The sequence below is a fragment of the Peromyscus maniculatus genome, chromosome 16 (assembly GCF_049852395.1).
Source record: "Peromyscus maniculatus bairdii isolate BWxNUB_F1_BW_parent chromosome 16, HU_Pman_BW_mat_3.1, whole genome shotgun sequence".
NCBI lineage: Eukaryota > Metazoa > Chordata > Mammalia > Rodentia > Cricetidae > Peromyscus > Peromyscus maniculatus.
The window spans coordinates 41,876,547-41,948,635 of NC_134867.1; the positions used below are offsets into that span (position 1 = coordinate 41,876,547).

At 41.6% G+C, this 72,089-nt stretch overlaps 1 protein-coding gene and 1 long non-coding RNA gene across 2 annotated transcripts; one reads left to right on the plus strand and one right to left on the minus strand.

The window, feature by feature from the left end:
* Positions 1-3,457: 3,457 nt before the first annotated feature.
* Positions 3,458-8,189, minus strand: LOC143268893 (uncharacterized). The gene is made up of 2 exons (XR_013045072.1): positions 6,521-8,189; positions 3,458-4,229 (listed from the first exon to the last, which is right to left on the minus strand). It is a non-coding gene; the product is annotated as an uncharacterized LOC143268893 (long non-coding RNA).
* Positions 8,190-8,707: 518 nt separating this feature from the next.
* Heca (hdc homolog, cell cycle regulator) lies at positions 8,708-53,721 on the plus strand. The gene is made up of 4 exons (XM_076552707.1): positions 8,708-9,075; positions 39,491-40,531; positions 47,598-47,752; positions 50,306-53,721. The coding sequence occupies exons 1-4, from the start codon at positions 8,781-8,783 to the stop codon at positions 50,468-50,470; spliced, it is 1,656 nt and encodes a 551-aa protein (XP_076408822.1). The 5' UTR covers positions 8,708-8,780; the 3' UTR covers positions 50,471-53,721.
* Positions 53,722-72,089: the final 18,368 nt, after the last annotated feature.

Genomic DNA, 72,089 nt, shown 5'->3' on the forward strand with positions numbered 1-72,089 from the left:
GCAAAGGTCACCATTGGTAGTGTCGTTTTGCTCTGCTGATATGGAGCCTGTGGTAGGAAGGGTGTGTTGGGGGCATACTGTTCATCTTGTGGGGCTAGGAAGCAGAGTGAGAGAGAGAGAGAGGAGAGAGGGAGGGAGGGAGGGACAGAGATTAGATAGATTGATAGATGGATGGGTAGATAGGGAGAGATAGATAGATAGATAGACAGACAGACAGGTAGAGATCTGTGATTTCTCCTTCTGGGGCACATCACCACTAACTCCCATCAGTTAAAACTCCGTACCCTAATGTTTTACTACTTCCCAGAAGAGTCACAGGTACGTGACCCAGCTTTCGGCATATGAGCCACTGGGATGGGGGTTAGGATATGAATCTTAAAAAACACAACTTAGGCTATAGGTAATATTAGCATATTTATGGTAGATAGCTCCTAAGATGAGTTTTAATGGTCTACATCACCTAGTACTCATGTCCTTGCATGACCTCCCTTTGAACTTGGACTAAACCTCATCACTTACTTTGCGAAAAGTAAAGTAATGAAAAAAACATTGGATGTTACTTCCAACATTAGGTGACCTAAGAGATTTGACTTGTGGGCCAGTGAGATCGCTCATCAGGTAAAGGTGCTTGCCACCAAGCCTAAAAACCCACATTTGATTGCTCCCCAGGACCCACAGCGGGAGAGAACCGATTCCCAAAGACTGTCTTCTGAATCCACACTTGTGCTGTAGCATGCATAGGATGCCTCCCGATAACTATTAATTTGGAAAGAAAATAAGCTTTTCTCAAAAACTCCAGACTGACTTTTGGTTGATGTGTCCTCACTATCTCTTGCTTGCTGCCTCCTTGTTATACACTTCAGGTCAGGTGGCCAGGAACTGGGGGAATTCCTGCCAGAACCTCTTGAGGGGTTGAATCCACAGTCTCTAAATGAGTATGGAAGTGATCCTTACTGTGGGATGTTCAGATCCTTACCCATCTGACAACAGCGCAGCCTCTGGAGAGACCTTGAGTTGAGAGGATCCAGCTAAGCCATGCCTAGGTAAATGACTCCCAGAAACTGAGACACTCATTTGCTAGTGAGCTGTGGGGGCCTTTTCTTGGGTATCAATAGGGTGAGGACTGTGGGAGCCCGTTTTCCGGTTCCTCGTGGTTTTACCCAGCAGGTCCGCATAGAGAGGATGATCAGGACCACGGGCCTGAGTGCAGGTGTCTGAGATGGCCTGCACTTGGCTGTGCTGGGGGAGGAGGTCTTTTGCTCCACCTCTTGGCATCTCTATAAATACCCTGAGGCAGAGACAGTCGGGGCCTGTTGGAAAAGGTTCCAGGCCCTCTCGAGGCGATCCTTTATTTTCTATCTGTTTATCTCCACACTCTAAATCCTTCTATCTAATATTTCCTGCTGCTCACACTCAAGAAAACTCTGGGGAGCTGTGGGGTTGGTGGGTAAATGCCCCGCAAATGACTACTGCAGTATTTAGAGAAGGCCAATGATGTCTTGCCTAAGGAAGGCCTAAAGAACAAGGTTAAATCATGCACAGAGTGCAACATAAGAAAGACAGTGGCTTAATTGTGACAAAAAACCAGATCTTTTCCATGAAATGTAGGTGACAAAAATCTTTTGAGTTTTTATTGACACTTCTAAAGTAGATGTCCAACATTTAAGCTGTGGAAACTGATAATTCCATGGCCACTGCAACAGGCCGAGTGATGTCAACTGGTTTGAGATAAAAAGCAGTCACCACGTTTTTGAAAACAGTGGGAGCAACATTATCACAGTGACCATATAGCAGAGGAATTATGGATAGTAAAGCTAATGGGAATCCACTAGCTAGCTATGGGGCCTCTGAAACTGATGAACCAAGTAAGTAATTAAAAACATGTGAAGCCAGTGGGGCTATGTAGGTTTTCCTTCAGTTTCAAATGCATCTATTCACACAGATGTGCATATTTGCATATGTGGGTACAGCCTAGATTTTATAATACTTATATTTCACCAAAAAAAATCTGCATGCAAAACTCTACATATAGAATAGGTATTTTCTGTTCTGTTCACATTCTCTAAAAATACTGATCAGGATCATGTGAATTGACTCCCTGCCAACAAAAGATGACCGAGCGTGTGGAAGACATCGGGGAAGCCAGGTGTGGAGTCCAGGGTGTGTGTCGTGAAGGAGTAGAGCGACAGTGTCCAGGGCGCACTATTCATCATCTCTTTCTTGAGGAAAGTGTCCTCTTGGGATTACTGAGGCCTGAGACAATGCTGAAGCTGAGGTGTGACAACGCCATGAACAAAGAAGGCTCAGATGTTAGAGGAAATATCAAGTTTGGGTGTTATGGGGAATAGAATTCTGACCTTGTCGTAAAAATCATGGAAATAATCTAAAAACTGTAACTAAGAGACTGAAGAGATTTTGAGGCAAACATTTGAGAACAATACCAGTATTACTGATTGAGGACTATCTTATGGGATAACAGATTTTCCATTTAATAACCAATGTAGTATTTGCATTATCACTCCATTAACACTCTTTTAAGGGGCTGGAGAGATGGCTCAGCAGTTAAAAGCATTTCTGCTTTTCCAGAGGACCAGAGTTCAGTTCCCAGCACCCACGACCACCTGTGACTCTAGCTCCAGAGGGTCAGATGCTCTCTTCTTGCTTTCTTGAGCCTGCGCATGCACACACACAGCATATATTCACACAGGTACACAACACACACATATAATCATACACATACACAAAAAATAGTACAAACAAATCTTGATTACAAACAAACCATAATAGTCGATATGCCTCAAAGAAAGCCTGCAGGCACAGAGGAGGCTTTCTCTCCAAGGTATGGATCACATAGATCATATACAGTATTCAAAGCATGTTCAGTGACTTTTAGCAGATCACTGCAGCACCTTGACCTTTGTGTACATTACCACATGATCTCTAGAATTCTGAGTCTCTCTACAATCTAGTGGGTCAAGCTGTTTTTTTTTTTTTTTTTTTTTTTAGTTTTTCGAGACAGGGTTTCTCTGTGTAGCTTTGCGCCTTTTCTGGAACTCGCTTGGTAGCCCAGGCTGGCCTCGAACTCATAGAGATCCGCCTGGCTCTGCCTCCCGAGTGCTGGGATTAAAGGCGTGCGCCACCACCGCCCGGCCTGTTTTTTGTTTTTTAAATACTCAGCTTATTTCTTGTTCTATTTATAAATATCGTTAACACACTTTTCTATAGTCTAACCCTAGCCCAAATTTGGCTAACAGCAAGAGCTCAAAAGACAGACACAAAAGGTTGACAAAATTACAACATGGAAATCTAGTCCTGAAGATTTGTTCATTCTTTTTTCTCAAAGGTATAAATTGCTTATCTTCAAGGGACTTGATTTATCACTGGTTTTTTAAATATGTGCAGAGAACTGTATGATAGGGCCCACGATATTCAAGGGGAAAGGAAACACAGAATGGGGTTATGATTTTTGAAGTATATTTCCGAGCACCTGAGCTGGTCAGGGAAGATAAAGATTAAAATGTCAAATGAGATGTATACAGCACAGCAACCTGGGTAGCTCTCAGTTTTAGTTTCTTTTTCTGCAAGTATCCAAAGGGAGGGGTTTGCCTCCTCCTCCCTCCCTTGGCATGCAATCCCCACTCCTAGGCATGCTGGGAAAAAGGGAAAAGCCTGGGGTGTCAGAATCCCGGTGAAATTCCACAGAATATGAAATGCAGAAAACAGGGTCCTTTAACATCACCTGAGTTCTGTTTTGAACATCTTGATTTTAGTGTCTTTTTCAGTGTGGCAACAAAACCGGAACGACAGCCTCTGTGTCAAATTTGACTAAGACTAAAATTAGGTGTGAAGGTTGAACATGGAAAGGCCCAGCTTCTCTCCTTCCTCCTTTTCATCTTCTTGCAGTTTGAATGAAGAGAAGGCGGCTCACACAGCTAGAACCGCAACGGCCTGGGTGTCTGTGTGCTTTGAGCCAACTCTATTTCTGCGGGGAAGTATCCAGTTCTGAAGTCTCAGTTATGTAGAGGTGGCGGCAGCTGGTGTGGATGCCTGTCTGCAGGGTGTGCGGACGCTAACTCTGATGAACACGGCACCACGGCAGAACGCTTATTCCAGAAGTTAATTATCTCAATTTTCCTGTACTCTAGCCTAAAACTTCACCTTCGCCAATAATGAAAACCAAAACCAGGCCACAAGTAATGCCACCAAAACATTTTGAATTCTCTTAACCACTGTGAGAGAGGCATAACAGTGATGGAGTTAATAAAATTCTAAATGGACCATATTTACTCATTTTCTTTATCCGCCGTACTCCTGCTGATGCCTCCACTTAATTACATCATAATATTACATATATAATTACAACATAATCTTCAGTTTTTAGGCTGTCTTGACTGCACTCCTTAGTCCCCCAATTTTAAGTGGCTACCAAATCTTTCTGCATCTACCTCTATGTCATCTGTCCTTTAGTTCACTTATTTTTCTTGTCATCTACTCAATACCCCACCATGTACAATACACCGTGGTAAGCACAGCGCATACAGTGAGTAAGACAGACACACCTGCTGCCATTATAGTGAGGTTCAGACGAGAGGCAAGTGAGTCAACAATTTCATACTAAACGTGTAAGCCATTCTCCTGAAGAAGGTATAGGGAGTCCATGGAGACAAGTCTAATTTGGGTTCCCAGAGAAGACTTAGTAGGTTACTACTAGCTTAGTGGACTTATTAAGGCTCAAAAAACAAACAAACAAACAAACAAAACAAGCAGAAGAGTTCTTGTATTTCACACAATTTTTAAATTTGTATTTCATACTTTTTTTTTTGTTTTTCGAGACAGGGTTTCTCTGTGTAGCTTTGTGCCTTTCCTGGAACTCACTTGGTAGCCTAGGCTCACCTCGAACTCACAGAGATCCATCTGGCTCTGCCTCCCGATTGCTGGGATTAAAGGCGTGCACCACCACTGCCCGGCTCATACATTTTTTTTCTTATTAAACACAACTATTGAGAAGGTTTTATATTAAACTGCAGAGTTAGACACTCTGCCATGCTCCATTGGTACTTACAGGATGTGTATGTGTGTGTGGGATGTGTGAATCTGTGACATGAAAACATAAGCACAAACTATCTATTCTCTAGCTGCGGAGATCCCTAAGTTGGTAAAGTGCTTGTTGGACCAGCACGAGAAACTGAATCCGATCTCCAGAGCGGGTGTCAAAGCTGGGCGCAGAGACACATATCTATAGTCCCAGAGCTGCGGAGGCGGAAGCAGGTGGATCCCTGGAGCTCACTTGCTGGCCAGCCAATCTGTCAGTGAGCTCTGGGTTCAATAAGAGACCCTGCCTCAAAAAATAAGGTGGAGAGGAATAAAGGAGGACACCTGGTGTCAATCTCTGGCACACACACATCTCCATCTATCTGTCTGTCTGCCCATCCATCCATCCATCCATCCATCCATCCATCCATCCATCCATCTGCCTGCCTACCTCCCTATCATCTATCTTAGCTATCATTTAGGCCTTTTAAAGGATTACTTTCCTTTTACATACAGTGTATTGAGGACTAAAAAGGTCCATCATTTTACCACTAAAAAAGTCCGACTAGTTGCTGAGTGGTGGAGGTGCCTTTAATCCCAGCACTTGGAGGGCAGAGCCAGGCGGATCTCTGTAAGTTCGAGGCCAGCCTGATCTACAGAGTGAGTTCCAGGACAACCAGGACTATTCAGAGAAACCCTGTCTGGAAAAACAAAACTAGCGGTTGTGCCAAAGCGTACAGTGTTATCCCTGTTGCTCCAGGCTCTGCCTGCCAGAATCCTGGCTAGGAAATCATGCAGATGGCCCTTCTCTCAGCACTTCCTTGGCTGTCTCTCTAGAACGGTGGTCCCCAACCTTCCTAACACTGTGACTCTTTAATACCATTCCCCATGTTGTGGTGACCCCCAACCATAAAATTATTTCCGTTGCTATTTCGTAACTGTAACTTTGCTACGTTATGAATTGTAATGCAAGTATCTGTGTTTTCTAATGATCTTAGGCAACTCCTGTGAAAGGGTCGTTTGACCCCCAAAGGGGTTGTGACCCACAGGCTGAAAGCTGTTTCTCTAGACTTCTCAATACAGCCACAGTACCTTGATTCACAGCTTAGTTAATTAAAGATCGCACTATAGGCCAGGCAGTGATGGTGCACGCCTTCAATCCCAGCACTCGGGAGGCTGAGGCAGGTGGATCTCTGTGAGATCGAGGCCAGCCTGGGCTACAGAGTGAGTTCTAGGAAAGACACAAAGCTATACAGAGAAATCCTGTCTTGAAAAACCAAAAAGAAAAAAGAAAAAAAGATCACACTATAGGAAGAGGATATTGTAAAACCAAGTTAAAACAGTCTTTCTTCTGTAGTCATGGACTAAGAACCCTATTTATACATTCAACAAGTTTATGTCAGTTGTTTCTTGCACAAGACAAAATCCCCTATCTATGGCAGTTTCATGTGAGGGAGACAGACAAGAAATACTTAAGCATACACATTACCAACATAATCAGGTGTAGACAAGCGCAATTAACTGCAATGCTCTGACAGCTTTTCTGAGAAGAGGACTCCATGAGATTATGCTGAAGGAAGTGAGGTATCTGAGCTATGACCTGGAAGATGGAAGAGAGCAGAACGGAGCTTCAGAGAAGACCACCACATCAAATCTTCCCAGGAGCCCTGTGCTGTCGATGGAAGTCTTCCTGTGTCCCGCAGCCATCTGGTCCCAAATAAACACAGAGGCTTGTATTAATTACAAGCTTTTGGTCTATGGCCCAGGCTTATTACTAACTAGCTCACTCATCTTAAATTAACCCATTTCTATTAATCTATGTATTGCCACGTGTCTTGTGCCTTTAACCTGTGTTTACCTGTGTTCCATTACATCCTTTTTTAAAATTTTTATTTTATTTGCATTGATGCTTTGCCCCCATGTATGTTTATGTGAGGGTGCCAGATCTTGGAGTTACAGACAGTTGTTAGCTGTCATGTGGGTGCTGGGAATTGAACCTGGGTCCTCTGGAAGAGCAGCCAGTGCTCTTAACTGCTGAGCCATCTCTCCAACCCCTCCATTACATCTCGTTCCCCTGGCCTCTCAGCATCTTCGACTCCACCTTCCTTCTCCCTGTATCTCTCTTGGATTTCCCATCTGGCTATAACTTGTCTTGCCATAGGCCAAAACAGCTTCTTTGTTAACCAATGGTAGCAACACATATTCACAGCATACAGAGAGACCATCCCACAGTATTGTGCCCACACACCTTTTTCTTTCTATTGAAAATAGATTTTTTTCATACAATATATTCTAATATGGCTTCTCCTCCAACTCCTCCAAGGTCCTCACCACTTTCCTTCCCAGCCGAATCCACACCCTTTCTGTCTCAAGCATCTAAATAATAATAAAATAAAATGAGATAAAATGAAAACAAACAGGAGAAGACAAACACAAGAAAAAAGAGCCAACGAAAAAGCATGAGAAACACAGACACACACACACACACACACACACACACACACACACACACACGTTCATATAGTCAGGAATCCCATAAAAACAAAACCGGAAGCCATAATATATACACAAAGGGCTTGTAAGGTCAAAAAAAAAGCAGCCCTGACAAAATTGGGAAACAGAACCTCCAGAGATTCCATTGAGTTCGTTTTGTGTTGGCCATCTACTGCTGGGCATGGCCATGCCCTCACATCTTCACCCGCTAATGCCTTCTTCACAACCGGGTGTCTCTCTAAAGACAACTTGGTCGTCTGTGTGCACCCTGGCTCCTGCAGGCTGGCTGTGCCTGGGACAGAACCCTCGGGTCTGTCTCTCTGGTTGGTGGGTCTGCGTCCAGTGAGCTTTCCACCCCTAGACCGAGGGATCCGCACGCCGGAGCGCGGCTCACTGCACCGTCCAGGAACTCCCTGCATCCGTCTCGTTCGTGAACCGCAGAAGCCACTGAACGAGTCCCTAAATCCGAAAGGTTTTTCCTTTCCTGCCCTCTCGGGCCACCTGTTTGTCGTTCCAGGCCAAAGTCGTAACCCCCGAGTTCCAGGAAGGTCAGAAGGTCACCGGACAACTCCACCGACACTCTACCTGGCACGTCTCAGACACAGGCTGGCTGGCAGCACCCGCGCGCGCGGGACACCGGAGAGCTGCGCCCACCCCGACTCCGCCGGGCCCCGCCCCCGCCCCCGGCCCCGCCCCCGCCCCCGGCCCCGCCCCTGCTGCCCCCCAGAGGCGTCCGGATGACGTCACCCGGGCGGCGGGCCCTGCGCCGCGGGGCGTGACGTCACGGGGGCGGGCGGGGGGCCCCCGCCGTGAAGTCACCTGGTGGGCGGGGCCAGGCGCCAGCTCCACTGTCGTCACGGGCCGGGGGGGCGGGGCCGGAGCGTGTCAGCGCCGCCGAATCAAAACAAGCCCGAGACCCGCCTTTTCCCTCAGGGCTCCCCGAGCGTCTCGCTTCGCCCGCTCGCCCGCTCCCGTTGCGCCCCGCGCGGCTGCGAGCCTCGGGTGGCCGCGCCGGCTCCAGGAAGGAAGCCGGCGGCGGCGGCGGCGGCGGGCGGGAGAGAGGGAGGGCGCGGCGACCGGGATGGCGCGGCGCGGGCCGCGCGGCGGGGCGGGCGCCTGAAGGGAGAGCGGCCGGCCCCGCGCTCTCCGGCAGCCGCCCCGGGGGCGCCGGCGGCGGCGGCGGCGGCGGCGGGGGCGGGCGGGTGGGGAAGCCCAGCCTTGGTGGGCGCGCCGGGTCCCTCGATCGGACCGGGGAGATGCCCAACCCCAAGAACAGCAAAGGCGGCCGCAAAAACAAGCGCGCCAACAGCAGCGGCGACGAGCAGGAAAATGGAGCCGGGGCCTTGGCGGCGGCGGCGGCGGCGGGTGCGACCGGCGCGGCGGCCGGAGGGGCCCTGGCGGCGGCGGCGGCGGCGGCGGCGGGCTGCGGGGCGGTGTCACCCGGCGCGGGAGGCAGCCCCGGCGGCGCGGCGGGCCCCGGAGGTGCGGGCGCGGGCGCCGCCAACGCCAGCGTCGCTGCGGGGGCTGCAGCCGCGGGAGACGCCAAGAACGGTAAGACGACAGCGGCGGCGGGGCGAGCGCCAACTTCCTCCCCGACGGGCGGGCGCGGTGGCGGGGGCCCTGGGTGGCGGCGCGGGCGGGCGGGCGGGCGGCGCGTGGACAATGCTAGTCGGGAAGTGCTCGCCCCGCCCCTCCGCCCCGCCGCGGCTGGCCCTTCGCGGTCCCCACGCGGAGGCGCGCCGTGGACGGGGGCCGGGGACCCCCGCCCCGCCGGGCTTCGGGGTTCAAGAGGGGGTTGGTGCCTTGCTCCCCGCGGTGTCAGCGCTGGCGGAGTCTCCCTCTCCCCCCCCTCCGCCCCCCGGAGTGTCCCGGGCTAGTAGTGCGAGCCAGCGAACGAGCGGGCGAGGAAAGGTGACCAAGTTAGGGTGATCGGAGTGAAAAAACTTCCTGCTCACCCCTGACCCACCCGCCTTTGCCTCCAAAGAGGAAAAAAAAGGCTCCGTTCCCAACCGATCGAGGCCCTGTCGCCTTGGCGGCCACAGGTGGAGGAGAGGCCAGAGATCTTGACTGCAAGAAGTGGGCGCTCTCTCGATTGCTCACTGTCTGTCTGTCTGTCTGTGCCTCGTGTGTGTGTGTGTGTGTGTGTGTGTGTGTGTGTGTGTGTGTGTGTGTGTGATATGAGGGGAGTGAGTGTTCTTCTGATTCTCCGTCTCGCTTGAGGAAGGAAGAGAATCTGAACTTGGCTTCCGTTCCCAGCCTGGAGTTTAAAAAAAAATAAATAAAAAAGAAAGTCCCCCGTATAATAGTTTCACATTTGCTTTCCGAAAGAAGCCTGATAGTATTTGGAGCGCCTGAGTGATCCTTTCGGGGATGTAGGGAGGCATGTGGGCGATAGCTGAGATGTGGCAGGATTTTCCGATGCGGAGACAACCCGTTTTCGTGACGCGGTGTTTGACATGTATTCGGACAGTTTTGAAACTTCTTCCTGTCAGGCAGGGAAGAGAGTGGATATTTTCGTGGGAGTAGGTGAGAATAGTTGCAATAGCTACCTCTGTCCCTGAAGACGGTTTTCAGTTGCTGAAGCCATGCTCTGTACAGATGCTCTCCCTTTTAACAGGGTGCAGCACTTAGAAGAACTCCGCAGGGCTTGCAGGGCTTCCACGGGCGACTACAGGCTGTTGGAAGCAGTCCCCCCCCTCCCCCAGTGGCTGTGCCCCTACAGTTTGGAAGTAGGGAGTTTTATTTGTTTATTACCAGTCGCAGACTTCCCTGTTTGTTCATGTTTGATAATACTCTTGGCTCGCCTCTGCCTGTTCTTGCTTTTAACCCTGGCTCTAACCTTCTCTTGATATCAGTGTGGCCGAGAGGAAGGTATTTAGACTCGGGATACTCTCGACTCTGCCTTAACCATGTCGAGCTCTGATAGCTGGAGAAAGGCCAGTCTTTCTGACCCTCAGTTTCCTCCTGTACAAACTTGATGGGGTCCCTTAGAGGTTATTGTGCAGGACGCTTAGAGTGACCCTTTACTATCAAGTTCCTGGTCCGCGTTATTTTAAAGGCTTATTATGTAAAGGTCAGTAAAGCTCATTGCAATGAATAGGTGATTGATGGATAATAGCTATTAGTTATTCATTTAGAACTATTAATCATTTGTAGTGTTAACAGTACTGCATATTAAATAGGGACTTGCCGGTGGTTACAAGTTAGGGCGTCCTTGGTTCTCACGAAGCCTTCCTTCCTGTACTGGTTTACCACACTCTGAAAGACTTAAGTGTTTTAAAGTGATTGAGGAAGCTTTTATTTGGCAGGTGGTACCTCTAGCTTGAAAACATAAAGCTCCTGTTATTCTTTTGAAGTAGTAAACTGGTAAATTTAGCAATACTGTGTATACCTGTGTAGAGCTATGTGTTTCTGATTAGAACCTTATTTTATTAGATGGAAAAAGGAAGAAATGGGGCCCCACATTGCCATAACCAGAATCTCAGAAGCTGCAGATTGAAGAGCAGTGAGCTGAGTTTTATGGCTCACATTGTTGGTTCTAATATGGGTGATGTCTTGGTGAGTAGTTCACCTTAAGTGGAAGGACCATCTCCATGCTTCTGAAGACAGTATTATTAATGTGGGTTCTGAGGCCTGCACAAAATGAATAAAGAAATTACAAATGCTTTTGAACTTTTATATATAGATAGATTATATATATTTGACCAGTTAAATATATATGTATATATATGTGTATGTATATATATATATGACCAGTTAAAACTAGTAGTTGTTTCAAATTATAGAGTGGTTTTATGTTTTGTAGATACAGGGCATATATATATATATATATATATATATATATATATATATATATACATACACACACACACTATACATAGTATGTACACGCATGTGTGTATATGTATATATATGTATACATATATGCATATATATAGTGTGTAGGTGTGGGAGAGAGGTGATATTTGTGAATATCTATAGGAAGGGGAAAGTAGACATGTGTGAACTATTAAGAATCAAAAAAGCCTTACTTTTTTCTTTTTTCTTTTTAACTCAAATAGCATACCTGTCCAGGTCAGAAAACAACTTTCTGGAGTTGATTCTCTTCTTCCATCATGTAGATTTTGGGTATTGAACTCAAGTTGTAAGGCTTACTGGTAATGCTCTTACCCACTGAGCCATCTCATCAGCTCAAGACTTGATTATTTTTAAATTTTAAAATTACATTAGTTGGACCACTTTAGTATTTCTAAGTATATTTCAAGTTTTCACTTGTGATACTAGATTTTATTATTATAAAAATTTCAAAGCAATTATTAAACACTTGCAGTCTTTTTGTTGTTGAGATAAAGTCTTAGCTATATAGCTCTCAGGCTCACCTGAGCATGTTTCATGTCTATTAAAATTTTAAATGGTTTGTTCTGATCAAGCCAGTTTTTAATATATTTGTATGTAAACTTAATGACCAGTTAAAACTAGTAGTTGTTTTGCCGGGCGTGGTGGCGCACGCCTTTAATCCCAGCACTCGGGAGGCAGAGCCAGGCGGATCTTTGTGAGTTCGAGGCCAGCCTGGGCTACCAAGTGAGCTCCAGGAAAGGCGCAAAGCTACACAGAGAAACCCTGTCTCGAAAAAACCAAAAAAAAAAAAAAAAAAAAAAAAAACTAGTAGTTGTTTCAAATTTATAGAGTGGTTTTATGTCCTGTTGGCGTAGGGCATTGTAGTTACCAGAGCAGGGTAATATTAGCTCTTAACTGTCCATTATAAGTATAAAACTCCTCACTCTATGGAGAAGATGTTAGCCAGGGGAAGCTTGGGGGAAACTATAGTATGGCTGAGTCGAGGCAATTGAACTGGTCGCTGTTATGCATTTGACGAAGAATGCAAAGGATATTGTGCCCCTACTTTTTAGGTGTGAATTTATGAAGCCTTTTGCAAGGATTGGGGGAAACAAACTAATGTGAGGAAGTGCCATCGTCTTCCCACATAATAAACATCTGTGTGCACATACTGGAACATTATGATTGTAGGTGGACAACATTTGTCATTATTTTTAGAATCTAGTAATCGGGCAGTAGATTACAACTGGTTTCATTCTGAAATTCTGACTCCATCAGGCCTCTGCTTTTTTTTTTTTTCTTCAGCTTTAAAAATATTTGAAACCTTAGCCGGGCGGTGGTGGCGCATGCCTTTAATCCCAGCACTCGGGAGGCAGAGCCAGGCGGATCTCTGTGAGTTCGAGGCCAGCCTGGGCTACCAAGTGAGCTCCAGGAAAGGCGCAAAGCTACACAGAGAAACCCTGTCTCGAAAAACCAAAAAAAAAAAAAAAAATATTTGAAACCTTGATCATAGTATATCCAGTTTTCAGTGGGCCTGAGTTATACTTTTATAAATTCCGGTTTCATAGCTGAACAAGGTTCACCACACGATTCATCCTGAATGCAACCTTTGAGCTAACTCTACCTTAAGTCACTTTACAGGTCGGTGTAGATGGAGTTAGTGTTTGCCTTGCATTTTAGGACCCATTTTAAATTAGTTCCTCAGATTTCCTTGAGCAAGTTATTTAAGTTCTCTAACCCTAGTTTCTGCATATGTAAAATGAGATTATAGTCCCTACCATAAATACGAAGCAAGATAGCTAGTAAGAGAGTGTATTAGGACAGTTCCAAGGAGTTTATAGTGTTAGTTATTTGTCTTAGATCCTGGAAAATAATCTCTGGAAAGAGATTTATGGGCAGGAGGTTTTGTGGAGTGCTCTTCATTAGTGGGAGATGGCAGGAGGCAGGATTGGGCAGCGGGGAGAGTTGACCTGTGTTGGAGGCACACCAGAGATAGGGTGGCTTTTCGGTGTATTTAAGTTTATTAAGCTGTGAGGACAGGGGTCTCTCTCTCTCTCTCTCTCTCTCTCTCTCTCTCTCTCTCTCTCTCTCTCTCTCTCTCTCTCTCCTATTGTTGGTCATTTGGATTTGGTTTTCTCCTCAGGATGGTAGACCTGGAGGTGGCCTCTCTGCTGGAGAACGTATGTGGAGAGGAACTTGTTTCCTTGGCAGTTTTCAGGTTCTTCCCTTAGACTACCAGTGCTGTCACAAAGGGTAGTGTAACATAAATAAACATGTCTCACAACTGCTAAATAGGTTTCGTGGGCCACACTGGGGATAACCAGTATAGCTTTATTTTGATGGGAATATAGGTTCTGAATCATGCATCAGTTTTTTTTGAGTACCACCTATTTTCTATGAACAGGGTTTGTATTGTGCTTTATTTTTTGATCAGTAAATGTGTTGCCCCTTTTAGACATTTGTTTTATTCGAACATTTTTAAGTTCCCTGGATAAATTAGAAGGAAAATAAGGAGTATTGGCCCTTTTTTTTTCCTTTTCTTTTTTCCCCCACCACCTGTTTTTTTTTTGTTGTTGTTGTTGTTTTTGTTTTTTGAGACAGTCTTGCTTTGTAGCCCAGGCTTTGCTCAGTTGTGATTTCCTTGCTTCTGCCTCCTGAGTTCCCGAGTGCTTGGGTAACAGGCGTGGTCACAGCACCTGGCTGGACATGGTCTTTTGAAGTTCGCATGGAGAATTCCAGCCAGCGGAGCTACATAAGAATCTGCCTCCAAACCATCAACCAAACCAAAGCCTAGGAGACAAAACTGCCAGTTATCTTGTAGCTTAGTCTTCTTAGGAATTTCCTTCAAGCTTTTAGCTGTGCACAGTTAATTTAAGTAGTTCAGTTAAAGATTGTGAAGGTAACTCAAGGATAAGAGAGGGAGAAAATCTGGCCTGAGGATTATGGTGAGCACATCCCATACATTCTGAAGAGATTTATTTAAAATAGTGGTTCTCAACTTTCCTAATGCTATGGCCCTTTATGTGGTCCTCATGTTGTGGTGAGCTCCAACCATAAAATTTTTTTATTGTTACTTCATAATTGTTATGAATTGTAATATGAATATCTTATATGCAGAATATCTGATATGCGATCCCTGTGAAGGGTCATTTGAGATTGAGAACCCCTGAATTAGAATCTGGAGATGTAGTTCAGCGGTAGAGCACCTGGGGGAGGGAAGGGGAGGAAGAAAGAAAGGAGAGCCGGAGAGATAGCTTAGTAGTGAAGTTGTTCTTGCAGAGGATCTGTCTTTGGTTTCAGCACCCAGATGATGGCCCACAACTGTCTGTAACTCCAGTTCTAGAGCATCTGACACCCTCTTCTGGTCTCTGTGGGCACTGTATACATGTGGTACACAGACAAAGAAAGATGCCAGCAAAATACCCATATACATAAACCAAAGATACATAAATCTAAAAAATTTTAAGAAAGAAAATAGTTGTGATATTCCAAATCTTTTCACATTTCTAGTCAAACATATAATCCCACCACTGAGAAATCACTAATGTTAGTATTTTGACATACCTTTCAAGCTTAATTTTTTTTTTCATATAGACTTTTTCCCCTAGGAAGAGCTATTTAAGTTTTCTCTTAAAGATCTTTCAAAAAACATTTTAATCCCATATTTGAATTATAAAAAATAACACTAAAATTAGAAGAACTAAGAAGATTAATGCAGAAATTAAACACATGAAGAAGAATAACACAATAATAAAAGACTCAGGTTTATAAATTCATTTAAAAATAAGTCTTTGTTTAGCTGTAATCCTCTCCCCAAGATTTGATCATAATTCTTTCATTATTTTTAATTTAAATTTTATTTTATATAATATGTATATAATATATATGTATACACACACACACACACACACACACACACACACACACACACACACATATATATGTGTGTGTGTTTTGTTTGCATGTGTGTTTGTATACCACTTGCATGCCTGGTGCCTGCAGAAGCCACAAGAAGCCATCGGGTCCCCTGGACCTGGAGTTCAGGACAGTTGTGAGCTGCCACATGGGTGCTGGGAATCAAATCTGGGACCTCTGCAAGGGCAGCTGGCACTCCCAGCTGCTGAGCCATCTCTTCAGCCCCACAGTTCTTTTGTTTTATTCAGTTGTGAAGCAAAATATGTTTGTGATTGCATGAAATACTTAATTCATTAGAAAATCTATTATCGGATTAAGAACTGTTAATGCGTAGTTAATGAAGGTCATTAAGTACACAACACAATTGGTCAGCTACTATTCTGTTTTCTTCTTTAGTTCTCCCAAGGAAAATTATTAAAATTTACCTTCAGCACAGTAACCCTTATGTGCACCTATAAGCAAAACGAGCTTTTGTGTATATAGTTTCTTTACTGTTCCTAATTTTATTCTGAAAGCCAAATTTACCCAGGCTATAATTACCATATTAACTTTGTGCTGCATAATTGTGTGTTATTCTTCAAAGTAGTAGTACAGCCATCAGGTTCTATTTCACTTGGAGCTTAGTAAAAATGCTCATTTATTAACAAGTCTATCTTATGATATTGGCCAATGTGTAGTGTCTAAGTTCTAACAATATAATATATGGAAATAATAAATAACAAAAATAAAAGTAACTATAATATATAATAAATAGGGTATAATAGAAATAAATTTTATATAGATATGCATATATATCGTTTTTCTCTCTGGTCAAAGGGAGTTCTTCATCTCTTAACTTTGCCTGGCTAAAACTAAAGCTCTAGTAACTTCATTGCAAGGCCATGTTGTCGGTGATTTTTAGTTTGCTTTGAGCAAAGGCTTGCTGAGGGTACTTTTTATAATTCACCAGAGTCAGCAAATAGGAGTCAGTGATGGCAGTTGTATAGTGGCCTTATTTGAGTTAGAAGCACTAACCCGTTGCCTTGCCTTTCTTTTCTAATTTCTTATGTGGGGATTATACTATAATTAGATCATTTCCCTGTTCCTTTCCTTGCTCCAAACCCTCCCATACACCCTTCCTTACTCTCTTTCAAATTCATGGCTTCTTTTTCATTAATTGTTGTTGCATGTGTATATGTATATACTTATATATTCCTAGTATAACCTTCTCAGACAGTATATTGTTAGTCTGTATATTTTCACGGCTGACCATTTGGAATTGGGTAACCAGTTGGTGTACTCTTCCCTGGGAAAGACTACTTCCTCCCACTTTGAGCACTCCTTGGTTCTTTATGCAGGGCTGAGGCCTTATGATCAACCCTCACCCTTCCCCGTCCACTTTGGCCTATCTCTTGTTGTTGCCCTTGTTCAGTTCATGTTGGTGAAATTGTATGGGTGTAGTTTCCGACATTACTAGGAGACACAATCTCCCAGCAAACTTTCTGATCCCCTGGCTCTTAGAGTCTTTCCGCCCCCTCTTCTGCAAGGATCCCTGAGCCTAGATGTGGGACTTGTTTTGTTGATCTATCCTTTGGGACTGGGCTCCACAACTGCATCTTGGTTGGCTGTGATTTTCTGTATTGGTCTTCATCATTACAAAGAGGAGTTTCCTTGATGAGGGGTGAACATTACACTTACCTGTGGTTATAAGGACAAATATTTAGAATGTGGTTAGAGATGTTGGTTGAGTAAAGTGATGGCTGTAGGTTCTTCTCCAAGGTCTATGACTTCACTAGCCCCGAGTAGTTAGTTGGCTAGGCTTCTGGTACCAAGCATGATTTCACTCTTGCTGAACAAGTCTTAAGTCCAATTAGAGACCTGTTGTATGGTGATATTTTATTTGTGCTGAAATGTGATTTTATTTGTATGTTAATAAATAAAGTTGCCTGGGAATCAGAGCTAAAAGCAAGCCATTTAGCAGAAGTCTAGCGGTGGTGGCACACACCCTTAATCCGATCACATGGCAGGCAGAGTCTCTGTGTAGTCAAGGACACAACTAAGTGGTGACCCAAACTTTTAACCCCAGTACCAACCATAGAGACCTGGAGGTCTGTATAGACAGGCAGTGACAAGGAAGTCATGTGATTGGGTTTAGAGCCAATGAGAAGGTAGAACAGAAAGGCAATAAAAAGACAGGTCACGCAGGAGAAGGTCTCTCTCTCAGGGAGAGAGACGGCAGCGACTGGTAAGCTAAAGGTAGTCTTGGGCTTCACTAGCACTCTAATCTCTTAGGCTTTAACTCCATCTTTGGCTCTGGGTTTCTTATTTACTAAGACCATTTAGAATTTCATCTATACTATTGGTTGTTGCCAAGGGATGAGTGGCACTACTGACCTTTAAGGGTCATCACGCCATATTGGTTGTTGTCATTCATAGGTGTCATAGCTGGGCAGACTGCTTGTTGTTCGCTCCTTTGGAAGCTTTCATGGTGACTCCTGGTACTAGTTCTCAGGGAAGAAGCATTCAGGTCAGTTCCAGCCCAGGAGCCTCTGGGTCCTGTGTCAGAAATACAAGATGTCTCCAGTAATAGGAACTTATCCTCCACTTCTAGGAGCAACCAATGGCAATAGCAATAGTTTGTAATGTTTGGAGAGTCCCTTGGACACTTCCTGGTCAGGGCTTGCTCTATAGATTATTTATTTATTTATTTTTAATCAAAGCATTCTCAAAGGGCAGAAAAGATAGAAAGGGCATACTTTGTCATTTTTCTAGGGTTATTAATCCCATCTATATTGTTAATCACCTCCTGAGCACTAGCCGGCTTCTTAATGCTGGTGCATTGGCAGTTAAATTTCAACAGAAGTTTCTTGGGAGATCTAGGTTGTGGTTTTGTTTGTTTGTTTGTTTGTTTTTGAGACAGTATTTCTCTGTGTAGTTTTGGTGCCTGTCCTGGATCTTGCTCTGTAGACCAGGGCTGGCCTTGAACTCACAGAGATCCACCTGGCTCTGCCTCCCTATGCTGGGATCAAAGGCGTGTGCCACCACTGCCCGGCAAGACCTAGGTTTTTAAACTAAGCTCTGGTTTACCTATGGACTTGATATGTTCCAGGTATGTTGGAACATCCCAGTACTCAGAAAGCAGAGACAGGTAGATCTCTGGGTTGAAGGCAAGCCTAGGCTATAAAGTGAGACCCTGCCTTTAAAAAAAGTAAGTCTATTTTTAAATGAATTTTAATACACAGATTGTGCCGTAGAAGAGTTGTGCCCGTTTGATATTGCTCTGCATGGTGCCTTTTCTCCATGGCCTTTCTAGTCCCTGGTTCTTAGTTTTACAAGCATGCTGGAGAATTTCTCATACCCCTAAAGGTCTCAACAACAGGAGAGTGCTGTTTGGATTCAGTGCTTAGAACAGGTGCTGTTGTGCTTAGGAGAGGTTGGGGATTTGGTAGCTTGTAGGAATCGACAAATTATGCATTAATGGCAATAGTGAATTAGTAACTGGTGATAATGAAGATGCAAGCATAGATGTTGAAATTGCACCATTCTAATGTAAACGTTGAAGATGACTTTGACATTATATGGGTTTTTATTTAGGCAATGCTTTGACTATAAATAGTCTTTCCTTCTGCCATCATTTCTCTCCAGTTTAACTGGAAACAGATCAGATGACTGAGGGAAAAAAAACAAGGTGTGAAACAGTTATATCTTCCTTGTACAAAAATAAACACAATAAGTTATTGCATTGTACTACAGCAGCAGCTGTGAAATGAGCAGGAGCATGTGTAGTATAGTACTGCTTTAACTACAGGGACTGGAGGTGAAGATGGGGAGGAGAAAGGAGATGTGGAGTTGATGAAGGCTGATCTATTTAGGCAATAGCTAGAGGTCATTCCATTAGTATGTTCCTTGTTTTATTCATTCACCCATCTACTAGACATTTACTGTGTTCTGAGACTGGAAGTATACTCTTGGGAGCACCAGAATCCATATTCTTAAAGATGTTTCAAGTTGGAGGAAGTGAGAAAGGGCCTGCGTTTTAGTTGCTGTCGCTGTAATAGGATGGGGCTGAATAGTCAACTTGGTTGTTTGGTAGCCAGTGAACTACCCACCGTCTAACAAAGATTTTAACCAGGGACAGCTGCAAAAGTCATTGATAAGCTTGTCAAGTAGTTGTGTAGTTTGACAAGATAATTTTTTTTTTTTTTTGGATACAGTTAAGTTGGGATTTGGAAGTCAAATATGCCATGGCTCTTTGTGATTTTCCAGAATGGCAGTAGGCATGTGACATCCTTGTGTTCTCTGACCCGTGAAAGGTTAGCTGGTTGAGGTTAATGCCAAAATTAAGTGCCAAGGGCGGAAGCCTAGGACCTCGTACCCCAGAGGAGGGGCTTGTCCTTTTAGCGTATTTTTTTTTCTCACCTTCATAGAAGGTGGCTATCCTTGTGTATAGTTGGAATAATTTGTCATTTTATTTTTATTATCATCTTATTAGTATTTTTATTATCATCTTATTAGTTCTAAAGTAGTAAATTCCGGTGAGAGGCAGTGACGTTCTGTAAAGAGTGGTTGTGTGTGTGTGTTTGTGTGTGTGTGTGTATGTATTTTAACTTTGTTTCAGAAGCCCCCATTTCTCAGTGTTTAGTAGACAGCAACTTGCTCTATCGTGTCACTGTGTGCTTTAGCTTGTTTGTTCTTGAGAGCTTTTTTTTTTTTTTTTGGTTTTTCGAGACAGGGTTTCTCTGTGTAGCTTTGCGCCTTTCCTGGGACTCACTTGGTAGTCCAGGCTGGCCTCGAACTCACAGAGATCCACCTGGCTCTGCCTCCCGAGTGCTGGGATTAAAGGCGTGCGCCACCACCGCCCGGCTCTTGAGAGCTTTTAAACTGTAAAAAGTGAGTAGTGTTCCTAATACTTATCAATTACATTGTAATTCATCAGATGTGGAAAGGGGAAGCTGATTATTTGTACTCTTATACTTAGGAAGATGAAACTCGAATAGTCTAAGAAAACTGTGTTAAGAAGAAGCTTTAACAAGATGACTTGGTGAGGAAGTGTGAATGTTAATCATATAATTGCTTAGACTGCATTGGATAATTTAGCATGGTTCTCAACTCTAGTCAATAAAGTGAGTTCCTGGTGAAATTGTCAGGGAGGATAAACATTTCCTCTACCTTCTTAGGTTCAGGCCTTGAGGGACTGCCAATTAGATTGTCACAGAAATGTGTAGACAAAGTCGTGGATAGAATTTGAGGCTTACTAACAATTTAATGGTAAGGAGTAAGTGGGGAAGGGGCCCTTTTGGGGAAAGCCATTTATTATTTTTGTGGAATGATAAATGGGCTCTTCAGATACATGGAAGATATCAAAGCCTTGTGATGGTGTCTCTTGTGTGGTGTAGAGACTCACTTCTGGTAGGAAGAATCAGCCTCATTAAGGAGATTGTTGGTAATTGAGTTCTTCTGGTGGGAAAAGGGGGATTGCTCTGCTTTTAGGCAGATAAGAGATTTCCAAAACTGAAAGCTTTCAACTCAAAGTACTTTTGTAAAGAAATTTTTTTTACTGTAATGGCATATGCTGGACTTTCAAAATATATTGGCACTGAAATTATATCACCCTCCCTCCCGGCAAAGAGCAATTACAGATAGTAAAAGATAACCCACATGTCATAATTCAGAATTTCTATTTCTTCCATTTCATTGACAATTTACTAGGTGCAGAATGCCTTAAGGTATAATATTGTATAAAACTAATCAAGAGGATGCATTCTGGCTAAAATTAATGGGACATCAGATTACTATTGTAAAGTAAGGTGGTCATACTTTAATGTATGTTTTTCCCTAGAGATAAGTATAGGTTTGGTTAGATCATATTCCTCCAGGTTATAAGAACATATCAGGAGGGCCTTTCTGGTGTTGAGATGGACTCACAAGCTCTCCATTTGACATTACTTAGTGAGCATTTCTGAGTGTGAAGATCATTTTGATGTGATATCTCATAAAATTCGATTATAACAAAACTTACTACTTGTTATGGCTGACACTGGGCAGAAATGGAAACTGGGCAATGTACAGAATTAAGTTCTAGCTGTTTTTTGGGGGGGGGAGCAGATGTGGCCTGTCATCTGAGATACTAGGCCTGGGATAGTTGACAGCGGTTGTTAATGAACGAATATGGTGAGTCTAGAGCAGTGATACCAGAAGTCACGGAGACAGCTTGGCATTGAGAGGTAGAAGTGTCCTTCAGTGCTTGAAGAAGAAATATGCATATCTAACACATGGGGCGACTCAAAACTCTTCTTCCAAAGGGTTTTTAAAAAGCTCCATCTATGTGTCCTCACCCTGCAGTGTTTATGGTAAAGTGGCAATAAGGCCCAGTAAGGGCAAGCTTCGGGTCGAGAGAATAGAATTTCTTGTCTTTTCTCCCCTTTCTCTGCTCTCCTCTCGCTCCTCCCTTGCTTGGGATTGAACCCAGTGCCTCCTCATACTTGCAAGGTCACCATACACCACTGAACTATACACTAGCCTGTGGAATATTTATTTATTCATATTGTCTGGCATGAATTTTGAACACCAATTTTTTTTGTTTTTAATTTCACCACTTTTCAACATTGACATAGAATTCCAGCCACTTTGAAAAAGAACAGTCATCCATATTGGAAAGGAAGGGAAAATGATCCTTGGACATTGATAACATGACCTTATATATTGAAAAATCCTAATGACTAGACACCAAAAATTAAAATTAGTAAATGAATTTGGCGAAGTTCCAGAATATAAGATCAACACATAGAATACTAGGATTTTTACACACTAACTATGAACAAATTAAGAAGGAAATTAAGAAAAAATTCATTTATAACACCATAAAAGGATTTCAATATTTAGAAATAAGTTTAACCAAGGAGAAGAAAAGTTTAAGCCTGAAAATCACAAAATATTGCTACAAAAAAAGATAAAGAAGACAAGTAAATGGAAAACAGTTCTGTGTTCATAGATTGGAAAATTCTATGGTAAAATTTGAACACCATTTTTATCTTTGAAAGTCACATAAATGAAAAAAATCACATCTCATTTGCATTTGTGGGATTGTCAGTGAGTGAACATATTGTCTGTATATTGGTTATTTCTATTTTCCTGTTAGTGGGTTGGGTTTGTTTGTTTGTTTTGTCTTACAAGTTTTTGTGTTTTATTGATTTTCATAGTCTTTGTATATTCAGGATTTTATTTTGCATCTGTTTGTTCTATTTTACTGGTTGTCTTTGTTTTAAGTTGGTCTATACTAGCTAGAAATGTTGTGTATGATTATATACTATCTACATAGAGACAGCGTCTGGAAAAGCAGGGGGAATTTTGAAAATTTGTGCATAGCATAAAGTTAATGACACTTGAAACCTTTGGATACTGGTTGCACAGTAATGCTTAAGTTTATGGACTTCTGAGTACTTTGTGTTTGCCGACTCTACTGATCTGACTACAGTTCCTACTGCCCTCCTTTGTGACCCTCTTCATCCCTGGCCACCACAGTCTAGTAGACAGCTGAGCTCAGTGCTCAACACCTGACCCTCAGATTCTCTGCAGTTTTATGCCATCTAAATAGCATGTTGCAGCTGTAGATAAGGCTCCAATTCCCTCTTCTCATGAGCCAGGTTGCAAACTGAGGCCTCTTAAGGCCAAATTGCCTATTCTTGGTTATAATCACAAACTTAAATTCACAGTCAGAAGAAAGGTTTTGTTTTTCTCATTCAGGCACTTGAACTGAAATGGCATGTGTGTGTTAATAAAATAAGAACATGTGCTCAGTTGAATCAAGAGTTTATTCGTGCACTGTGCATGATGCTGGTCTAGGCACCCCCACACCTTCTTAAATCTCACTGCATATTCTAACGAGTGTGAGATTGAGAGTACAGGTTAGAGTTGTACATTGGTGTTGCCATTTTGCAAGATTACTGAACCTTTCCAACCTACTTTTTAAAAGTAGTGCATCTCTCTCTCTCTCTCTCTCTCTCTCTCTCTCTCTCTCTCTGTGTGTGTGTGTGTGTGTGTGTGTGAACGAGAGAGAGAGAGAGAGAGAGAGAGAGAGAGAGAGAGAGAGAGAGAGAGTATTGTTTCTGATGTGTAGTGTGTTATGCATTGTTCTACAGTACACATAGGTCAAAGGACGACTGGAGCGGGTTCTCCCTTTGCACCTTTGTATGGATTTCTGGGATCAAACTCAGGTCCGTCAGGCTTGCATCATTGGGTGGCAATCACCTTTACCCACTGAGCCATCTCACTGGCCCTAAACCTGAATTTTATATAGAGAAAGTGAGGGTAAAATGATATTGCTTGTGATGAGCCCTCTGCAAATCATAAAGCTGTTTGAAAAAGCTATTTGTTGTGCCATGCTCTGGGGGTTTAGTGCTTTCTAGATGGGTTTTTCCTTCTCAGTTTGTGAAGGAGGGTGGCTGCTTTCCAGCTAGTGATGAATGCATACTCTGATTTGTTGGAAGTATCCAGGACAGACCTTGGCCTTCCTCCAAGGAGTTCACAGTGAATGCTAATCTTCCAAAATTCATGTGTTGCTTTCGTAGGGGGAGGGGACTTTTGTTTCTCTACACATTTGGATATGAGAGCTCTTACTGTATAGATTTCCCTAGAGAACCTTCCTGTTGGTCTCAGGCAAAACCAGGTTACTTGAGAGAATCTTTCTAGAATTTCTGCAAAAGGCTTTATGGTACAATTTAATTTCTAGATTTTTTGTTAATTAGTTTATAAATGATACTTCTTTTTTTCCCCTTCAGTTTTGAAATGAGTAAATTTGAATGTTGGAGAATGCCCATAATACGAAACTATATCTGTTGCACAGAAGTTAGAAATTGAATGTTTAGTTATTGTGGCCTCCCTATCTTAAATAATCAGTGAGAGTCTATATGTTTAGAACATTTTATGGACTCCTCTTAAAGGTTTGTATTGTAGCAGACTGCATTGAGTGTCTATGTGTGGTAAACTGCTAGGCCAAGGAGACATCGTCAGGACTGATTCTTGGGTGGTTTCACATTCCCGTACATGGGTATAAGATTGAGACATGACCTCTCCTCTACAAGCCATTCCTTGTTGTAACAGACTCCGAGGACTTGTTGGCTGCTGATAGTGCATTTGAGAACTGTTCTGTTCAGTTTGGCTCTAGGCAAAGGCTTGTCCTCCCTGTATCCTAAGAGAATGACTGTTAGGCTCATAGCTAGAACGTTCTTACCAGATTATTTTGAAGGGAAAATAGGAGTAGAAAGTATGGTATTTTGGAGCTTTCAGCTCAGCAAAATAAGTAAATAAATAAAATTGTTTATTTTAAGATATGGGTGTAGTGTAGAGGAAAGGAATTAACTATGTTGTGATAAGATTGTATTGGTTTAAACTCAAAGCATCTTTAGAGTTGGTGTGTTAACCCAACAGGATACACCTTCAAGTCGCTTAACTTGGTCTCAGTGCCCAGTGCTTTTCTCCTAGTGTCTAATTTGATATTCTCCATACCAACAGAATGGTGTTTCTTAATTTTCTTTTCAAGGAAAATTGTTTTTCCTCTCTATTGAATGACAAGTGAGCCTTTGTTTGTGATTTTTCCCCCCTTGTCTTGAACTTAGCAGCTCTATTAGCTAGAGTAGATTTACCTCCTTGTCGTTTTTTTTTGTTTATATAAATTGAAAGGTTAGAGTCATTGGGTTTAAACAGTTCTTTAATGTAGTTTAGCTTAGAAGTTAAATGAGTTTGGGTGTTAAGTATGAGCACTGAACATTTGGAATAGACTGTTCTTAGTTACAGAACTTTATGTACCATAGTCTATCTGGTTATTCAATATTATTATCACTATCTCTGTGCTTTTTATTTTAAGTGGGACTAAGGATTCAAACCAGGGCCATGAGTATGCCAGGCAAGTATTTTACCACTGAGCCACATCCCCAGCCCAGCTCTTTATTAATCTACATGTTGATATATGGGGTTGGAAGAAGGAAGGCCACCAAGAAGCTGAATACCCTTGAGTATATGACAAAAGTATCCTCGCTGTGTTAAGGAATCGTTTGTAGACTGCATGAAGGGCTCGCCTTATTTTTATTCTGTGAAACTGTGTTATTTTTAGAGAAACATTCAGAAAAAGGCATGGATCGTTTTCTCCATTCTGATACACTAAAACAGCCATATTTTGGGTCTGTGTCCATTTGGGTCTTGATATGGCTTATGTTAGAAAATGAAAATAGGAAATTTTCCATCTTAGGGAGATTATTGATGTATCTTTCTTACTGATGTCAGCATGTTGGAGCCCAAATGGGAATTTAAAAATGGGTAAAATACCTTTCTGTACTTAGTTTGAATTTGAAGCTAGGTTGGCTTTTAGGTTTTAATTGAATTTAAGAAAAGAGTAGGCCTTTATGGAGAATAGAGTGAATATGCTGAGATAACATTAAAAGTCTGTGATGTTAAATACAGTTGAAGAGGTGCTTAGCCTTGGGTTTCTTGTTTCTGTTTATTTGGTATGTGAAGCTTCCATGTTTATTTGTATAGAGTTGGTTGTTTGAGTAATAACCTTGTATAAATCTAAGCAAAAAACATGGTTGTCAGAACATAATTTTATATATTCATTTTGCTGCCTACTTTGTAGCAGTCCCTCATATTAAAATAGCATGAGAGGTTAAACTCAACCAGAGGCTAAGACAGATAGTTTAAATTGTCTTATTTGTAGCCCCTGAACTAATTGAAACAAGTTAACAAAATATTTTTTAAGTACTAGTTTGCCTTTATGTGTAAAATTGAGTGTTATAATTTTAAGTGGAGAAAAATTACTCAGACTTATTTGAAAAAATTTAAATCTTATTAAGTTTTCACTTTTAAAAAGCTTACCAGTTAATAAAGAAAGAATCCTTAAATACCCAGTAGGTTGAGGTGTGCATGTGCATTGGTGGGCGTCACTGAGCGCCTGTGTGCAGTTGTCTGTGTTCCTCTGGGTGCTGCCGTGAGTCAGTCACAGGAGGGCCAAGCGCAGAGGCTTTGCTTATTACCTGGTGGTGAGCTGGCAAATGGAAAATGTAGGCAGCAGTCCAGTTATAGAGTTCTTTGCGTATAATCTAAGGACTTGTGGTTTTAGTCTGAGCTGCTCAGATTTCTAAATGTGTGTGTGACATGATTATAGCCCAATTTCAGAATGCTGATATCAAAACAGTAATTGAATTTTCGCTGTGTATCTCTCTTTTTGTGCATTTTAAGTTGTCATACCCAGTTTTTGAAAGGTTTGAATAGATGAGAGGACAGTTGCCAGTTTAATGTAAGCATTGCCATTTTCATGTATTTAAGCAGAATCTAAATGATAGTAATTTGATAACTATTTAAAAATAATGGATGGTGATTAATACAGAAACTTAGAACTGGTGGAAGTGCAGAGAATAAGGGATTGTGGGGGACTCAACCACAAATGGGACATCCGTATCGTATGTCTTACCCAAAGCTCAGAGACTACCCTAGAAGAGGGGGTAGAAAGATTGTAAGAGCCAGAGGTCATAGAGGACTGAAGCAAAACAGTGTCTTCTGGACATGACAGGACTCATGCGCTCATGAACTCAGAGCAACTGTGGTTGCTTACACAAGATCCAGCCAGACAACAGTCTAGCATGGAGTGGAATCCTTTCATGAAGCAAGCCTCTGTCCTAACTGAGGTTAACTTGCAAGGAGAATAATAGCAAAATTGTCAAGATCAAGTTTTCACTCTGGAAATTAACCAAAGGCTTTCAGTAATTCTAAGAATGCTTTTTCAATAGAAGTAGGTGGATCAGAGAAATGTGTTTTAGCTTGTCTTATTCCCGTCCCCCGTCCCCCCCCCCCTTTTTTTTAACCTCCATGTCAAGGTAGCTTTCAAAACTTGTAGCTTGGTAATCATAGAAGTTGAGATAGGTTTGGAATTTCTCTAAAAATCCTAGCCTCCTAAATTGTCACTGTTTAATCTGTCTAGAGCAATGGTTCTTAACCTTCCTAATGCTGCGACCCTTAAATATAGTTCCTCATGTTGTGGTGACCCCCCAGCCATAAACCTATTTCATTGCTACTTCATAACTGTAATTTTGCTATTGTTAGAAGTCATAATGTAAATAGCAGATACAGGATATCTGACATGCTGCTCTCAGAGGGGTTGTGACCCACAGGTTGAGAATCACTGGTCTAGACGCTCTCTGGGAGGGCATGTCCCCTTGACCGTTCAGTTCACCTATTAGTGAAAAGCCTTGTTCTTGAGATGTCTGTTGAAGACACTTGCCAGCAGTTATTTATTACTGCAGCTGCCAGAGGTGACAATAATAATAGTTGGGGCTGATAAAAATTAGTCCATGTAACTTAAAAAGAAAATTTGGGCAGTGAAGTGTCTTTATGGGGTCTTACAATCTCAAATGTAATCTTAAAATTCTTGAAAACCAGCCTATGGGCAGGGAAGTATGCATGCCTTGAAAACCTTTAAAGTAAGGCCCCATTTCTGTCTGTGGCTAACCTCCAGGTTCCACAGGATCAGAAAGTAAAGGTTAAAAGAGAATTTTAAGTTGCCATGCCTTTTGAAGGTATGCTTCAACATATGTACACAACCTTCCTTCAAAGGGTATTATACTTAATTCAAGTTACTTAAGAAAGTCTGTGCAGGTACTCACTAAATTAACTGAACAGAGAGACTTAAGTGACTGCATAAGACAAAAAACTTCACCAAAATTACCTCAAGAATATTATCTAATCTGTATAGTAATAATAAGTAGCAATAACAAATCTTGGAAGAGAAGGAAATCAACATTTGAGTTGCTACCTAATATTAAGCATCCAAGTTAAAAAAATCCAAGGCAAACAAAAAAGGGAAAATATGATCTACTATTACTTTTACCATGTTCAACCCCTATAACAAACTCCACACTGGATATATGTAACAGTTATTTAAGACAGTTCTTGAATTGGCCTACATCTTTAGCAGCTGATAGGAATTAGAGTATTTTCAGAGATGCCATGTATTTTCTTTTCTTCTACAGTGTGGTAATCATGTTTTGTCACTGTAACAAATTCTTAAGATAATCTATTTATAAGAAGAAGAGGTTGCTGGGTGTGGTAGCACATGATTTTACCCCATCACTTAGAAGACAGAGGCAGATAGATCTCTGAAGTCGAGGCCAGCCTGGTCTGCATAGTGAGTTGCAGTTTCAGGCTACATAGAGAGACCCTATTTCAAAAACAAACAAACAAACAAACAAACACTATTTATTTTGGCATATGATTTTAGAAATTGTAGTTGTAGAAATTGGCCCTGTTGTTCTGCAACTGTACATCATCAAAACGTGGTAGACCCGAACCACTCGTATAATGGCTAGAAAGTGAGAAAGAGGAAACATCTGGTATCCCACAAATCCCCACTAGGCCACACTCTCAGTGACCTGAAAGTCTTCCATTTGGCCCCCACTTCTCAAAGTTTATTACATCCTGTTAACCAGGCTGAGCGTCAAGCCTTTAACACAGGGGCCCTTGGATTCCAGATCAAAAATAGAGTACATGTTGAAGTATTCGACCCTGAGATGAACCAATTTACTACATCTGACCAAAACCAACCAACCAACCAGTCTAACTACACTAAAGTAGAGGTCAAGCATGGTGGCACAACACTTATAATCTCAGTTCTTGGGAGGCTAAGGCAGGAGGCTCAAGGATTTGGAGTTCAAGGACAGCCTGTGCTACGTAGTGAGATACTCTCTCAAACTGCCCTCCCCTTCTCCCCAAAAAGCAGGTGGAGGTAGAGTTCAGCTGTAGAGAGTAGCCATGCCATGCCCTAGGCTTCCCCAGCAAAGAAGTAAGAAAAGGAAGGGAAAGGGGAAGGAGAAAAGAAGACAAAGAAATGAGAAGGGGAGAGTGGCAAGCACTGATGTTGTCATATTAGCACACAGTGTATTATCAATATTGCCAAATGCTCATTTGTGTTTATCTTTCTGTCTTCCATACTATTTCACTTCAATACAAAAAAAAGATAAAAGTAAATCTACCAGACTGGCAGGGCTTGAAGTCATGTGTTACTGTAGAGGAAAGGGTACTCACTGAATTTGCAATGAGGCCAACCAGGTAGCACCCTTCTCTGGCTGACTTGGAAAAAGGAGAGCTAGAACTTTGGTACCTATCAAATACAGGCTTTAATTCATATTTGGATAAACTGAATTGGAAGTTATGAAAGCAGGTAGTGAAGAGACTTTTGTTTTAGTTATACACTCCTTTTCCACAATTAATTTAAACTGGTCTTCAAAAGAATAACATGGTATAAGGTAAATAATTAGAGAGCGCACTAGTAATAGGGACATACTTACTAGGCAAGATAGTGCTTTTCCTAAGCCATTAGTAGAGCTAGGTCACAAATTTAGCTTTCGTATTTTTAGTACAAGGGGAGGAGGCAAACATAGGTAGTGGTGGTATGCTCTAGTCTTTATTAGATTAAAAAACAAAAACCAGTCACTTAACTATAAGACATTGTAAAACAGTGAACAGTGTTAGGACAATATCTTTTTTGTAAATAAACTACATTTATTTTGTGTGCTCCCATTATTAAAAGCACTTTATCTAAGGGATGAAACAGTGTGACCCAGTAACTAGCTCTTAGTCATTTGGCTTGAGAGGTCTGTTTTTTTTTTTTTTCTTTTCTTTTCTTTTTTTTTTCTTTTTACATAGGAGTCCTACACCATGATGTCTCCAGTGTCCATATCCCATAAGAAAAATCCAGGACTGATTTAAGATGACACACTGTAGGGCAGACTGCCTATTGGAGAAATGGGAAGGATCCTTATGCATTTATCTATGACAGACTTGTTGAGAAAACTTCCTTAGAGCTCTCTGAAGTATCTCCTATGTGAAGTTTAGAGTTTGAATTTTAAAGCACTCTTCTGTTAAGTTTTTGTCAACTTGACACAAGCCAAGTTGAGAAAACGCCTCCAACAGTTTGGCTTGTAGGCAAGCCTGCAGGACAGTTTTTTGATTAGTGATTGATATGGGAGGGCTTAGCTCACTGTGGGTGGTTCTCAGTTGTATAAGAAAGCAGGCCAAGCAAGCCTTGAATGAGCAAGCCAGTAAGCAGTGTTTGTGGTCTCAGCTTCAGTTCCTGCCTTGAATTCTTGTCTTGACTTCCCTCAGTGATACAGTGTGAACTGAAAGTTGTAAGCTGAAGTAAACCTTTTGTTCCTGAAGTTGCTTTTGGTCCTGGTGTTTTTAAATCACAGCAATAGAAACCTTAACTAAGACAAGCATTTGGAAAATATATTATCCTTTTTTTCGTATGTCCTTGTTTTAGTTACTGTGATTATCATATCTATGAAATATGACTTAATTGCTTCTCAGTTGAGCTTCTAGAACATACTGAATAGTAGTGAATATTGGTTGTATTTTCTGTCAGAAAGCTAGCTGGTCTTTACTGCTCACATTGCCAGATAATCAGACAATCATGCTTTATCTGTTGGACAGCTTAGGGAAGAGGTAAACCTCTTTGCATCTTCAGCCATAGGAATTCCAGAGTTGGGGGAGGACAGGGACCTTCCTATAGGTTTTGTCGTTTAGACACCATTTGGGGACTCATCAAGGGAGAAGAAGTACGCTTTGAGGTGCTAAACTATAACTTACATGGTAGGTGGGAATCTATAAAATAAAGGCATTTGATTTAGGCCAAATTTTGACTCTTTGTTACTGACTAAAGAGAATATTGACAAAGATCATCAAAACCAAGCCTGTTTTTTTTTTAACAAAAAGGCTTTAAAATTGTAGTGCAGTGCTAAAAAATGGCATGAAGTCTGAAAAAATGAGCTACAACATTGAATTGTCCAAAAAGCTCTCTGTAGATAATCCACATCTACACGAATGCCCTTGCACATAAACACCTAGTTTAGAGATCTGACCCTGCTTTTCCTGCAGAGGAGTGCTAATAGAGCCTTTAGATGCTCGAGCACCGTGTCGTTTTCTAATGTCCTAAGCTCCAAATCTGAGCAAGGGGAAAAGTACTGCAAATTTATTGTCTAGGACAGTAAGAGCCTGTTATATAAATCTAACTATACAAATCTCAAATAATGACATAAATTATATATATATATATATATATATATATATATATATATATATATATATATGGTTTTTCGAGACAGGGTTTCTCTGTGTAGCTTTGCACCTTTCCTGGAATTCACTTGGTAGCCCAGGCTGGCCTCGAACTCACAGAGATCCGCCTGGCTCTGCCTCCTGAGTGCTGGGATTAAAGGTGTGCGCCACCACCGCCTGGCAAATAATATTAATAAAAGCTTTACATTATGTGCAGAATTTTAGCAAACACATTACTCCAAATTTCTCCAAACACATTTCATATTTCTAAAGCTGGCAAGTCATTGAGTTATAAAAATACGTTGTTACTCAATGGTCCTGCCTTTTTATCTCAGGACTACTAACTTTTGGCATTGTTATTATGTGAATGCTTAACCTTAATAGAATATCTTCAAAGATCTGGGAAATATTGTGTATTTTGATGTTCACTGTTATAATTTAAAATTCTATACCCTTCAAAGTATTTGTGTGAATTGATATTAGTGTTTAAATCATTGTGAAAGTTAGTAACTTTGGAAGAGATGGGATGAAAGATATTATGACCTGTCATACTGTTAATTTATGAGATAAACTGAGAAGTAGTAGAACTAAAGCTGACAAAATTAAAGACACCTATATCCTGATGCAACACAGTGATTACATATTTATGTGTTGTGAGCATGTTTTCCCCATGCTTGATCCCAGACTAAAGATGATTTTTTTTTGTTGGGACAGGTCTTTAGGACCAGCTTCATGAATAAAATTTAGCTTTGTGCTTTATGAATCCCTGTCACCCAAGTTTGGAATAAAAGGGCTTAGGTTGGAAAAAAGGTATAACAAAGTACTTATTTTTCTGACATTGAGAATATCTTTAACGTGTTAAAACAAGTCAATTAGTGAAATGTTTGGAGTATGCCATGCTGCTTTGTTTGTTGTAGGGAAAAAAATACACTACCACCATTTTATAGCTTAAAACAAATGTGAGAAGTCACTATGTTGAAAGTAGTGCAGGCAAGATAATGGTAGCATTTTGACCGGGAGCATTTAATGTGGTACTTCGAGACTCACTGCAGAGAGAGATGGCAGAGGCTGGAGTCAGGAGCTTCTTTGGTCTAGGAGTTTGTGGAAGGGATTTGAGGTTAAGAGAAAGCTAAGAGGAACCAGGTGAGAAAGAGGAGGGCGTGTACTTGTGTGTAGTGTAAAGGATGAGAAGGGTTAATGTACACTGCTTGAAGTACATGCTACACTCCCCCCCCTTCCCCCCCCCCTTGTGTCTAGGCAGGCTGCCTGTGTGGAAAGGTTGGTCACCTTTGTGTAGTGGTGTTACAAACTCAGTTTCTTGATTTTTTTTTTTTTTAACATCTCAAGTGTTGCAAAATTAGCTTTTTAGCAATAATGGCTTATAGTTAAATGAATGTGTTAAGCTCTATTTGAACTACTTCAATAAGTTTTATTACTCATAGTGACCCTTTGAGGTAGGCACTGTTATTTCTACCATTTTACACGTAAGAAAACAGTGGCATGGGGGCAGTTAATTGTCTTGTTCAAGGCCTGAAAACTAATAAATTGAGAGTTTAGTGTCATAGCTACACAGGTTGACTCCCACATATGAAGCTAGAAAATGAAAACAGTTATCAAGAATTTCATGCTGTGAGACATACTACTTTGACATGGAGTTGTTCAGAAATCCTGAAATTCATATTTGGTGTCCTGAGTACAGAAGGCTGGACTCATAGTTGTTTGAGGAGGTGAGGTGATAAAAAAAGGGCTGGATATACATGCCTGTTCCCTCCTTTCTGTCTCTGTTCACTGTTGTGGGACTTCGTTTCTGCCAATGGCTTTGGGAGTACAAACCCTAGGGCGTGGCTTTCTGTCTGCAAATGTGACCCCTTTAGAGCGGAGGGAGCAGAGTGGTGTGCAGACAGAAAGCCACGCCCTAGGGGTTGTACCCACTAAAGCCATTGATGGAAATGAATTCCACAACAGTTCGCCAGTCCCTCAGCTGCTCCTGAGCACTGCATTTGCTTGGTGGGTTCCTTCCATCAACAGAACATTTATTACATAGGGTCACAGGTATATAAGGTTACATAAGACCTTGTCTCCACTGTAGACTTGAAAGGTCTAGAAAACCTTTAGAATTTCAGATGATCTTTCTGGCCCAGCCCCACCTAGCTCTCTGTCTGCTTAGGATTCTTGAAATTGTCTTAAGAGTGCTGGAGAGAACTGAAAGCAGTACTACCTTATTTGTGTCACGGTTAGTGTGAATGGGAGCTTTAAGGTTTTGTTGGATGGGGTTTATAGGTGAGCAGTAAATGACTACTCTTTATTGTTTTAAATTTAAATTTGTTTTTATTTTTTGAAAATTTCATACATGAATACTATTTCTACTCTGGTCTCTCTTCCCTCCAACTCCTCCTGTATGCCCTCTTACTCTCTCAAATTCTTCTACCTCTTTAATTATTGTTACACACACACACACACACACACACACACACACACACACACACACATCTGTGCATACACACACACACTGCTGAGTTCATTTAGTGTTGCTCTTATATATGTGTATTTAGGGTTGACCATTTGGGATTAGATAAATCTGTCAGGAGGCTTGTGCCTGGACAAGACTAATCTCTTGCTCTTAGCAGTCAGTGATTGCCTGCAGCCCTGCATTTAAGGGTGGGGCCTTGTGATATTTCCGCCACCCATATTGGCATGTCAGCTAGTGCTGTCGTTTTGCAGGTTTTGTTTAGTTGACCATATTGTTGAGATTTCATGGATGCAGCTTCCTTGTAAGAATAGAAGACACTGTCTTGCAGAAGAGACATCCTGGTCCATTGGCTCCTCTCCTCTTCTCATAGTATTCCCACTTAGATGTAGGACTTGTGTTGTAGATGTTTTATTAACTGGGCGTGGGCATCACATAGTCAGCTGTTCTCTGCATTTTGACCGTTCATCAGACCCTTTAAAAGGTTATTTAGTAGGCCTGAAGTAGAGCAGTGTATAGGACGAGGAGTTTGGGGCAGAGAAGACAGATGGACAAGTGACCTTAGCCCTGTTACTATTGTAGAGACTTGAAACTCGTCAGGGTTTTGCCCAGAATGACCTGACCTTTGCATATTTTCTCTTGAGCATGGAGAAATAGAAACTGGGTCCTGAATACTTGATGATAAACCTATGAAAACAGACCCTGGAAAGTTATATATGTGTTTTGAGTATGTGTATGGGGGGTAGTATATGTGATGTGTGCTGTGTGTGTGTGTAGTATGTGTGTATACAGATTTGTGTGTATACATCTGTATACATGTGGAAAGCCAGAAGTTGACCTTGGGAGTCTTTATTGGGCTCCACTTTATTTTTTAAGATAGTGTCCTACTAAGCATGGAGCTCACTGATTGGCTACAGTGGCTGGCCAGCAAGCTCTAAGGATCTGCCTGTCTACCTCCTCCCTGCAGAACTGGGGTTAACAGATGAGGATCACTGCACCTGGCTTTTATGGTTCTGGGGATTCAAACTCATGCACTCGTGGGTGACAGCAAGCACTTGACTAGCTGAGCTGTTTCCTTAGCTCTGTAGACACACATTTTTTTTTAAACATTGCTGACTGTATAAAAGAACACTTTCAGTTTCACTTGTTAGGTTGTTATGATTTATGTCCCAAGAGATGGTTCTGACACACGCTCTTACTGAATGTAGGGTTACTCTTCTGTATTAAAGGTCTTTAGCTGTGTCTGGTTAGTTCATCCCATGTATGTCTTTGTGGGACTGCTATTCTTAAGTAAGGATTTTAAGTGGTACACGCCTGTAATCTCAGCACTATTAGAACCAGGCTTATCTCATGAGTTTGAGGCCTGCCTTGGTCTATATAGTAAGTTCCAAGATAGCCAGGGCTATGTAGTGAGACCCTGTCTCGACAACAAAAGAGTTAAGGATTTTATATATAACTGATTTATTATAGATATGATTTAGAATGCTATTGGTGCTGTTTTCTTAGAGTCACAGAATCTTTTCCTAGAAGTCTTGGTTAGGAAATGGAGAATAGTGTGACATCACCCACTTAATTTCTGAGCACTTACTGTATGGTAAATCCAAAACAGAAATGTAGGAAATACGATGGGGCAGTTTGCATTTAGTTGGGGAGTTAGCCACTAACTAAGGTAGAAGTAATAGAAAACAATCTAATGGAACTTTACAGTGTAGAAAGTCTACATACATCTGAGGTGAATGGGCAGGTGCTTTTAATCTTCGCAGATGGTAAATGCCCAGGGTAGGTGAGCAGCAGCATTAGCACCTGCCCTCCATCTTTCTTCTCTGTTGCTTATCCAGCATGAGAGGTGAGGGCACCACAGAGTTCTGTCCCTGGGCTGTTCCTGATGTGCTCTCCCCTTTTCTGTTTCTATCCCCGATTGCTTCATCTCCTGCCTTCCTCCCGTCCTCACTCTGGGGTTGGAGGTGTGTCATGGAGTGAGGTAGCTGCTGCCTTTATTACTCAACGTAAGCAGGCTCTTGACTTTGTTTTTGTTTTTGTGGCCTAGCTACAAGGCCACATCACAGTGGCTGATGTGTAAACATGCAGGACTGACAGGGTGGAGTGCTGACTTACATTAGTCAGCTTTTCATTGCCATAGTGAAGTACCTGCGGCAGGCTGCTCATGAAGATTTTGTTTATTTAATTAATAGGTTTGTGAGTTCCAGGACATGGTACCTGCATGGGCCTAGTTCTGTGCAGGGTCCTTATGACTGTATCACATTATGGTGTATGGTAGTGATGGAAATAGTACAGGAACAGGTCATCAGTCAGGTTACTGTAATTACATTTCAGAGGTATTCCTCACTAACTGAAGACAAAAAGTCAAGAAAGAGAGCAACCCAGTGACCATACTATTGCTCCAGAGACCAGAGTTTCCTTCCAAGAGCTCAGTTCCCATGAGGCCCCACCTCTTAAAGATAACATGTCCTCTAATGTTGCTGTAGTGAGGACCAAACCTCCAACACATGTATACATGAGGAGAAGCCAACTATGTCCACACTATAGCAGGGCCTTTCAACGTAGAAACTTGGAAATAGAAAGCAGGGAGACTGGCTGTGATGAGTGATGGTGTTAGAGGGACAGGGATGTGTGGGCGGAACTAGGGACTTCCATCTCTCTGTACTGAGCTCTTAGTACAGTTTGATGACTCTTCCAGCTTCAGAGCTCTGTTATATAGGAGGTGCTTGATATTCAGATTTGAATATATCTATCTGCTGCTTTTGGAAATGATGCAAATATAATTTCCTCTTACTAGTCCATCTTTGTCTTTTTTTTAAGGCACCATTCTGAATATTGTGAATGAAGAGATCTTTCACACTTAATTAATTCTGAGTTCATATATCTTGGTTATTATTATTCCATTTCAGAGACATGAAGAATTGAAGATTAAAGCAACTGAATTTTGTTTAATTGACTAACATTTTAAAGGACACAATCCAGGTGACTATAGTTACCCAGTAGGAACCATTCTTAGGGTTTTTTTCAGTGTGCTTTAGTATATTTGGGTCTTTTTCCATATAGGGTTACAGCTCTTCCTTATGCTTTTGTCACGTGTGAGTTTACATGCCAGTGTCTTTTATGCAATTTATTCAGCCTCTGATTGTAAATGCCCTGGGCTAGGTGGTGCAGTTGGTGTCTGGAGGTAGGCCTCGAAGCAGTAGGCAGGAGGAACTAAGGTTTTGTAGATGTCACGCCCTAACTATTTTAAGCACCATGTGTAGATGCATGTATTTTTCATCATTAACAACCAAGTATTGTTTTTATCTGCATTTTTCACAGAAGAAACTGACAAGAAGTAACTTGTTCAAGGGTTCCTAGCTTGTAAATCACATGTTCTCAACCTGTGGGTTGTGACTCCTTTGGGGGTCAAACAACCCTTTCACAGGGGTCAACCTAAGACCATCAGAAAACACAGATATTACATTATGATTCATAACAGCAAAATCACAGTTATGAAGTAGCAACGAAAATGGTTTTTATGGTTGGGGTCACCACAACAGGAGGAACTGTATTAAAGGGTCACAGCGTTAGGAACATTGAGAACCACTGCTAGAAATGCTACCGGTATGCAGGCATTCTGGTGGCAGAATTAATACAATGACCTGCTCTCTTGTGTAAAATGGGATTTTCCATTTTGTAAATGTACCATCCTTATACCGTCCTTGGTGTTAGTGCCTACTGCTCACACTTTCTTCCCAACCCCTTGTTTATGTTCTTGTCTCATATTCTCTTTGCATATCTCTTGGGTCCTAGGAATTTAACTTGCATCTCTGAATGTGTGATTCCATCCGTACTCTATGTTTGAACTCTCTTGAGCTCTGGTCATATTCTTCTTTTCTCCATCAAACAAGTACTTTCTGCTCATCATCAGGTCCCAGACAGGGAAGTCAGTCAGATTGTTGCTCTTCTGTGTCTCCTGCACTGACAGATACCTGGCATTGCTCCCTGAGTTCAGGCTTTCATGTTTTCTGATCAGTGCACTCCTTTCCTCCCTGTCCCAAGTTTCACAGTGCCACCACCGTAGGTATGGAATCTAAAAGAACTTTTAAGTCTCTGAGTGCTTCCTTAGCATCTCATTTATAGCAGATGTATTTTAAATGCCTCTGTGTAGTACTTGGAACCTTTTTGATGAAACCCAATGGTTCCCAGTTGGGTAGACCTGGGGGTGCAGCACACTAGTAGAGCACTTTCCTAGCATGGGCCAAGGCCTGGGGTCCAGTCCCAGTAGCCCACCCCCAAATCATAGGAAGTTGAGGTGGGTGGGGTTATACAGGTCAAATGCTCAGGATCCAGTAATGCTAACTTCCTGTAATGCCAGTGTTACAGTCATGCTCCACAAAGAATTGTCCAAATGCTGCTAGTGCCCTTGTTAAGGAATAGCAAATTTTGCTTTTAGTTTTACTTAGGGAAGTGAAGAGAGAAATGCTGAGCACTAGTCCTGGCAGGAGGCCAAAGAGGAACAGCATGGAAATGCAGACTGGCATTTAAGGGGAGTTCATGAATTACGTTGAAAATTGCAGAAGTGCAGAGACCAGTTGGGCTAGCCTGCTGGTTTGTTGTTTGATGTGCTGGTCTTTTCTGGGCGGGTAGTCACACTTAGCCCCTGCCCACATAATTGGCAGCTGCTAGTTTGGGCCTGTGGCGTCATGTCTTCTTCCTTGGCATGGCCAAAACTGCATCTACTCTGTTCCTGCCCTGCCAGGCTCTTAATTTCCCTCTTTGAATACACATTTTTACTATCTCTTGTTTAGACCTTCAGCTATTATCTTACAAAGCTTCTTTAACAAACAAAAATCCTATAAGCTGTATAGTTAGGATTCCATTAATGATAAGAACACCATTAGTAAGCTTTATATGCTAGGTACTGTGAACTCTCTAAGCATTATTTCTCACTAAAAATGATAACCTATCTATAGAATATAAATATATGCACACATTTACCTCTTAAGAAATGGGCCTGCTTTGTTAGTATGTTTTCTTCCTTTCTAGGCACCTGTTAGCTGTTTGGACCCTGCATGGGTAACATATGTAAGACTGCAGAAATGCCTCTCTGTTGCTTTCTGTCTGTATACTTTAAGGGTTGTTTTCTTCCACAACTGGACAGTGGAGTTCTGTTTGATCAGACATCCTGCCATTAGTGTCTGATGACTCTAGAAGAAAAGTGGAGATAGGCTGGTCTATTTTCTCGGTGATATTTGCTGTTCAGGGCAATCTAAAACCCCTGATAGAGCATTTGAAGATGCCACCACAACTGGTTGCTTTATGGCTTCATAGTAATTCCTACTTGCCCTGCAGTGACTCGTTTGTAAAGGAATTCTGGAAGTGCCTGTTGTTACACCCACATCTTGAGAAACCTTATACTACACTGTCATAAGGCCTGAAACACAATTGGACTAGGAAGGATTTAGGTGGCTTGGAACTTAACAGTATGCTTTTTAGCAGATAATTAATGATGGAAAGTCAATTCCTTTGGGACAGCATCATATTAGAAGAAAATGGTGAATGTTTCTAAAGCTGCCTGGCGTTTGTTCCAGTGGTGGTCTGACTGGCATGAGTGAGCCGATGGGGATGGGTTGGTGCCCCCCGGGGTCCTCAGAGCCTGTGTACTGACCCTGCTCTATTCTTCTTTAGAAGCTCCGTGTGCCACGCCCCTGATCTGCAGCTTCGGGAGGCCGGTGGACCTGGAGAAGGATGATTACCAGAAGGTGGTGTGTAACAACGAGCACTGCCCCTGCAGCACCTGGATGCACCTGCAGTGCTTCTATGAGTGGGAGAGCAGCATCCTGGTGCAGTTCAACTGCATCGGCAGGGCCCGCAGCTGGAACGAGAAGCAGTGCCGCCAGAACATGTGGACCAAGAAGGGCTACGACCTGGCTTTCCGCTTCTGTTCCTGCCGCTGTGGGCAGGGCCACTTAAAAAAGGACACAGACTGGTACCAGGTAAAGCGGATGCAAGATGAAAAAAAGAAGAAGTCTGGGTCAGAAAAGAACACAGCGAGGCCTCCAGGGGAGGCTGGGGAGGAGACCAAAAAATGCAGGCCCCTGAACAAGCCCCAGAAAGGCCTGAACCATGACCTTCCCCGGCGGCACTCCATGGACAGGCAGAACTCCCAGGAAAAGACAGGCAATGCTGCAGCCTACGGGGCCCGCTCCCCCTGTGGCTCCCCTGGCCAGTCCCCACCCTCTGGTTACTCTATCCTCTCCCCAGCCCACTTCAGTGGTCCCCGCTCCTCCAGATACCTCGGGGAATTCTTAAAGAACGCCATTCATCTTGAGCCTCACAAAAAGGCCATGCCCGGGGGCCATGTGTTCAGAAATGCCCACTTTGATTACAGTTCGGCTGGTCTGTCTGTACACAGAGCAGGGCACTTTGACACCCCTGTACAGTTCCTGCGGCGACTGGACCTCTCTGAACTCCTCACTCACATCCCCAGGCATAAGCTGAACACTTTCCATGTTCGGATGGAAGACGATGCCCAAGTGGGCCAAGGCGAGGATCTCCGGAAGTTCATTCTCGCAGCCCTCAGTGCCAGCCACAGAAATGTTGTAAACTGCGCCTTGTGCCACCGGGCACTCCCCGTGTTTGAACAGTTCCCACTAGTGGATGGAACTCTGTTCTTAAGCCCCTCAAGACACGATGAGATTGAATACGATGTTCCTTGTCACCTTCAAGGTATAGGTGTTGATTCACCTTGCCTGCTTTCTGCTTGTTAAAACCCCAAAAGCAAACACGGTGGAATTGCATTATTTCTTTCTTTTATTTAATTGTAACTGACATGTTTTTGTTCCAGCCAAGGGCTATGGAACATGAGTATTTCAGCTTCACCTAATGGCCTGGTGGGTTTTGTATTGTGATGTCACTGTACTGGGTACATTTGGCCTGGTGGGTAATTTTATGTTTTTGTTCTGTGCTGATTTGAAGAAAGGATCACCGATTTTTAGCTTTTCACAGCAGGGTAAAAATTTAGAGAAGGAATTACATTATTCTCTTTGCCGTGAAATAGTTAGTTTGAGTCCTTTAATGTGCCTAACAGGCTCTGATCCTTGTAAACAGGAAGGGACAGCATGACTTCGTATTACTGAATTCATTTGACAATTGTGGAAGACAAGACTGTTGGTGGCATCAGAAGGAAAATGGGGGATGTTTGAAAACCCAGGCATGACCTTGGTCGGGAAGTGTAGTGGTCAGCTTATATGTATGGCAAAGACTCGGGCACATTTTAGCCATAACTAGAATAGCAAGGATTTGGTCAGTATAGGTGAAATTAAAACTGTTGAGCTTCCAAAAGGAAAAAAAAAATGCATGATGTATAACAGTTTATAACTTTAACAGAACGCTACAGCGTCAGATAAAAATGACTCCTGTCCTCTTCCACAAAACTCTGCTGTCTCCACCCCCAGAGCCGAATACTTAGAAATGCCAACTGATTCTTCAAGAGTTTTGACATCAGGATTTTAAATAGCTATTTTAATTCTCCAGTTTTAGGTACTGTCTTTTGACTAGACTGGTGTTTAGGGTGGATGACTATATATCTCCCTCTGGGGATAAGTCCCTAGTGATTCTGCTGCATGTCAATAGTGTTGACCCAAAATATATATTCCCATATAGAAACAGTCTTGTCAGGGATGCTGTTGTAAATTAGAGTTCATTTCTTCATGCCTTAGATTTTTTATTTGGTTTTTGGAGGCAAAGATCTCACTGTATAGCCCAGGGTGGCTGCAGAATCATGGTTCTCTGAAGAGAACATTGAGAGCTAACTGTTGGTGGCTGCAGAGTCACGGTTCTCTGAAGAGAACATTGAGAGCTAACTGTTGGTGTAGAATCTGAAGGTTCAAGTGCCTGAGTGGTGGTTTTATTTTTTGTTTTAACTTCGGAAGGTTGCTCTCTCCTAGCAGATTTGTAAACCACTTCTATACACTTAGCATATTTTTTGAAGTTTTTTTTGCTTCTTCTGTAAACATCTCTTCTGACGGCTTTCATTCAACCATGTTCTATTCTGGCCTGGAGCGAGCACTGAGGTCCTGTTGGACATGAAGGGAAAATCCTTTATTTATTTCCCATGTTTTAAGTCTTGTCTCCTAACCCCATATTTTCTTTTCTTTATTTTCCCCCCTCAGACATCCTCAGAAGTTGAGACATGGGAAGTTTGAGAATACCTTCATTCATTCTTAATGCTTGATTGTTACCTTGCTGGCTCATGTAGTCCTTTAAATTACAGATATTTTCCTTCAAAAACTTAAAAAGTGTTTCTTCGCTTTCTCCTATCTTATACAGTTACTGTCTTGATGTCTAATATTCTTATGATTCTCCCCCTCTCATCTTTATCCTCTCTGAAGGGTTCGGTTTTCTCTTAATGTCTCTGGTGTCCTGAAATCCCACCATGATGTGGTTCCTCAGCCCCTCCCTCTTCATTTACTGTGGACTGTCTTGGATTATTGAATATATAAACTTAGATCCTCACTTTAGAGAAACTTTGCTTTTGCATTATTTCTTTGGTAAATTCCTCTCTTTACATTTAAAAAGTACCGGAACTCCTGTTCATGTGACACTGTGCCTCCTAGATTGACATTCCCATCTCCCCTTTGATAGGAGAGAAAATCCTTTTGTTTATCTGTCACTTGTCTATATATTCTGTTACACTTGCTGGAAATGGAACACATCCTTGGATTTGCCTTCTAATATTTTGAATTTCCAGGAGCTTTTTGTTTGTGTTTTGTTTTTTGAGACATTCGCTGTGTAGCTCAGGCTGGCCTTCCAGAGATATGTCTGCCTCTGCCTTCCAAATGTTGGATGTAAAGGTGTGCGCCACCAAGCCTAGTCCGGGGGCTTTTGAAGAGTACCATATTCTTGTTTCTCAGATGTAGTTTCTTTTATTATCTTTCAGAATAAGACAAAGGAGCTGTAGTTAAGAGTAGTCTAGTTTGGGTGTTTTACCTGATATTCTGGAGTCCTTTGTCATGAGGCGGGACACCCCAAAGCCTGGTGGCCTCGTGGGATTTAAAGCCCTCTCACAGTTCATGGCAGGGTTGGACAGGATGGCTTCTCCTACACATCCAACAGGTGACAGGCTGGTTGGCTTCTGGTGCCCCAGCTGGAATGGGCTCTCTGTTATCCGTGTTTACTTTCATCTTCCACTAGTTAGTTTAGGAGCTTTTTAAAGTTGTGTTTTTAATTGAAACACAATTGTCCATATTTATGAACTGTAGTGTGACGTTTTGACGCTTGTTTATATTGTGTGATGATAAGATTAGGGTACTGAAGATCCCATTCACCTCCTCTTTATAATCTCTGGTAAGAACATTCAAAACCCTAGTTATTTTGAAAAACACTACATAATAGTGTTGGCTCTGGTTGCTAGAGTACAGTGAGACATTAGAACTTGTCCTCCTCCTAACTGTAGATGTGTGTCCTTTAACCCGCTTCTCCCCCACCCCTTCCCTAGCCTTAGGTAGCCATTGTTCTTACTCTGTACTTCCATCAGTATTTTTACATTCCACAACTGTGTGGATCACATGGTATTAGTCTTTCTGCCCCTGGCATATTTTTTTATTACTTAATGTAATGTGTTCAGGTTTATCCATTTTATGGCAGTATGATTCAATTTCTATTATGGCTAAATATGTGTGTATATGTATATACACGAAAGTATTTTCTCTGTCCAGTCATCGTTTTGATGGACTCTTAGCTTGATTCCACAGCTGTTGTGAGTATTGCTGCAGTGAATATGGGAGTACAAGTACCTCTGACATACTGATTTCATTTCCCAGTAGAGTGATTTCTGCATCATATGGTAATGCTAATTGAAAATCTTTTCACAGGTCATAACATATTCTTTCATTATTACTAGGTAATTCATAATTTTTTGTTTATGTATTTATTTTGGAAACACAACCTTACTGTGTGGAGTTGGCTGGCTTGGAACTAGCTATATAGATAAGGCTAGCCTTAGCCTCAACCTCAGAGATTAGCCAGCTCTGCCTCCAGAGTGCTGGAATTAAAGGTGTGAGCCACCATACCTGGCTCAATTTTTAGTTTTTTTGAGGGAACTCTGTTTTCTGTCATGGCTGTACCACATCTCATTGGTAGTGGATGAAGCTAGAGGACATAATTAAATGAAATAAGCCAAGCACAGAAAGATGAAACTATATGATCTCATTCAGCTATAGAGTCGAAACAACCGATTTTAGAAACATGCAATTGAATAGTGCTTGGCTAAGACTGGGAAGGGTAGGGGATACCCTCCCCAGGGTAGGAAAGAGAATGGCCAATGGCAGAAATATAGTTAGATGGGGTTAGATTTCTTCCGGTTTTATAGAAGTGAGTTTGTGTTTTTGTTTCTCATTTAGCATAACTGCTAGTAATTTTAGGAGGAAATGGGTAGAAACACCTTTATTTCTACACCTTTAAACTTGCACCATACTTTATAGAAATGAATTGGGGTACTTACAATGGACACATTTATTTTTATGTCCATCAAGTATTTGTTTGTCAGTCATGCTTTGCACATGTGCTAGGTGAGGTCATCAATGTATATTCTTGATATATAAAGAATGCATTTTATACAATATAATTAACTGTACTAAGCCTGAGGCTGTAACTAATAGCATCACACATTAGTAAATGACACATACACATGTACATACTGTACATCGAGCATCCTGAGATTTCCAAGGAGGAAAGGGCCACTTGGGTTGGGTTCTTCAGGAGGCAGTATGAAGGCAGTATGAGGGATGGTGGTGAAGAGAAAATCAGCTAGGTTGTGATCAGGAGATGAGTTGAACTGTTTGGTTGGAAATGTTACAGAGTAGAAAAGGAATAGATGTAGAGAGCGGGCTGGGGGTGGGGGTGCATTCCTTTCAAGCCATTGTAGAAACCCTTTACCATGTGATTATGAATTGAGAGGTTTTTCAACATTTAAAAAGCAAACATAATAATATACCCAAAAAAGTTGCTTGAAAGGTTTGGGACCTAGAGACAGAGTTGAAACTGTCACATTGGTATGCATGAAGATGAGAAACTACTGTCTGAGGTAGTGAGAATTAAAAGGAAGAGATCTGCAGGAGAATTTTTTAAAGGGAAGTTACAAATTTGGAGACTCTGACTGTAAAAATGAAGGGTCTTCCTTAGTTCCCCTTGAATCCAGACAAGATAAATGATGCTTTCACAGGCAGTAGAAGATAAGGTTGGGGAAAGGACCTGATTTCATGGGAAAGAAGGTAGAGATCATTTGTATATGTTTAGTTAATTTTCTGTGGCGATATCTAGCAAGCACTGTTAGAAACTAGCATTTGGGTGAACACGTGGGAGCTTATTTTTAACATTGATGGCTAAATCTTGGCAGTAAAAAGCTCTTAAATGAAGAGAAGAGGAAACGGCTGTGATAGAGCTCAAGACTAAATCCTGAGGGTGTTGATCAGGGAGGAGATGGAGAAAGAAAAAATTAGTTAGGCCTGAATTACTTACATGTCTGTATGCACACTGGTGTGTAAGCATACACAGAGATAATGGTTGTGTTCAGTGCATGCTACGGTGATACTAACAACTAACTTCTGGTTTTAGACTCTGTGGTCGGGGGTTTAATGAATACTAGAGAAGTCAGCAGTACCGCAAATAAGGCATTAGTCATGGGCCAGTGTTTCTGTTGTTGCACCTCAGAAGTCTGGGTGATATTATTTATAGCAAGCTCTTCTCCCAACCACACTTTAAAAGCATTTTCAGTTCCAACAAAATGACCACATTCTAGGCCATGGGATTCCTGAGTTCACAGTTGATTATATGTTGCTGAGGTGTTTGCTGTGTTCATTGGATTCCCTTGCTCTGCCCCTTACTCCTTCTGGCCCTCCCCAGCTCTGCTTCAAGCCCCTGTTCTCTGATCAAGAAAATAGTTTTGTTTGGTCTTAAGTAAGATTGGTCTAGTTAAGAGGGACTTTTTAGACTTCTTTACTACTGTCTATCATATGTGATTGTCCCATTAGGCCTCTGGTTACAGAATCTTTCCTGTAGCTCAGAAAGTCTCTGTATAGGACATGGTGGAATGGTAATGGAAAACAAATCCAGAAACTAAGGTTGGACTCAGGCCTCCCAAGAGTTTGCTTGCCTATAGGGTAAGAGTCAACATAGCCATGAATTGGGCTTGGGCTTGGCTCCTTATTTTCTTTGTAAGCTTTCACAAGCTACCCAGGCGCTTTAAGCTGCTGTCTGTCCCTCCTGTTTGAAATGGGAGTAACAATCACGAATCCTTTGTAGCATTGCTGTGATAGTTAAATGAAGTAATTGATAGAGCACTCACAGCACAGGGCAGACCCTTGGTAAGTGCACAGTGACTGTTCCTTGTCTTCGTCATCACAGCCATTGTTAAAAGCACCTCTGTGTTTGGTGTTAACTTTCACCAGCAGCATTGATGTGTCATTGAGCATTCCAAGTTGGACCAAGGAGGAGACTGGAAATGAAGTGTTCCAGTGGCTCATAGATAATTAAATTGACTTGTGGATATGGTCCCAGGCACTCACTGGGTATGGCATGTGAGAGCTTGTTTTCACTGTTTTAGGAGAGAGGTGGGTGGTATTACAAGAAGCCCTTCTCACCCTTCCTGGTTTTGGCCTAGATACCCCCAGCTTATAGTGTCATTGGCTGTCACCATGTGCCATCCATTCACTCAGCACACAGAGCTTTTCACATTGCTGACATTGTGCTGGATACCGAGTTGACAAGGATGAATGGCGTATGTCTCCTGCTCTGAAGGAAAAAGAGGTCCATGTAAGCAAATGTAATGAAAAGGTTCCCTCTAAGGACCATTAGATGCCTTTGCAGTAGAAAACAAAGAGCTGGTCCTTCCAAGTAAATGGTAAAAATCCTTAGTCTGACGTTTGGCAGTGAGCAGCACATTCTGAATAGGAAGCCACTGTGCAGTGTTCTGAGGTGATGTTCCCTGTTCTCAGCAGTGTTCTAGAGTGCTCCCTGTGCTCAGCAGTGTTCTAGAGTGCTCCCTGTGCTCAGCAATGCTGCTGTTACATACTGCCCAAGGAAGATCCTGGACATGCTGACTAATTATTTAAACCTTTACCCTTTCATATAATTGGATGACCTCTTTCCTTTATAAACATTAAGTCCTTGATAAGCAGTGTAGGAATGAGGTTGTGACTTTTAAAAGCCCAGTAAGTAATTTTTTGGACTTATAATGTATCACAAGTAATATATAATTCTAGTTCCTAAATTAGCTGTGGTGATAGCAGTTTTGGGAATGAGGACAGTTAACATAGTAATTGTGGCTGTGGTAAAATTCTGTGTTGTCAATACGAAGTCAGACATTTTTGGATGGAATTGTTTGTGGGTTACAACTCAGCAGACCAGTGTTGTTGGTTCATGTTGGTTCGCTGTATGCCACACATAGACTCTGGAGAATCCTGGTGATTACAGACTGGTTCTAAGCATGTGGCTTTATTATTTGGATCTGGATGGACACACAGTATAAGCTGGGCAGCACATTTTAGAAAAGTAAATTAAAGCAAGTGTCTATTTTAAATAAATTGGAGTTTGTCGTATTGATAGCAACCATTCACTGTTATCTTACTAGGACATTTAAGGATGTATGATAGAAACCATCTGCCTTGCTTTTTCTTTTTATTCAAATGATAAAATGTTTGCTTTTTGTTGTTGAGTAGGGAATTTTGATCACAACTGGAGATGAAGGTGCTTTCCACCGTAGCCTCCACCTGAGCCTTGTGCTTTCTGTGTGCAGGGAGACTCATGCATCTGTATGCAGTGTGTGTGGACTGCCTGGAAGGGGTTCACAAGATCGTCTGCATCAAGTGCAAGTCCCGCTGGGATGGCAGCTGGCACCAGCTGGGCACCATGTACACCTACGACATCCTGGCTGCCTCTCCCTGCTGTCAGGTTGGTATCAACTGAAGCTGGAGTGCAGTGGGTGGCATTAGAGTTAAAGGCTGCCTTGTGGTTACTTGGAAGGAGTCGTGAGTGCTTGGAGAAGGTGCTTCTAAGGGTGAAGAAGAACTCAGATGCCTGAGTTGTTACCTTGAGGTAGAACACTGTGTAGTCAGAGGAATATATACAATAACCGGCTTGGGGTGTTTTCCATTTTATGTCAGAAGAAAGGTTACGAAACAGCAGAACACCTTCTTTCCACTTGGACTAAGCATGGAAAGTGCTCTGCCGAGCTCTGCCGCTGGTCAGTGGCCTGGTGGTCAGGTTCTGTGTAGGACTTCAGTTTTCTTTTTGTTTGCTTGTAGTTTTCTCATTTTGTGTAACTAATTTGTAGCAAAAGGTTATAATTTAAACTGAGAAGGAAAGTTTTACTTTCTAGAACAGACAAAATTTTCCTCTTGCTTACTTTCTGTGAGAATTGGCAAAACCCCAGCCTCTCAGTCTTAAGTTGTGTGAGGTTGACCAGAAAGATTTGTAATTCTTAAAGTGCTAGGAAAGCAACATTCTTTTCTGGCTCTTAGGAGCACCTGGAGTGTAGCTGTCAAAAGGAAGGGAGGGAGGTGTTGACATAAAACCCCATTAAATAAGACACTAAGAAGACCCAAACCCCAGGAATACCTGAGTTGAGTACTCCACATGCTTGAGGAGGAACTTGTTACAGAATTCCCTGGTAGGTGTTCCTGTGTAGCAGAGACCTTTTCTCCTTCTCTTGCCAGTTTGTTCAGTCAATGACCAGTTTCTGTTGAGGTCACAGGCTGCCAGAGACAGTGACAGTAGTGTGTGTGTGTGTGTGTGTGTGTGTGTGTGTGTGTGTGTGTGTGTGTGTGTTTTTTGTTTTCCATTTAGAAATTTTCCAGAAGAGAAATCTGCTCATGAGAGAGGTAGACAGTCGTCTTTTTCTGACTTGGTTTTGGATAAGGCTGACTAGTTTTTTGCTCTTGTGGTATATTGACTACCTTTCCAGATTCAAGGTTAGCTCTGACAACGAGTTACCATAATCTTTCAGTTAATCACTGTCACGTTTTACGGTTATTGCTGTGCCTTGTGTCTGCTGCTGAGATAAGAGACACCAAAGGAAGTGGCACCTTTCTTCTCTGCACATATGAGATCTAGCAGGAAGGCTAGCCTTTGAATTAAGGAACTAAGGAAGTGAACAAAGGCCTGTTAAAATTCATGGCACCTGAGTGTGGCATGGAACCTTGCAGAGCTCACTCGCCTTCTGAGTTGTTGCTTGTAATGGATGACTCAAATTTTTGAATGTTTTGCCCAGGTCTACACAAATTGTGTCACAGCTGTGACTAAAACCTGTGATTCCTATTTTGGCCTTTTTTCTACTACATGTTGAAAGGCCATGGGATTTCCCTATCTTCAAAGCGAAATACACAGTGGCATCCTTCCCACCGGACCTTTAGTATACAACTGCATGTTTATTTTTTAAACTGTTATATGCCAAGACTATATTTTCTGTCCCCCAACTGAAATGGAAAACTTGTTTGATTCCTATTATTAATCAATTGAATACATTCACTGTGAGAATAAAGTAGTCGACACTTGATTTCCAGGTAAGTCTGAGGCAAACCTAAGCAGTAATTGGTTATCAGAAAGGAGTAAAAGGTTCAAGAGAACTTTCTATTCAAGACTCAGAGGGACGAAGTAGTTCAAAAGGAGTTCATTTTAGGTTGTAGAAAGATAGTCCGTATGTTGCTGAAATGTGCACTCGGGAGTGCATTTAGTTTAAATCCCAGCTGTTCTGCTTTCTGTTTTCTTGGGCATGGTATTTATCACTGTGTGCCCCTTTTCATCATCTGAAATGCAGATTAGACTCCCTCACAGGAATGCTTTGAGGACAAATTTGTTAGCACATTTTTAGGAAGGGTCTAAATTAAGACTGATCTGTAATTTCTGCCTATCCACTTCACTCCCAGATCTATTGCTGAAGGGCTCCAGGATCATGGTGTTAGAGGCCTAGGCACAGGTGAAGATGTCATATGCTAGTGAGTTCTGGAAGTCTCAAGATACAGATAGCACTCCTGCCTAGATTGCCAATTTTGATTGGATATTTTAGAGAAACTTAAAGAAAACAGTGTTATGTAGAGTCAAATGAAAGTGTATGTGAGCTTTTGAAGTAAACCTGGACTCTTCAGGAAAGTATTTCATGTAGGTTTGGGTGCAGAGAGCTAGTTTCAGCCATTTGCTTAAAATCCAGGGACTAGGTGATTACTGTTAGGTAACTGGTGGAGATGTTCAGGTAGTATAATTTAGAATTCTGTCATTGATAGGCACCTCACATTAAAAGAGAGCCTGGGAGACTGTAATCTTTACAAGGATGATGATGAATGTCAGAATGTGTATCTTAGATGTGCATCCCCTGGTTCTGTTAATAATGGAGATACCTTACTGAATTTCTTTCAGTTCAGTTTCTTTCAGTCAACACTTAGACTAGACGGCTTTTGACTGGTATAGTAAAGCCAGTAGGACTATGGATCATGATGTCTGTTTCCCCAGGCTCGGCTGAACTGCAAGCATTGTGGCAAGCCTGTGATCGACGTACGGATCGGAATGCAGTACTTCTCTGAGTACAGCAATGTCCAGCAGTGTCCACACTGTGGGAACCTGGACTACCATTTTGTGAAGCCATTCTCCTCCTTCAAAGTTCTCGAAGCTTATTGATGAAAGCTTTGCTTTAGTAATAGCTATTTTATTGATATTATTACTTTACTACATATCTTTTATAGGGGAACATTCTGTGACATTAATTTCTTTTCTAATTTAAAGCAGAGTTTACTTTGTATATTTGTGCCACTAAAATGAGGGCTGCCCCTTGCCCTGTCTTGATTCCCAAATGTCGTGTGGTTAAGACTGGAGCCCAAATGGGAAATGGTGCAGATTTTGGTAGGGTTTTAGTCTCATGCAGAATCTCTGATGCAGTTCTAAGGTGGTAGGAAGGGTGGGTGCCATTTAGGTGTGGGATTCTGTGGTGAAACTAAGGGTGCGTGGGAGTTGGGAGGAAGCTTTTATTATACGTTAGCTCTCTTGAGACCCACTGTTGGATGCTTGGGCCTTGGGGAGAGTGAGTGACAAGTGAATGTAAGTCTGACCCTGGAGAGCCAGCACTGCGACAGGCTCCCTGGATCTGCTCTTCAGTGCCGGTTGAGGTGCAGTTTACTCCCACTGACCAGTGATTTGAGAGTAGAACTGAGTGCTCTTGTTTTGACTGTATAATTTAACAGTTTTCATACTGGAAATATCCAAACCATATGACCCTTGGAAACTGTTGCTATTGCAGTTTTAAATGAGCTGCATATGACAGGTCTTGTGAAGTGACATTAGAAATGAGGCACATTGAGTCAAGAAGGCAGGAAGGCAGAACTTGGTTATTTGAATTGTGTTGTGTCTCTAGAAGCTGGTCAAAGAACCCACAGAAAATCTGCACATGCTGTGGTGGGCATCGTTTACAGACTGCATTGCTGAAGCAATTGCTTGGTATCCAGAACTTCTCCGAGATAAACCTCTAGCCTGAGTGCTGGGCTGCAGAACCAGTCAGGCCACACTTCTCATTCTATCTGTTGCCACATTAACCCATTTAATACTGACTTTCCAAAATCAGAGGTGACCTCAAGAAGGAAGGGCAAATTGGTTAGAATGATGAACAGTTTTATTCTTTTTAAAGTATGTCTCATTTTGGTAGCAGTAATACAAAGACCATATCTAAAAAAAGATCATCCTAAAGAGTCCCATGATCCCTATTGTTTGTTTAAAAAAAAAAAGTTCCATACAGAACACCAGATATTCCAAAACCAGCCCCTGTTCACTAGAACTTGGAGACTTAAATGTGTTGAAGACATCTCTTCTAGAATTAGAATTAGAGAATTACTTCTCATGAGTAAATTTGACAATTTCAAGTATGATACAGAAATATACATTAAAAGAATACTAAAAATAATTCATTATATAAATAGGTAAATTAGGGGTTTATGTAAATATTTTATATCACTTACTTGGTTTATGCCATCACCCCAGGGGTTTTCTTTTCACAATTGTCTAAACATTATTGCCATTGAGTCTTAAGTTCTTCAGAAGTGCTTGGTGTTTTGTTTGAAACAACAGCATTAAAAACAACAACAACAACAACCTGTGCTAAACTAAAACTCTTCATCAGTTGGTTTTTTTACTTCTGGTTTGGTGTTTGATGATCTGAAAAATTTCACATCTGCAAGAAATACTCAAGTTGCATAAGACAAGCAATAATTATTATTGGTCAGATGATGTTTAATACAACTATGTTAAGTCTGTAAGGACATAATACTTGCAGATTTGTCTTTGATGCACAGAGCTGCAATTGTGAGTTAGCTGTATACTCAAGTTTAAAATTTTGTTAAGTTTTTATTCAGATACCATATTTGTCTTTGTGTTTGTTTCTGATTTTTAAAATAAAATACTTGTAATGCTGTTCTTTAACCTATTGACGTTTTCTGGTAAAACTTCATTATATTATTGTTTTGAAGTCAACTTATCCATTGCACCAGTGAATTCTTTAGATTAAAAAAAAAAACAAAAAACTGTGGGACTATAAGCCACATTCTATTCTTGCTCCTTCGTTTGTTTTCTGCCCCCCAAATGAAGAAGTTTGACTTAATTGGATAAGATTTGCTCTTGATGTTCTCTTGATAGAGTAAGGACTATGGATGTGTGTAGTCCTATAAAAAGAGAAGCATGAGCCATGTACACTTACTTACCTTTTGCCTTTTAGTGCATTGAGTGCATTTTTGTCTGAAAGGGAAGATTTGGCTGATTTGAGAATAAAATACAGTTGAGTATACAATACTTGCTTTAAAGGTAAATCTTACTTTGGAAATCTGCTGACCTTAATGTTTTCACCAAACTTTGCCAGAACACATTGGTTAGAATTGGAAAAAGTCAAGAACGATGACCATTTTTTGTAGTTGGGATATTAAAGGGCATCAGTTATCCAGGAGATCTAGCTTCTGTTTCTTTCATGAATAGTGTTCAATAACTCATAGTTTTGAGATAGACTAATAATTTAAAGTGATTTTTATCTTCTTTAACATTTTTAGTCATTCATTTTAAAAGAGTTCCTTACTTTGAGCAAGTAAAGCTGTCTGCTTCAGTTTTGAGAAAAGCTAATTTCTGATCATTTTCTCTTCAAGCCATCTCAGCTCTCTGCTTTCATCTGATCACCTGATCACAGTGGAAGCACTTGATAACATTGGGCTTATACCTTTAAAGGTAGACTTTATTCCATGAAGTGGAGAAATAAGCAGCTTGTTTTCTAGTTACAAAGGAGCTTTCCCAACATCCTTTAATTTCCAATTTTTGTAAAATGGGTTCATTTTTCTAAGTAAAGGAAATTTTCATACCTTTTGGGGGGAAATTAACATATGAAGAAAGAATATTATGTTTTAATGCTAAAACTTCACAGGTAGATCCATATCTTGGTAGTCTACCTTCCTGAGTTCTTCATGTCATCTTACAGTATCAGTGCTGACTCTGCAGTCTGTTCTGTGCCTGTTTTCTAACCTCTTTGCTTTTCTGTTGAATTCCTTCAAGCGCTTGTTGGGTAATTGGAAGATTGAGGAGAGAGCACTTTTGTTTAGGGTGTGGTTCCCATAACAGGATGCTGCTTAACCCAGTTCATCTTTACACTTTGTTGACCTTATTCTTTTTCCAGGCAAGTGAAAGAAAATATAATGAATGGATACCATGAAAACCAGCTTAAAAATATGTTGTCGTCTATAAAGATTTCTTGTCAAGATGTTTGGATTGCACTTTTGTTGAGAGAAGCCAGTGTAAATAGTTGAGGATGTTGATAAATTGAAGCGTTTGGGTTATGGAATCATGTGTGATGTTAGAGGGTTTCTGTATGTGAAAGGTATTAAGAATAATAAAATTTTAGAAACAAATACTGAGCTTTGCTTTAATGTGTTACTAGATTTTTGATGGAATTTTTTGAGAGATGGGGTTGTTTGGTAAGAAAAACAATAGTAGATAAGTAGGGATATTCTCAAGAGTTAAAATAACATCCAGAAAACCATTCCAAAGTCACTACTGCGATTAATCAAAACTCTAAATTCTGGACTAGTGAGATGGCTCAGCAAGTAAAGGCACCTGATGCCAAATTTAACAACCTGAGTTATATCCCCAGAACCAACACAGTGGAAGGAGAGACCAACTCCAGAAAGTTGTCCTCTGACCAGAGCATGTATGCTGTGGTGCATGCACACTTGTGATAGATAAATGTAAAAAGAGGGAAAAGGGAGAGAGGACCCCACAATTACAAGTTCTTCACTGCTTACAAGTGTGTATCACATGTAAACCTCCTTTGCAACAAAGTAATAGCAAATCAGGCTTCCCCTTGTTTCGTGTGGGTAGTATAAAATTATTCTGTTTATAAAGAATTCTGTAGTCTAGAGAGTGCTAAAGAAGAATGGAAAGAGTGTAGTTTTGATACACCCCAGACCAGACACCCACAGATGCTGTTTTAGTCAGTGTTCTAATGCTGTGAAGAGAGACCATGACCAAGGCAACTTTTATAAAGAAAAGCATTTAATTGGGGCTTGCTTACAGTTTCAGAAGTCCAGTGGTGGTATGGTGGGGAGCTTGGCAACAAGCGGGAAGATATAGTACTGGAGAAGTTAAAAGTTCTGCAGCTGGATCCACAGGCAGCAAGAAGAGAGATACTGCGCTTGGCTTGAGCATTTGAATCCCCAGAGCCCAACTCCTGTAGCATGAATCCTAAAGGGTCTTATTAATAAAACAAACCTGGAGCTGGGTATTGGGGTGAATGCTGGAAGATCAGAGAAGCAAAACCTCAGCTGATCCCGTTTCCTCAGACTGGAAGTCTCTGAGTCCTTATCCAAATGAATCTCAGCTGAACATGCTGCTAAAAGCCTAAAAGCTTAACCAGCTCTAGTTCCTGGTTTTCGTGCTTTATATACATTTCTGCTTTCTGCCATCACTTCCTGGAATTAAAGGCATGAGTCACCAAGCCTGGCTGTTTCCAGTGTGGCTTTGAACTCACGGAGATCTGTATGGATCTCTGCCTCCAGAAGGCTAGGATTAAAGGTGTGAGTGCCACCATTTTCTGGCCTCTATGTCTGTCTACTGGCTGTTCTGTTCTCTGACCCCAGATAAATTTATTAGGGTGCACAATATATTGGGGAACACAGTATCACCATACCAATGACACGTTTACTGTAACAACGCCGCACCTAATCTCTGTCCAGTAGTGCCACTCCCTAATGATCAAGGATTCAAATTTATGAGCCCCTGGATGCCATTCCTATTCAGACCACCACATCCGTGGTCCCCATAGACTTGTAGCCACATCATAATGCAAAAATGCATTCAGTCCAACTTCAAAAGTCCCCATAATCTACAACAGTCTCAAAACTTTGAAAGTCCAAGGTCTCTTTCAAGACTCATGGCAATCTCTTAACTGTAATCTGGGGGGCCGAAAGAGGGAAGCAAATCACACACTTCCAGCATACAAGGGCACAGATTATACATGACCATTCCAAAAGAGAGGAAAGGGAACATGGAAAATTCTGGACCAAAGCAAGACTGAAAACCAGCTGGGCAAACTCCAAACTAAAGAAAGTGAGCCTACTATGGAATGCGGTGTTATTCCTGTAGGTCTTCCCAGTAGGATCACCTCGGTAAGTCCCACCTTCCAGCAGTGGTACATGGGATGAAATATGTGATGGATTTGGGGTTATGCATTCATATAGAGCAAGCATGTTTGGAAACATTCTATATGTAGTTTTAGGGGGAAAAAGAAAATCTACTTGAAATAATGTGTCTTCTACCTGTTTTTTTTTTTTTTTTAATGATTAATTTGTTAGCATCTTTTCCCATCTGTTAAGATAGGTTACTGCTTGGGGAAAACTAGATAAAAGGCAGCATTTTAACAGTCTACTTGAAAAACTCCATTTTATTCACTTTGGGATCTTTGAGCTATTTTTGGATTCATACATGTTGAGCTGTCAGGTTTGATATACCATTGGTAATATCCAGTTTGGTCAGGGTTTTGCTTTTTGATTAAGTTTTTAGATAGTTCTTATACCTTATGTTCCATTTCCAATTTCTCATGATCTTTTCTGAAATGCTCATATCCCATTTTGAGGGTTACTGTACTTGATCATTGTATTTGAGCCTCTTCAAGCTTTATGAGAAAAAAAAATACTGTTTTGCACATGTTTTTGCCAACATTTCTCATGCTTTGGGGGCTGTATCAGTTACTTTTCTGTTGCTGTGGTTAAAATGCCATGACTAAAAGAACTGGAGGAAGAAAGTTTATTTCTTGCTTTTGGTTCCAGAGGCCTAGCATCTATAATGGTAAGGAAGGCAAGGCATGCTGACAGGAGCAGGAAGTTAGTCACATTTTTGTCCACAGACAGGAAGCAGAAAACGGTTAGGAAGTAAGATGAGGGTTATACCCTCAAAACCTACCCCTCCTGCAGTGATATACTTCCCTCACCATGGCTGCATCCCCTAAAGGTCCCATAACTAGGTAAAAGTTTCTCTTCCACCTACCTGTTCCAAATACCCAGCAGCCACTTCCCAAATAACTGACTTGGGGCCTAATATTACTTACAAATGCTTGGATGGTAGCTCAGGCTTACTACTAACTAGTTCTTACACTTCAATTAACCCATAATTCTTATCTATGTTGAGCCATGTGGCTTGGTACCTTTTCTCAGTCCTACATTCTCATCTTGCTTCCTCTGCGTCTGGCTGGCAACTGTCTGCCTTTCCTCTTCCCAGCCTTCTCCTACTCTGGTCACCCCGCCTACACTTCCTGCCTGGTTACTGGCCAATCTGTTTTATAAACCAATGGGAGTGACAAACCTTTACAATGTACAAGATCATTATCCCACAGCACATAACAACCAACAGTACCACCAACTGGGAACCAAGTGTTCAAATACATGAGCCTATGGGAGACATTTCAAACCACTAGAGAATAACTTGTGATAGTGTTAGTAACTGCAAACCTATGGGGTGGCAATCAGTGTTGCACATCTTGTTCATCACGTTAACTAGTCCAATTGTTCTGAAGCTCTGATATAGCAGGTTGCTAGGGAAATAGAACAGAAGAAGGCCATGGACAAGCATTTCTTTGATGCCTCAGAACCCTATGGTTCTAAAAAGAGATGACTGAATATTTTAGAGAGCTTAGTGGAGATCATAAGGTTACCACAAGCCTGCACAGGATGTCTGAAAGGTCATTTTACTTTGTGCAAGGATTATAGCAACTATGGCTGTCTCTGATGGTGCAGAAACACTGGTAGAAGTATGGGCTTTTGATGGATAATATATAAGAACATAAATTATTAATAATTACTGACAGTTTTGTAGACTTCTTTCAAAATATGAGCAGGATATGTTGGGTGGGAGGTTAGTTTCTGGTGATGGCAGAGTTGACAGATGCCATTAATAGGTCCCCACTTTTTTTCTGGTCCCTTTCGTTTATTGAAATGTTTATCATGTTTTCCTTACCATCTTTCTGTCTTCCCTCCTTCCTTTCTTGTTGGATCAATGTTCCTAATCATCAGGATATAGTAAAAGCTCCCAGATAAGCTGTTGTGTGACACTGTTCCTGGAGAAACATGAATAAAGAGCTACTCACCCCAGATAGGGAACCAGTGACAACCAAAATACAGATCCCATCAAAGTCCAACTTAGCCAACCAATGAGTTTTATAGGAGTTACAGGAACAGAAGTGATGCAAAGCCAAAAGCCCACCCCAGCATAGGTGAGACAGCTCACAAAATCTGGAAACTTAGAGCACAAGGCACCACAGGCAGGCAGTTTAACAGGTTGGAGAGTATCTGCTCCAACTAGTTCAGTTGATCTGGGTCCCTTTCAGACAGCTCATCTGGTTTCTGTTTCTTCTAGGCAGCTTGCCTTGTCTGAGTGTCTCTCGGCTGTCCTTACTTGTTTGTATATGCTTGGGGATGGAAGGGCCTAGTGAATCAGTGTGGGAAGGTTTTTGCTGACTGGTAGGGGTCATAGTCTCCCCATGGCCCTGCAGCTTATCTCAATAGCTCTGCAACCTGGGGCTCCCTCCCTGCAGCAGAATGTCCTGCCTCTACCTGCCCTTATCTGGAGAATGTCCCTGGGCCTGGAGGACTGACCTTATCTGATAACTGTCTCTAAACCAGATGCCTGTTTCTATACCAGATGTCTGACTTATCTTTAGCTTGAACCCTGTCATAGATTCCTGCTAGAAACCTTTTCTTTTTTTAATTAAAAATTTAAATTCATTTTACATACCAATCACAGTTTCCCCTCCCTCCTTTTCTCCTGTCTCCCTCTCCCCCGCCCCATCCACTCCTCAGGGTAAGGCCTCCCATGGGAGTCAACAAAGCATAGCATATCAAGTTGAGGCAGGACCAGGCTACTCCCTGCTGCATCAAGGCTGAGCAAGGCATCCCACCATAGGGAGTAGGTTCCAAAAAGCCAGCTCATGCACCAGGGACAGATCCTGGTCCCACTGCTAGGGGACCCACAAACAGACCAAGCTATACAACTGTCACCCACGTGTAGAGGGCCTAGGTTGGTCCCATGCAGGCTCCCTAGCTGTCGGTCCAGAGTCCGTGAGCTCCTACAAGCTCGGGTCAGCTGTCTCTATGGGTTTTCCCGTCATGATCTTGACCCTCCTTGCTCATATAATCCCTCCTCCCTCTCTTCAGCTTGATTCCTGGAGATCTGCTCAGTGCTTGGCTGTGGATCTGTGCATCTGCTCCCATCAGTTAACTGGATGAAGTTCTAATGATGACAGGGTGGTCACCAATCTGATTACAGGAGAAGGCCAGTTCAGGAACCCTCTCCACTATTGCTAGGAGTCTTAGCTGAAGTCATCCTTGTAGATTCCTGGGAGTTTCCCTGGTACCAGATTTCTCCCTAACCCCATAATGGCCCCCTCTACGAAGATACCTCTTTCATTGCTCTCCCTCTCCAACCCTCCCCCAACTAGGCCATCCTGATCCCTCATGTTCCTATGTTCCATCTGCACATACTAGGAGCCTTATAATAGGAGTGTGCCACTTAATGCAAATTAGAGTTTGTCCCCAGGCTCCCCAATCCTATATATTCCTTATATTCTGGTATAAAGTTGAACTGGTTAACTGAAGTCTGTCTCCTGGAGGGCTGTCTCTCTTCTTGCTCATAGGCCACATACAAAGCTTGCTGTTGCAATTACTGCCTCTTGCCCTTTTGACCTGGTGGCCAACAGGCCAAGAGAGAAAGAGGACCCCCCACAAATCTGGGTCAGTTTCAGGAATTTCCTGATGCTTTTAAGTTTGCCTTCTAATCTCAAGGAGCTTCCTGCAGGATGGGATGTTTCACTTCCCCTTAGAACAGTGGTTCTCAACCTTCCTAATGCTGTGACCCTTTAATGCAATTCATCACATTGTGGTAACCCCTAACCATAAAATTATTTCATTGGTACTTCATAACTGCAATTTTGCCACTGTTACAAATCATAATGTAAATATCTGATATTCAGGATATCAGATATGTGACCCCAAGGGGTCGTGACAGGTTAAGAACTACTACCTTAGAATATTCTGTTGTTTTACCTCTCTGTAAATACCACATATCTTCAGGAGCTTCATCCTTAGAACGTTCTGCTGTTTTACCTCTCTTTTAACATACTATCTTAAAATACCCCATTTCTTCACCTCCCCTTTAACATCCTGTTTTAAATTGTTTTTTTCTGAGACAGGGTTTCTCTGTGTAGCTTTGGAGCCTGTCCTGGATCTCACTCTGTAGTCCAGGCTGGCCTCGAACTCACAGAGATCCACCTGCCTCTGCCTCCCAAGTACTGGGATTAAAGGCGTGAGCCACCACCACCCAGCCTAACATCCTGTTTTTAGAAGCTTCTTTTCAAAATGGAAGGATTTAATCTTGGAGAAAACTGCTGCACAGTACAGGGCCAGATGTGAGCTGGACCAGAAAAATTAAGAAATTAATTAAAATTTGAAAGTAGACATATATAACCTACTCAAAGTAAAACTGATCAATGGAATAAGAGAGTACTAACATATACCCCCACATACTTACTAGGATTTTTACAAAAGCCTGAAGAGCATTCAGTGAATAAAGGCTATGTAACAAATGGTGCTGTGATTATTTAATATCCATCTACCTTCAAATTAAAATCCAGTGCTCGATCCATATACCATACTGAGAGTGAATCATACATAGATACAAGTATAAAACCCTCAAATTAATAAAATTAGACTTTATTAAAATTAACTTCCCAAAAGATACACTAAGAGAATGAAAACAAAGTACAGACTGGAAGAGGATTTGATCTAGAATAGCAAATACCTCCCAACATGTAGTAATAGACAAAATGATCCATTTAAAGGTGGTGGTAGACAATATTAAGTTTTCCAAAATGAAAACCATTGCAAACATGAGGTACTAGGCATCCTTAGTCATGAGGGAAATACAATTTAAAGCATGGTGAGAGAACTCCCAGCCCTTGCACTCTCTAGAAAGACCATGAATACCAAGTGCAGGCAAAGATGGAGAGTACCATCCATGGGAAATCCTTTCAGTCAGGCCTCACCTGTGTTCTAGCTATTTTACTGATAGTCAAGAAAAATGGAAAAATTTCTATCAACTTTGTAATATTCCTAAGCAGAAACTGCTCAAGTATTCATCTACAGAAGAATGAACAAAAGTATAATATCCGCAACATAGAGCACCAAGCAACAAAAAGGATCAAGCCCTTGGTCAACGGCACGAATGAACCCCAAAGTAGTCACACAGGAGTAAAACAAAGTTGTTGAATTAAACAAGGGAGGGAAAACAAATTTGTCAACAGAGATCCTAGGAATCTAGGTAGATTCTGTTATTTATACCATTTCTCCTGTCTTGAGAACCAAGCAGGACAGTCTTAAAAAAATGTCTAAGGGCCAACTAAATGGCACAGCTGATAAGGCTGCTGGATGTCAAGCCTGATGACCTGAGTTCAATCCTCTGACTACCACAGACATGCCACAGCACATGTGCACACATATGCACACCCATAAGTACAAAGACATTTTAAAATGTGTCATAAGCGAAGATTTTGCAAGAAAGGCATTAGGGTCCTACAAATAGAGGGATCACACATGAAAATAGTCACTATACATTGCTGGTTTAAATTTAAATTGTTTTGTTTTTTCGAAATGGTTTCTCTGTGCAGCTGCTCTGGCTGTCCTGAAACTCACTCTGTAGACCAGGCTGGCTTAGAGCTCACAGAGACCCACCTGCCTCTGCCTCCTGAGCACTGGGATCAAAGGTGTGTGCCACTACTGGCTGGTTAGATTTAAATGTTTATGGTAATTTATTTTACTCTATGGAGGGCATTTATTCTACTCTATGGAGAAATTGGTACATAATGATTTCCTAAGTTTTGACAGATGCCTGTATTTGTGAAACCATCACCACAGAGATGACTGATTATATAGTCAGCCCCAAGAATTCTTCTCCTCCCCATTAATATCCTGTCTCCAGGCAACTACTCATCTGCCGTTAGAGGTGCTTGACTTCCGAGAGTTTTACATAAATGTAATCAAGTTTTGCTTTATTGCATAACTGTCAAGAACAAGTTTGGGAACAAGCATGGCCAACTGGTAAAGATACCCCTGGGGATCATACATGTAGAATATGCATAATCCTGGAATCCGCCTCTTAACCTCAATCACCTTGCTCAAGTCATTTATTGTGGGTAGTTTTTTTTTCGGGGGAGGGGTTGAGGCAGGGTTTCTCTGTGTAGTTTTGATGCCTGTCCTGGATCTCGCTCTGTAGACCAGGCTGGCCTCAAACTCACAAAGATCTGCCTGGCTCTGCCTCCCGAGTGCTGGGATTAAAGGCATGCGCCATCACTGCCTGGCATATTGTGAGAAGTTTTATAAAGTGAGTTAGAGTCAGTTAATTTGCTAGATTGGTCAGCTGATAGAAATTCTGCTCAAGTTCTCTTATCCTCATTTCTCATGTGTGAAGGTTGATTCATTCCCTGGAGGTGGGTTTCCAGGGGTTAAATGAAGCAATGTAAATAAAATACGTTATACAATCCATGGCATGTAGTAAGTGCTGAAATTGTTCTATATTGAGATTGTGTGGGTAAGTTATTGCTGGATGCACTTTAATATAACATTAGGAAAAGGAAGGTCTAAGGGATGGAGTCAGCACAGAGAAAGACATTGCCTCAATATTGCATATCAGAATATAGGATTGAAGGTGTTTCCTGTCACCAATAAGTGGGTGACCTCTGGAAGGAAGTGTCCCAGGGAGAGGCACTTGTCAAGGGTCTTGAAAACCTGAAGAGTTCTTTTAACAGTAGTGGAGGAATTAGAGATCGTCTGGCATCTCATAAGGCAGCTGAGGGCAGCCTCGTCTGAAATGAGTGGGTGGGTGAATGGAGTTCAAACTGACTTCCATGGGGAACTCCGTGATAAGTGGGTCAAAAAGGTTGTAGGACTCAGGCTGATAAAATCTGTCTCTGAAAGGCGGGTTATAGTTCTGTGAAAGCTCTACTTGTTCTGCTCCCTTTGGGGAATTGTCAGACTAACACTGGGTAGTTAGTTCAGTGATAAAGTCCTTGCCTAGCATGGTAAAGACCCTAGGCTCCAGCCTCACTGTTGTGAAACAAACCAGTGATTTCTCATCACAAAACTAGTTTTTGACTTAGGAAACAATCCATTTCTTTTCCAAGGTGTGAAAACAGACACAGCTGAACTACTAGTGTTTTTTTTTTTTTTTTATCTGAGGTATGACTTAAGGGTGGCATTTATACTTCTGACTTAGTATGGTGAAAGTCATTTATGAGCAATAAGCCTTGGAATGTGATGGAGACAAATTATAGCCAAGAAGGCCTCTATTTACATAATATGGCTTTGGAGGTACATTGATCTGAACGTGGTCACCACACACTCATGTGTTGAACTTCTAGCCTCCAAGGTCATGTTAGTAGGAAGTAGAGCTCTTTTGGAAGTGATTGGATCATGAGGACAAAAGCCTCATGAATGGGATTACGGTCTTTATGAAAGAGGTTCAAGGGAGCTTGGTTGCCCCTTTTACCACGTGAGGAAACAACTTAGCCGGTACCATATGTGAGAGAAAGTGCCCTCACCAAGCGACCAATCTGCTGGCCTTCAATTTTGCAACTTCTAGAACTGTGAGCAATAAATTTCTGTTGTTTATAAGTTATCCATTCTAAGGTATTTTCCTATAGCAGTCTGAAAGGACTAAGAAGAAGTGTGGTTTGCCTGACAGCTGATAAAGGGCCAACTCAAGTTCTCCAACCCTTGATCAGGATCTGAGTTTTCTTAGCTAATCAGGACCAATGTGATGTTCTGTAACAGTGCTGGTATCAGCCAGGTTATACATTCAAGTCATTCAGCCTTTTGGATCATGTTTTCTGTTCTGAAAAATACAAATAACCATCTTTCTAATATTCTTATGGTATGATTTAATGAATAAACAGACTGTTTTGTAGCAATTTTCTCCAAATTGAAGTGTCCTCTCTTAGAAAGAGGAGGAAGGTTCTTTAAGACTCAAGAAGCCAACAAGACATGCAAGGTTCAGGAAGCTCCTGAAACTTAAAAGGCTGACAAGGTCCCTTTCCAGGGTTGTGAAAAGCAGATGCTGAGAGGAGGAGACACGAGAACCAGCTAAGCCACCTGCAGGTGGTACAGTAGTTCCAAAGGATGCAGTTCCAGGGATGTAACTCTCATGGGTTGTCACCTGTGCAATCTCAGTGATGCACCTGCATTTGAATTACTCATGTTATCTCTAAGTAATTAACTCCTCATCAGTGCTCTTGTAAGTAGCACCAAAACGCTCACGAGTTCAATAGGCTAGGCTTGGATAGAATTGTTTCTTTGGTACATTGTTGCTACCCAGTCTTGAGATAAATTGATATTTGCTCATATCTTCCCAGGAAGAGTCATAAAACATAAGCAAAAATAATTGATTAACTTGCTATGAGAAATAGACCTGTGACATTATGAAAACAAATAATTTAGTTACACCATTTATTTCTCTTTTAGTAAGTAGCGTATGGCTGAGATACTTTTGATCTTTGGATTTAAACAGCTATGCTTGTCTTTCCAATTATTCTTTTCACATGTCACACTCAACATTCCAAGGATGCTATTCAGTTCAGCATTTCAATTCATTGTATACACACTGTCTGCAGTTGTAAGAGTTAAAATGCATCATGATGACTTTTTTCAAAAAACTAATCATTTCCAATATCTTTAAAATCGTTTCCTGAATGTTTGTTGAATTCTAGTCTTGACATGGCTGAATTCTCTGAAAAGATGTCAAGATTCCCAGAGGTGTATAGATAGAATTAACATAGTTCTGGCTGTGGATTGCTGTGCTCATCTGTGATCTTCCATGCTGAAAGAAAAGTTTAATTAGATCCATTTAAAAAACCTATTTGAAAGTCTAACCAAAAATTCACTTATAAGATTTGTACTTTTAGGTTAAGAATTTTCTTAGACTGAAGAAAGATCTGAACCATTTCATTTCTGACATTTCTCTAGATTACCTTTCATTGGGTTTGTTAATGCATGTGTAACGCTCTCTGTCAGGGAAGCAAGAGCTTTCTGAGGAGTGATGTTGGAATCTCAGTTATTTTCCAGATGTCTTTAATCTGGTCTTCTATGTTGATGGAACATGAGCCATGCAGAATATCCAAACACTCTTTTGAAATGGAGGTTTGAACATTAAGCATTCATAGGATAGTTCATGTAAGAAATAGTCATGTTTTGCTGTAGGTTTCACAGTGAAAATGTTGCAGTGAAGGTGACAGAGGAATTGCTGGAAACGACAATCTGTTTTAAATCTGATACTTTTTCAAAAACATATTTATTTATTTTTATTTTATGTGTATCGGCATTTTGCCTGCATGCATGAGGGTGTCGGATCCCCTAGGACTGGAGTTACAGACAGTTGTGAGCTGTCATCTGGGTACTGGGAATTGAACCTGGGCCCTCTGGAAAAGCAACCAGTGCTCTTAACTTCTGAGCCATCTCTCCAGCCCCTAAACCAGATACTTTCAGTGCTATCCATTCGAGTTGCATTGGTTAAAAGTTTTAAGTAAACATCATTAGCAAATCACCTTAGCTGTGAGAGAATGCATATTCAAAACTGCTTAACATTAAAATTCAAAAGTGACTATATTTCTCTAAGAAGAATAATGCTTAAAATAGTCAAATTGACTTTTTATTAGCATTGCCTCTGTTTTAAAATTGGAGCAAGTACTTTAGCAACAAGTTTTGGCTTATATACAATTTTTAAATAACAAAATATATTTTGAAGATTTCAAAACTTACCATTAGACATCAAAGAAAGGAAATCAGAAAGATCTCGAAATAAATGGAATCCTCAAATTTTCTGTTTGGCTCAAAGAAGTATGTTTCACCTCTTCAAAGACAATACAATTATCCCTCTGTATCATAGGGGATTGGTTCCAAAACTCCTTGTGGATACCCAACCCACAGATACTCAAGTCCTTATAAAACCACATACTATGTGCCTGTGATCTACATGCTCCTTCTGCGTGCTTTACATATTAATTTTATTATTTAAATTATGTGTATGTGTATGAGTATGCACTGTGTGTAACATGGCTTGGTCATGGAATTGGACTGGGGTGATGAAGTAATGAAGAAAGGATAGATACATAGTCATGTAGAGAAAAGCTGGGATTGGGTGAGCTGTGCATGTTCTCATGTAGACACACCAGCATGCAACCTGGAAACAGCATGTTTATTACGCATATGCAAGAAGGAGTTAGCTAGACTCACTAGGAAGTCTGTGAGGAGCAGTCGTAGGTTGCATTCTTCCTCCAGGAAGAATCTGTAGTTCAATCTGTAGTTGCTAGTTTTTGTATATGCTGTCAATATTCACACACCGACAAGAGGAGGCTTTGTTGATGCTCTGAGCCTGACCCAGGGAAGGCTTTTCCAATACCCACGGGTCTAGGGAACTGGGGCCCTGGTCAGTAATACACATTTGCTCAGGGCTTTGGTTGCCTGTCAAGGCCAGAAAAGGGCATACTATCCTATGGAGCTGGAGTTGCAGGGGATTGCAAGCATCTGGTGTGGGTTCTGGGAGCTAACTCTGCTCCTCTGTGGGAGCAACAAGCACTCAACAGCTGAGCAGGATCTCCAGCTTCTTTCTGTATACTTTAAACGATTTCTGGGTTACTTATCAGGCCCAATACAAGAGCTATGAAAACAGAAGTCATCCTTTATTACTGAGGTAATAATAAATAATAACAAGGGGGAAGTATATGAGTTCAGTACAGACACATTTTTTTCCTGAATAGTTTCAATCTGTAGTTGGTTGAATCCATAGATGTAGAGTGTATGGATATAGATGGCTAACTGTACTGTCTTTGCAATTTTGTGGGGGATGAAGACACTTAAATGTAGTGTACAGAGACATTGTTACACTATTGCATCCAAATTCATGCATTCTTTGTGAATTCTTTTCAGTCTGGCTTGGGTAGACCTGTATTCACCCTGTCACATCAAGAGTTACCTGAGGCCTAGAGGGTTGTCTGCAGTTGCTTGAAGGGGATCCACTAGGAAACTTCCAGCAGCCCCAGTCCTCAGCCACAGCCATCCCTAGAGCAGAGGGCCCATTCTGCCTTCAGGAGGTGGGACATCCTTTCTTAGCGTGGTTTGACTCTTTCTGGAGAAGAGCTCCAATGAGGGTGTTTTTTTGGGATTTCTTTTAGAAAATCTGGTGCCAAAATGTTACTAACAGGAAAGTAAATGCCTGAATCATAAGACCTACCTACTATTCTTGGAGGTTGGTAAAGATCCTTTCATCTCTTACTCAGTTAAAATTTGTGATTATCTTGGTATTAGACAATGGAGTAGACAAAATACTTTGTATTTTGCTTTTTTTTTTTAAATAAATGCTTATTGTTTTATGTGTAAGAGTTCTTGCCTGTATGTATGTATTTGTACTGTACATATGTCTGGTGCTCTTGAAGCCCAGAAGAGGGTGTCAGAATCCCTGGAACTGGAGTTACAGACAGCTGTGAGCTGCTATATGGATGCTGGGAAGTGTACATGGCTCTTCTGAAATAATAGCAAATGCTTTTAGCTGCTGTTTTTAAACTGCTGAGCTATCTCTCCATCCCTAGAGTGTGTGGTTTATAAACAAAAGTTATTGCTTACATCCTAGAATTTAAATCTAAGATCAAGTTACCATCGGATGTGATGTCTGGTAGGGACCAGTTCTTCACAGTTGGTAGAGGCATGCACAAGGTCCCGTAGACCTCATTATGAAGACCCCAATTCCACTCATGAAGGTTCTGTCTCTGGTTTTACCAATATCCTGAAATTATCTTAATACAGTCACCATTGAGATTAGGATCCAAAATATGAATTTGAGGAGGACACAAGCATCTAGATTCTGTATGGGGTTATCTTAGTTAAGATTAATGGAACTACCGAATATCAGAAGACACTGTAAAAATACCTTTGTCAATCCTCTTACTATAATATAGAGAAAGGAAACAAACACAGATAGATCATGGTGTCCTAGAACACTTATGAAGATGCCCAGTTGTTTCAGACATTAATAACCCTGAGTGAGTGTGGGGGGCCATCCCACCCTCCTTTTCCCCAGGCTACTCTTGAGCAGGAGCAGCAGGAAATATTAGATAGAAAAGAGAGACAGACAGAAAACACAGAATAGCCTTGGGAAGGCCTGGATCAGGATCCATTGGGCCCCAACTGTCTCTGCCAAAGGGCTTTTAAAGGAATGCCAAGTTGTGGAGCCAAAGACCTCCCCCCAGCACAACCAAGTGCAGACCATTCCAGACACCTGGTGATCATACATGTGGTCAAGCCATCCCCTAATGCAGCCCTGCTGTGTACAGCAAGCTCAGATATCACTAGGAAACCTCTGTGGACCTCAATAAGTGAGCAATCATAATACTGAATTCTCATACAGAATGGGGAAGAACTTAATTTGGTTCTTATCTAAGGAGAAATTCGAAGCTAATTTCAGATCTGCATCAAGCAAAAGTAACTCCCTCATGCTATAGTATTTAACCCAACTTTTAATAATATAATATTATTGGCTTTTTAAAGTTTTAAGTCCTTTTTGTACCTATTGGACTTAATCCAAGGTCATTTTTTCCTTGTTTAGTAGTTCTGGTAGACTACAATGCTAATTGGATTATTCTCAATATAACAATAAAATAAATGAAGAATGACTCTTGGTTTTTACTTCTTACTTATCTAACTAGCACTTGGGGAAGCCTCTGGGATCAGGAGATAGTGCTAATTGTTTAGTGTTAATAAGTCTCACGTGCTAGGATTTAAGGCATTTAAACCTGTGTGTGTGTGGGGGGGGGAGGGATATTCTGTCTTTTATGCTGCTTCAGAACACTCTAGCTCTTTGCCAGGACCACCCTTCCTCGATGATCTCTATGGTAGGTCATTAAGGATTTATACTTGAAGGCTTTAATAAGCAGAAATGTCTAATTACTATTGAAAATCACAACCCCTACCTATTCTCCTTCCCCCCTTCCGGTTTTCATTTTTCTTTCTTCCTTTCTTTGAGAAATGGTCTCATGTCATCCCAGGCTGGTCTCAAATTTGCTGTGGTGCTGAGGATGACCTCACATTCTTGATTCTCCAGCCTTTGTCTCCACACGTGGGATTACAGGAATATTCCACCACGCCCAGTTAATGTGATGCTGGTGATCAAACCCAGGGCTCTGTGCATGTTAGGCAATTACTCTGCCAACCGAAGTACATCTTCAGAACCCCAGTTTTTTCCCAAGGCATTTGGGACCAACTACCATACAATGTATTGTGTTTATATGTCATGTTACTGTTTTCTGTGCTAAAATGCAAGCACAGTTATATACAAATTTCTGTCTTTTAAAACAATCACTGCTGTATGACCTTCTACAACAATACTTGCCGCAAAAGAAGTGCTCAGTATGTATTTGTGATGAATATTAATCATATTTCATCAGTTGAAGATAAGCTTTACAAATCAACCCAGGAAAGGAGTTCATCTTGATTGGCAATTCTTCCTTGAGAAGTATGTATCTAATAATATAAAGGAAGTGGGCTGTTGGCTAAGGCCACCCAAAGGCATCACAGTAACCTGTGCAATGTAAATCGACACTAGGTAATAATAGCAATGTTTTGGTCCATTTGTGCTGTTATAATAAAAATACATGAGACTGGATAACTTATAACAAACAGAAATGAGCTCATAGTTGTGGGCCAGGAACTCCAAAGGGAAGATACCAGTGTGTTTTGTCTGGTGAAGGCAGACATCTTCTAAGGTGTGTAACTCTGAACCATCTTGTTGGCATTCAGCATCAATTTTTAAGGAGATAGGCATTCAAATCATAGCAGGTGTGTGTGTGTGTGTGTGTGTGTGTGTGTGTGTGTGTGTGTGTGTGTGATTAAAAACAAAATTTCTCTGTTAAAAATGAATGCCATCTTTCATTGAGGCCATCTCTAGTCATATTTCCTTAAGTTTTTATTTCAGGAAAGACCATTCAATATACATTCCAAACTTTCTTTACAGAATAAACAAAACCCCTCCCAATGTGATTTGATTCTGGAAAGCAGCATACTCAGTGAAATACCACAAAGGAGGAAGCCATTTTCTGACTTCTCTTGCAGCTCTGAGGAACTAATCAAGTAGATGTGGGCTACTATACAGCTCCTTAAAGGGGCTTACTCAATTGGAAGGTGCCCCTTTGGGATTTTCCCTTTGCTCCTTTGCTCTAGAATAAGATTTAGATGTCATGTTTTCCAGAGGTCATCCTGAAATGAGAGATAACTGTAAGTGACAAAATAATGCATAGGAGCAACATCTTGGTTCTGGGGTGCCTACCTCTAGACTTGCTATAATGTGAGCTAAATAAGTCACCGCATTAATTATTTTCCTTCTGGGCCCCTTTGCTCAAGATCCGTTCTCATCCTCTCTTTCGTCACCTATATCCTAGGCTTGCTGTCTGTCTGTCTGGTGTCCTGTAGGACTTGGCCAAATGAGGCACCTGACGGGGATCAGTGTGGGAAGGGAGAATGATTATTTCCCCTCCTTTCTCTGATTGCATTATTTGTGGCCTGTCAGAAGCCCTGTTCCTCTGGTGGCTGCGGTGCCGGCCCAGAGGCCTCTTCTCCAAGTCTTCAGGTCATAATGGGTTCCAATAAAGCTATCCTTATGTCCCTTCAGCCTGGTTACCAGTGGCGATGGCTTCCCGCTGATCATCTCCAGGGAGCATCCGCACTCTGTGTTGCTTTCTTTAGCAACATCTACATCTATAAATAGTGGCTTCTTCAAACTTTGTCCTGGTTAAACCCCCTTCAATGTGTCATATGTTTCATGCTGGGATCCCCTACCGGTAGAGCTTTGTATTTAGGTTCTCTGTGCTATGTGCTAAATTTAATCTTAACTGTGACAGATGACAGGAGCTAAGCGATTTGAAAAATAACTATATTTAGACTTTCGATTTACACATAGTTCATAGAATGATCATTTTTTTGAGTATGATCTTTGCCTTAATTTTTTTCTCTGCAAACCAAATGAGGGTTAAAAAAAAAAAAAAAAAAGCGGCCCAACTCTCTTGTTCCAGGTATCTCTCCGAGTTTTCCTTCTTAATCTCTAGCCTCATCCTACACGTAAGAGCCTAATTTCTTGCCAGCAATCCCCTTCTATCTGATATCCTTTTTCTACTCAGTCAAAATGGGCTATTGAACTTTTAATGAGGACATAAAAAAAATAGCAGTAACCGTGTATATTAACAGTATAGACTAAGGTATAATGAGTTTAATTCTGATGTCTCCATACATGCATATGATATAGTTTGGTGAAGTCTACCCCTCTGTTACCCTCATCACCTTGTGTTGGGCTCCTGATGGTCTCTGCTGTCAGGGCACTAACTCATTTGCTAGGGGAGGCAAACACTGGACATGCCTTTACTTGTGTGACCCGTTCTAAATGAAGAACTGACCACAAAGTATAACCCATGGTGGAGAATATAGGTAGGAGACTTGGGAGAGGCACTGAGCAAACACATGAGTTAAAGGCTGAGTTTAAAAACAGGTCAAGATGAAAATGGGGTCTGGGTGATATTTTCTGGCAGGGGATGCAGCATGAAAAGCCTTGGTCAGAGAAACTGAACTCTGATAATTTTGGGACAGAAAAAAAAAAAATGGCTACAATAGGCCGAGGTTGTATATCTAGAGGCCAAATGTATGCTAAAACTTTTTAAAGTATTTTAGCTTTAGCCAAAGGGTTATGATGACTGATTGTGATAACCATAGGGCAGAACCATTCATGTTTAGTGATAAGGAATGAAATTAATCATCCAAGGGTCAAGTACATACTCTCAGAATCAAACTGTTTGCTGTAGCCAGTGACATTACCAAGGGGGCCCATCCCTGGGAGACAAGACAAAGAACTAATTGGAAGATCATCTTTATTGCAAGGGCTTCCCTGGGTCCTCATCTTATTTTCCTTTGACCCAGTGAAGTCTCTGGGTCCTGTTACTCACCTTCCCTCTCTCTTCACGTGGAACCAGCCTTGTGCCATTGGCTGACAGTTCTAGCCTCTTCTGACCCCCTCTTTGTGGTCCCTCCCTGAGATTTTTTCCTAGCAATGTCCTTAAATATTTGTTTGTGTTTTGGCATCTAGGATCTGGCTGACACATTTTAAGAGGGGCATTTTAACTGGGGCATGTTAGATGGGTGGTCCTGAAGAGTAAGGGAAGTAAGAAGCATGTCCTGTGCAGTATATTTGAAGGGCTTCCATGCTTAGCTGACATGCTGACCATGCTGACACAGCTTGGAAAGATTGAGAGCAAGCAAAAACATCAGAGGTGATGTTTAAGGAACAAATGAAGGCTGTAAGATCTGTTAGAAGGTAAGGAATGCTGATGACCAGATAGGGAAATGAGAGAGGCAGAGAGAAGAGATGTTTAAGATGTAAGTCAGCCATTTAGGCTCAGGGAGCAGATCGGTGGGGTTTCTGCTGAGTTCCTAGTTTCTGATTTTCTTTGATTTCCTTGTTCCGAAGGGTATATCGAGTGACTTCTAACCTGATCTTGCATAGACCACATGGTGTTGACACTCCAATTGCTATCTTGACGATACTTGTAACACAAGTGCCAGTACCCCGTCCCCTGCCCACTGTCTCGGTGTCTACACAGGCATGAGGAGAGGCTGCAGGAGGAATGTCTTGTATAATATCAGCGGGACCGGCA

Excerpts from the sequence above, each read along its gene's own strand:
- Heca (XM_076552707.1), top strand. The coding sequence starts at position 8,781 with ATGCCCAACCCCAAGAACAGCAAAGGCGGCCGCAAAAACAAGCGCGCC. Across the intron at positions 9,076-39,490 it reads CGCGGGAGACGCCAAGAACG|AAGCTCCGTGTGCCACGCCC; the intron begins GTAAGACGACAG and ends ATTCTTCTTTAG. Across the intron at positions 47,753-50,305 it reads CTGCCTCTCCCTGCTGTCAG|GCTCGGCTGAACTGCAAGCA; the intron begins GTTGGTATCAAC and ends CTGTTTCCCCAG.